Source organism: Chiloscyllium plagiosum, unplaced genomic scaffold (genome assembly GCF_037043375.1).
Source record: "Chiloscyllium plagiosum isolate Xiang-an unplaced genomic scaffold, Cpla_swu_hap1 HiC_scaffold_32, whole genome shotgun sequence".
Taxonomy (NCBI): Eukaryota; Metazoa; Chordata; class Chondrichthyes; order Orectolobiformes; family Hemiscylliidae; genus Chiloscyllium; species Chiloscyllium plagiosum.
This window is the reverse complement of record NW_028270170.1, coordinates 3,126,856-3,189,705: the sequence shown is the minus strand read 5'-3', so window position 1 is coordinate 3,189,705 and position 62,850 is coordinate 3,126,856. Positions and strand designations below refer to the sequence as shown.

The 62,850-nt window shown below is 45.5% G+C and overlaps 2 protein-coding genes and 1 long non-coding RNA gene across 4 annotated transcripts; 1 reads left to right on the top strand and 2 right to left on the bottom strand.

The window, feature by feature from the left end:
- The first annotated feature begins 5,601 nt into the window (after positions 1 to 5,601).
- On the top strand, positions 5,602 to 24,430 carry LOC122539719 (cytosolic 5'-nucleotidase 3-like). 2 transcript variants are annotated; one of them, XM_087977715.1, is made up of 9 exons: positions 5,602 to 5,710; positions 9,990 to 10,088; positions 10,717 to 10,786; positions 17,106 to 17,152; positions 18,028 to 18,113; positions 19,327 to 19,416; positions 19,939 to 20,101; positions 22,246 to 22,446; positions 23,961 to 24,430. In XM_087977715.1, exons 1-9 carry the CDS (start codon positions 5,708 to 5,710, stop codon positions 24,096 to 24,098), a joined length of 897 nt encoding a protein of 298 aa, XP_087833841.1. In that variant the 5' UTR covers positions 5,602 to 5,707; the 3' UTR covers positions 24,099 to 24,430. The 2 variants fall into 2 exon arrangements, with proteins under 2 accessions (XP_087833841.1, XP_043530672.1); XM_043674737.2 differs by lacking the exon at positions 5,602 to 5,710 and adding an exon at positions 9,852 to 9,889.
- Positions 24,431 to 24,906: 476 nt separating this feature from the next.
- LOC122539717 (peptidyl-prolyl cis-trans isomerase FKBP10-like) lies at positions 24,907 to 54,703 on the bottom strand. The gene is made up of 11 exons (XM_043674734.2): positions 54,397 to 54,703; positions 53,987 to 54,213; positions 51,009 to 51,154; positions 48,360 to 48,549; positions 44,325 to 44,470; positions 42,223 to 42,412; positions 35,552 to 35,697; positions 30,470 to 30,659; positions 29,006 to 29,148; positions 27,537 to 27,700; positions 24,907 to 26,080 (listed from the first exon to the last, which is right to left on the bottom strand). Exons 2-11 carry the CDS (start codon positions 54,175 to 54,177, stop codon positions 25,892 to 25,894), a joined length of 1,695 nt encoding a protein of 564 aa, XP_043530669.1. The 5' UTR covers positions 54,178 to 54,213; positions 54,397 to 54,703; the 3' UTR covers positions 24,907 to 25,891.
- Positions 54,704 to 55,922: 1,219 nt separating this feature from the next.
- Positions 55,923 to 60,940, bottom strand: LOC148141532 (uncharacterized). Its single transcript, XR_015752464.1, has 2 exons — positions 60,609 to 60,940; positions 55,923 to 60,467 (listed from the first exon to the last, which is right to left on the bottom strand). It is a non-coding gene; the product is annotated as an uncharacterized LOC148141532 (long non-coding RNA).
- Between the last annotated feature and the right edge of the window lie 1,910 nt (positions 60,941 to 62,850).

The following is a 62,850-nucleotide window of genomic DNA, read 5'->3' as shown; positions in this document are numbered from 1 at the left end:
CTAAGGCCATAGAATTGGCAAAAGAGATAAAGGTGGAATTTCCTGCAAAAGTTAGGAAGCAGAGATAATTAATATATTAGCATAGTATTTGCGACAGGTGGAAATACAAGAGGGATTAGGTACACAAAGTGGTGAGTCACTTGAGTAAACGAAAATTCAATTGCAGCTAAAGCAGTTTGAAATGGAAAGGGAAATGGAACTTAAAAGAATTGAACTTGAGGAAAAAAGAAAGACATGCTATACTTGGATTCCCTGAAGACCTTTAATAAGGTGGCTCATCAAAGACAAAGAAAATGAAAACTCATTGGCATAGACAGAAGATTGGTTGGCCAATAGAAAATGTGGCCATTTTCCAGTTGGCAATCGGTATTGCATTTTGGTACAACAAACAAGGGTTAGGACTTACACAGTTAATGATAAGGCCTTGAGTAATGTTATAGAACCATGGGACCTAGGGGTTCAGGTCCATAATTCTTTGAAGTTTGTGCCATACATAGACTGGGCATAAAAAAGCATTTAGCATACTTATCTTCATTGCTCAGTCCTTTGAATGTAGGAGTTGGGAAGTTATGTTGAGGTTATATAGAACATTGGTGAGGCCTCTTTTGAAATACTGTGTCCAGATCTGGTTGCCCAGTTATAGGAAGGCTATCATTAAACTGGAGAGGGTTCTGAAGAGATTTGCCAGGAGGTTGCTGGGTATGGAAGGTTTAGGTTATAATCAAAGGCTGGATAGGTTAGGACATTTTTTACCGGAGCGTAGGAGGTTGAGAGGAAACCTTATAGAAGTTTTAAAAAATAATGAGAGGTGTAGATAGGGTTAATGGTAGTTGATTGTTTTCCCCTAGGATAGGGATTTCACGACTATGGCACATTTTTAAGGTGAAAGGAGAGAGGTTTAAAAAAGACATGTGGGCCAACTTTTTAACACAGAGGGTGGTTCATATGTAGAATGAACTTCCAAAGGAAGTGGTAGTTATAAAAGACATTTAAAAGATATTTGGATAAGTACATGAATAGGAAAGGTTTGGAGAGATATAGGCCAGGAGCAGGCTGGTGGGACTAGTTTAGTTTGGGATTATGATCAGCATGGACTGGTTGGGCCAAAGGGTCTATTTCTGTGCTGGATGACTCTGTGCAAAAGAGTGGTGCCACAGGGATTAGTGCTGGGGTCTCAACCTCCTACAATGTACAAAGATGATTTGGATCCAGGAACTGAAGGTATGGTTGATAAACGTGCCGATGGCACAAAGAAAAGGAAGCAAGTAAGTTACAAAGTTGTCCATTTTGGCAGGAAGAATTAAACAAAATATAAGTAGTGAGACATTGCAGAACTCTGAGATGCAATGTGAGATCTGGTTGTCCTAGTAACCTGAATCACAAAGATTAATATGCAGTTACAGTAAGTAATTAGGAAAGCTAATAGATTGACATTGTTTATTGCAAGAGCAATTGGAAACAAAAGTTGGGAGGTTATTTCTTCAATAATACATAGCATTAGTGAGGCAACATCTGGAGTACTGTGTACAGTACTAGGCTCTTTATTTACAGAAGGATGCAAATGTGTTGGAAGTAGCTCCGAGAAGGTTTACCAGATTTATCCCTGAATGGGTTGGGTATCTTATGAAGAAATGGTAGTTAGGTAAGTCTGAAGGAGTTTAGAAGAATAAGAGGTAACTTGATTGAAACATATAAGATCCTGAAGGGTTTTCGAAGATGGATGTGAAAGCTATGATCCTTTTTGTAGGAAAACCCAGAACTCCTGACAGAGCTTGAAAATCAAGGGTCACCCATTTAAGACAGAGACGAGGAGAAATTTATTCTTACAGAAGATTATCAATTTTTAAAACTATCTTTGTCAAAATGCACTGGAAACAGTCTGTAATATTTTAAAGTCAGGGTGGAATTTTTTAATAAGAAGTGGGTGAAAGCTTATTGCGGTTAGGCATTGTTAGAGTTAATTAGGCTGTAAGGGTTAACTAGGGAAAAGTAAAGAGCAGACTTCGATTAATGAACATTATATTAGATGAACTTTATGCATCCTCAAGGCTGGTGTCAACAGTAATCTATAAACAACAACTTGTGCCTTCAAAACATTCCAGAGAGCTAGAAGAGATTGGGGGTCGACTGGGGTGGGGCTAAGTGATCCTTGGGCTGTGGTGAAGGAGAAGACATCAGTGGCATTAGTCTGTGACCTAGAACAGACATGATTCCTATGTTTTATGAAGAAAAATTGGAGTATGGATAATGTGATGTCCATGTGGCAAAAATTTGCATAAAGATACTGCCTTTTCCTGTCTATGTGAGTTATTCAGCTTAACCCTCTAATACACTATCTCTATGTATTCTACACTTAAATAAATAATCAAAACCCTGTACATGTAGCAGTTTATTAGAAGTAACCACAACATTGGGAATCTGCCAATATCAGATCAACCATGATATTATTTAATGGAGTATGAAGGGCTGAGTGACCTAGTCTTACTCCTGAATCATGTGGGGGCTGAGGAGGAAGCTGGGGATGGAGATGGGGGTTAGTAATCATACACCCAGCTGTATTGCCATGTGGTCACTGATTCAAATGGCAGCTGGTGGAAATTCAATTCTATAATCTCAGTAATATTGTGTCTGAAACCCTCATCTGGCTCACTAATGAGATCTGCTTTTCTTACCTGGTCTGGCTTATATGTGACTCCAGACTTTCAGCATTGTGGCTGACTCTAAATTTCCCTCTGAAATGCCCCAGCATGCTCCTCAGTCCAGGATTAATTGGAAATGGGCAGTAAATACTGGCCCTTGTCAGCAACAATCACAACCCATGACAAAAAAAGTATAAGAATACAAAATTCAACTTCTACTTTTTATGTAATGATATTCCTTGGGGATCTAAGAACTCCAAGAACTCCCCCACCCTCACCCTAGGGATACTGAGATATGATCATTTATGGCATTCAGACTTCCCTTTATTACTCCAAATTTGTCACAACAAAAAGGAAACACCAAACAATGATGCCTCCTGGATGTTATGAATTATCCCCATTGTACTCTACATTAAGGAGGTCTACTTGGTGTATTTCCAATTCATTCCCAGCATATAAGCATCAGTGACTGTGTGACCCTATTTACCCTCAGAAACGTGGTGTTGAGTAGTCATGAGGTTAGGTACAGCCCCGGCACTGGTAGAGAACGTTAATTACATAGGGTTGAGGTGGCTGGAGTGAAATGGGGAAGGAGTTCAGCAGAAAATATGGTTGAGGAACAGTAGCAGGCATTTTTTAAAATTCATTTTTAGGATGTGGGTATTGTTATCTGGGTCAACATTTATCACCCATCTCTAATTGCTATGGAGAAGGTGGGGCTGAGCTGCCTTCTTGACCTGCTGCAGTCTGTGCTGGTTGACTCACAATGCTGTTAGGGAGGGAGATCCAGGATTTTGACCCAATGTTGAAGAAAATAGTTTACTATTCACAGTAAAGAGATATCCCAGGAAGGAAAAAGGATTCCAGGAAAGGGATAAACCAATGAAAGAAGATAAGGACGGTATCAAATTGAAAGAAAGAACATACAATGTGGCAAAGATTAGTGATTCCTAATCCAGAGGATTGGGAAAGAGTTAAAAGCCAAATAATGCCAAAATAAAGAAGAAAATAAACTATGAAGGAGGAATATTATCTGAAACAATGGGCAAACTCTTTGCTCTTTTCTGAATCTCAATCTTCCCAGAATCTGGGAATATTTCACTTTAAGGGTAGAGGGGTTGTCTGTGGAATGTCTGTCTCTCTGTGTCTGGGTGTATGTCGCTGTGGGAGTGTCTGTCTCTCTGTGTGTCTAGGTGTATGTCTCTGTGGGGGTGTCTGTCTCTCTGTGTCTGGGTGTATGTCTTTGTGGGGGTGTCTGTCTCTCTGTGTGTCTAGGTGTATGTCTCTGTGGGGGTGTCTGTCTCTCTGTGTGTCTAGGTGTATGTCGCTGTGGGAGTGTCTGTCTCTCTGTGTCTGGGTGTATGTCTCTGTGGGGGTGTCTGTCTCTGTATCTGGGTGTATATCTCTGTGGGGGTGTCTGTCTCTCTGTGTGTCTAGGTGTATGTTTCTGTGGGGGTGTCTGTCTCTCTGTGTCTGGGTGTACGTCTCTGTGGGGGTGTCTGTCTCTGTGTTTCTGGGTGTATGTCTCTGTGGGGGTGTTTGTCTCTCTGTGTGAATAGATGTATGTCTCTGTGGGGGTGTCTGTCTCTCTGTGTCTGGGTGTATGTCTCTGTGGGGGTGTCTGTCTCTCTGTGTGTCTAGGTCTATGTCTCTGTGGGGGGTATCTGTCTCTCTGTGTCTGGGTGTATGTCTCTGTGGGGGTGTCTGTCTTGTTTCTGGGAGTATGTCTCTGTAGGGGTGTCTGTCTCTCTGTGTGTCTAGGTGTATGTCTCTGTGGGGGTGTCTGTCTCTCTGTGTCTGGGTGTATGTCTCTGTGGGGGTATCTGTCTCTCTGTGTGTCTGGGTGTATGTCTCTGTAGGGGTGTCTGTGTCTAGGCGTATGTCTCTGTGGGGGTGTCTGTCTCTCTGTGTGTCTGGGTGTATGTCTCTGTGGGGGTGTCTGTCTCTCTGTGTCTGGGTGTATGTCTCTGTGGGGGTATCTGTCTCTCTGTGTGTCTGGGTGTATGTCTCTGTAGGGGTGTCTGTGTCTAGGCGTATGTCTCTGTGGGGGTGTCTGTCTCTCTGTGTCTGGGTGTATGTCTTTGTGGGGGTGTCTGTCTCTCTGTGTGTCTAGGTGTATGTCTCTGTGGGGGTGTCTGTCTCTCTGTGTGTCTAGGTGTATGTCTCTGTAGGGGTGTCTGTGTCTAGGCGTATGTCTCTGTGGGGGTGTCTGTCTCTCTGTGTGTCTGGGTGTATGTCCTTATGGGGGTGTATGTCTCTCTGTATCTAGGTGTATGTTTCTGTGGGAGTGTCTGTCTCTCTGTGTCTGGGTGTATGTCCTTGTGGGGGTGTATGTCTCTCTGTGTCTGAGTGTCTGTCTCTCTGTATGTCTGGATATATGTTTCTGTGGGGGTGTCTGTCTCTCTGTGTGTCTGAGTGTATGTCTCTGTGGGGGTGTCTGTCTCTCTGTGTCTGGGTGTCTGTCTCTCTGTGGGAGTGTATGTCTCTCTGTGTCTGGGTGTATGTCTCTCTGTGTGAGTGTCTGTCTCTCTGTGTGTCTGGGTGTATGTCTCTGTGGGGGTGTCTGTCTCTCTGTGTCTGGGTGTCTGTCTCTCTGTGTGTCTGGGTGTATGTCTCTCTGTGTCTGGGTGTCTCTCTGTGGGGGTGTCTGTCTCTCTGTCTGGGTGTATGTCTCTGTGTCTGGGTGTCTGTCTCTATGTGTCTGGGTGTCTGTCTCTCTGTGGGGGTGTCTGTCTCTCTGTGTCTGGGTGTCTGTCTCTATGTGTCTGGGTGTCTGTCTCTCTGTGGGGGTGTCTGTCTCTCTGTGTCTGGGTGTCTGTCTCTCTGTGTGTCTGGGTGTATGTCTCTGTGTCTGTCTCTCTGTGTCTGGGTGTCTCTCTGTGGGGGTGTCTGTCTCTCTGTCTGGGTGTATGTCTCTGTGTCTGGGTGTCTGTCTCTCTGTGTGTCTGGGGGAGGGGGAGGGGGAGGGGGAGCGGCTGCTGCCGTCAGAGGCGGAGCCTGAGCCTGAGGCCCAGAGTCGGCGTTTCCAAACGACAGACCGAGGCCTGGAGTCCGGGGCCCGGCTCGACATGGTACAGACAGCGGCCCGGGGATCAGCCCGGGGATGGGGCACGGGGCCCGGGGATGGGGAACGGGGATGGGGCCCGGGGAAGGGGCCCGGGGCCGAGCCCGAGCCCGAGCCCGGGGATGGGGATGGGGCCCGGTGTGTGTCTGTGGAGGATTCCCTGAGAATGAGGGGGTTGGAGGGAGGGAGGCTCCATCCCAGTATGAATGGGCTGAATGGCCTCCTGGAGCGTGGTATTGGGTAATAATCCTGTTCCAGGGCACATGGGGAAAGCTCACTGTCACTTGTATAGAACCAGATCCAGTTCACACTGGGCTGATCCCCCGTCACCCTAATCCCCGTCACCCCGATCCCCGTCACCCCGATCCCCGTCACCCCGATCCCCATCACCCCGATCCCCGTCACCCTGATCCCCCATCACCCTGATCCCCATCACCCCGATCCCCGTCACCCTGATCCCCGTCACCCTGATCCCCGTCACCCTGATCCCCGTCACCCTGAACCCCGTCACCCTGATCCCCGTCACCCTGATCCCCGTCACCCTGATCCCCCATCACCCTGATCCCCGTCACCCCGATCCCCGTCACCCTGATCCCCGTCACCCTGATCCCCGTCACCCTGATCCCCGTCACCCTGAACCCCGTCACCCTGATCCCCGTCACCCTGATCCCCGTCACCCTGATCCCCCATCACCCTGATCCCCGTCACCCCGATCCCCGTCACCCTGAACCCCGTCACCCTGATCCCCCATCACCCTGATCCGCCAACACCCTGATCCCCCGTCACCCTGATCCCCGTCACCCTGATCCCCGTCACCCTGAACCCCGTCACCCTGATCCCCCATCACCCTGATCCGCCAACACCCTGATCCCCCGTCACCCTGATCCCCGTCACCCTGATCCCCGTCACCCTGAACCCCGTCACCCTGATCCCCCATCACCCTGATCCGCCAACACCCTGATCCCCCGTCACCCTGATCCCCGTCACCCTGATCCCCCATCACCCTGATCCCCGTCACCCTGATCCCCCATCACCCTGATCCCCCATCACCCTGATCCTCCATCACCCTGATCCCCGTCACCCTGATCCCCGACACCCTGATCCCCGACACCCTGATCCCCCATCACCCTGATCCCCGTCACCCTGATCCCCCATCACCCTGATCCGCCAACACCCTGATCCCCCATCACCCTGATCCCCGACACCCTGATCCCTGTCACCCTGATCCCCATCTCTCGGATCCCCCATCACCCTGATCCCCATCACCCTGATCCCCGTCACCCTGATCCCCGTCACCCTGATCCCCATCACCCTGATCCCCGTCACCCTGATCCCTGTCACCCTGATCCCCGTCACCCTGATCCCCGTCACCCTGATTCCCCCATCACCCTGATCCCCCGTCACCCCGTCACCCTGATCCCCGTCACCCCGTCACCCTGATCCCCGTCACCCCGTCACCCTGATCCCCGTCACCCCGTCACCCTGATCCCTGTCACCCTGATCCCCATCACCCTGATCCCCGTCACCCTGGTCCCCGTCACCCTATCACCCTGATCCCCCATCACCCTGATCCACGTCACCCTGATCACCCATCACCCTGATCCCCGACACCCTGATCCCCCATCACCCTGATCCCCGACACCCTGATCCCTGTCACCCTGATCCCCATCTCCCGGATCCCCCATCACCCTGATCCCCAATCACCCTGATCCCCCGTCACCCTGATCCCCCGTCACCCTGATCCCCGTCACCCTGATCCCCGTCACCCTGATCCCCCATCACCCTGATCCCCATCACCCTGATCCCCGTCACCCTGATCCCTGTCGCCCTGATCCCCGTCACCCTGATCCCCGTCACCATGATCCCCATCTCCCTGATCCCGATCACCCTGATCCCCATCACCCTGATCCCCGTCACCCTGATTCCCCCATCACCCTGATCCCCCGTCACCCCGTCACTCTGATCCCCGTCACCCCGTCACCCTGATCCCCGTCACCCCGTCACCCTGATCCCTGTCACCCTGACCCCCATCACCCTGATCCGCGACACCCTGATCCCCGACACCCTGATCCCCGTCACCCTGGTCCCCGTCACCCTGATCCCCGTCACCCTGATCCCCCATCACCCTGATCCCCGTTATCCTGATCCCCCGTCACCCTGATCCCCGTCACCCTGATCCCCCGTCACCCTGATCCCCCGTCAACCTGATCCCCCATCACCCTGATCCCCGTCACCCTGATCCCCATCACCCTGAACCCCATCACCCTTATCACCGTCACCCTGATCCTCCATCACCCTGATCCCCGTCACCCTCATCCCCATCACCCTGGTCCCCCAGGACCCTGATACCCCATCACCCTGATCACCCATCACCCTGATCACCCATCACCCTGATCCCCGTCACCCTCATCCCCATCACCCTGATCCCCCATCACCCTGATCCCCCATCACCCTGATCCCCCGGCACCCTGATCCCCCATCACCCTGGTCCCCGTCACCCTGATCTGCCGTCACTCTGATCCCCGTCACCCTGATCCCCCATCACCCTGATCCCCATCACCCTGATCCCTCTCACCCTGATCCCCCATCACCCTGGTCCCCATCACCCTGATCCCTCGTCACCCTGATCCCCGTCACCCTGATCCCCCATCACCCTGATCCCCCATCACCCTGATCCCCCATCACCCTGATCCCCGTCACCCTGATGCCCCATCACCCTGATCCCCGTCACCCTGATCCCCCATCACCCTGATCCCCGTCACCCTGATGCCCCATCACCCTGTTCCCCGTCACCCTGATCCCTGTCTCCCTGATCCCCCATCACCCTGATCCCCCATCACCCTGATCCCCGTCACCCTGATCCCCTGTCACCCTGATCCCCCGTCACCCTGATCCCCCATCACCCTGATCCCCATCTCCCTGATCCCCATCACCCTGATCCCCCGTCACCCTGATCCCCATCACCCTGATCCCCGTCACCCTGATCCCCCATCACCCTGATCCCCCATCACCCTGATCCCATCACCCTGATCCCCCGTCACTCTGATCCCCATCTCCCTGATCCCCATCACCCTGATCCCCCGTCACTCTGATCCCCATCTCCCTGATCCCCATCACCCTGATCCCCCATCACCCTGATCCCATCACCCTGATTCCCCCGTCACTCTGATCCCCCCGTCACTCTGATCCCCATCACCCTGATCCCCCTCACCCTGGTCCCCGTCACCATGGTCCCCATTACCATGGTCCGCATTAACCTGGTCCCCATCACCCTGGTCCCTGTCACCATGGTCCCCATCACCATGGTCCCCATCACCCTGGTCCCCAACATCACAGTCCCCATCATCATGGTCCCTGTCACTCTGGTCCCCGTCACCACGGTCCCTGTCACCACGGTCCCTGTCACCACGGTCCCTGTCACCATGATCCCTGTCACCATGATCCCCGTCACCATGATCCCCATCACCACAGTCCCTGTTACCATGGTGTCGATGTATCCTCTGTTTGGAATGGGTTTTTGAAAGAGGGAATTGGTGAGCAGTGGGTGGATTGGAATAGGGAATGGGACATGGGAAGATTATGGAAAAAGGAATTGGGGCAAAGGGAATGTTATGAAAATAGGGAATGGGGGGTAATGGGAGGCGATTGAAATAGGGAAAGAGGGGCAAGGAGACACGATTGAAGCCATGCTCATCTGTAGGAATGTTTGAGGATCAGTGACTTGTGTATCGTGGGGTTTGGTGTCATCGTGAAACTTTTCATTGTACAAGGGTGTACGGGTCAGTGATGAAGACGGGCCCAAAACTGTCTCAGCAGGAGGGTGGTGTTCTGAGCACTCAGGTCAGTGTGTAGTCTCAGACCCTACCCTGGGGGTGCGTTGAAGTTCAGTGCTGGCAGTCGGTTTGGGGGGGGGTCGGGTTCCAGGCTGTTGGTTTTAGAGTTGGGGACAGTGATATTGTGCTCTAGGTCTTTGTGTGGATCAGGGATCAGCGTTTTACCAGGGTGAGGGAAGAGTGTTTGGTGGTAGCTGGGTTTGGGGTGCTTTGTTTGATGACCATAGTCTCTGTTTGCTGGATCACAGTCTGTTTCATAAATCAGCAGTAGGCCCATTATGATCACTTGCCACCTACTTTTGACATCATCTAAAACTACTGAATACTCACTCTGTTTAAACTAATGGACAGAGGTAAACTGCAGATTTATCAAGCTCTTTAGATTTGAGGATATGCTATATCTGTCTTTATTCAGACTGTTTGACTCTGGCTAACTGATTTCATTTCCTGCAGATACCAGAATTACAAAAAAGCACTGTCCATATCCAGGAACCAGAACGTGTGGAAAGAATTATCTCCGCCCTCTGTGATGGGGGAGCCTCCAAACTTCAGGTGGGTCTGTAATGAGGCCAGATCATAGCTATCCTCAGCTGGATTTACCATGATTGAAAGCAGAAAAGGGCCTTTAAGAATGAGGCGTCTCCTGTTTATGACAGCGATTAGGAATTCGCTTTTTCTCTAAGCCTGTGGAATTCGCTTTCCCAGAGAGTGATGGAGTTGGTGTCATTAAACATTTTAAAACTGTGTTAAATTGACTACCTGTCCATCAAGAATTGAAGTGTAGGAGTGAACAGGAAAGTAGAGACAATTTTTCATTCCTCTGGGACTTTTCCAGAACTTGAGAGTTCTTAGAAGATTACTCCCAATGCATCCAAAATCTCTGCAGCTGCTTCCGTTAAATATTCTTGGATGCACCCCATCAGGTCCATGGGCCTTTAGCCTCATTATTGAACTTAAATTCTACCAGCTGCCATTTGAACACATGTCCCCATCACATTAAAGCTGGGCCTGTGGATTACTAGCCCAGTGGCAGTACCAGGACACTACCATCTCCCCTTAAGGGGCTGAAGGGTCTGTTTCATTGTGCACAGTCAACATGCTATTTTTCCGTGTTTAAGGAATGCTGGAGTTGAGCAACCATGTGGTCTACTCCATTAATGAGCTACTGTTTCTGTTCCAGGTTATTACAGATTTTGATATGACTTTAACTCGACTTGCCAAGAACAGCAAAAAAAGGATAACCTGTTACAGTAAGTATTGCCTTTTGTACTGCGGGGATCATTTAGAAAATGTCACTTTGCAACTGGATCGATGAGCTCCTAGAGTGGAGAGAATGTTTCATGGGGACAGGTAGAGGAAGCTTTACTTTCTGTTTAAATGAGCACCTATCCCTGTCCATGTTCTGGGAGTTCTTGGATGGTGACAATGTAGAGGAAGCTTCACATTTGTATGTAATCCCATGCTGCCCCTGTCCTGGGAGTATTTTGAAGGGGACAATATCAAGGGGGCTTTGAATTCAGTTTAAAATGGTACAGGAAGCTTTACTTTCAGTTTAAAAGAGAAGCGAGAACTTTACTCTCTATCTATCCTGTGTTGTACAGTACATTCAGTATGCTCAGAGCACATCAAGAGTGCGAGATAGCTCGAGTGAGTGTGTAGTATGGGGAACTTGGAGCAGCATGGTAGTTTGGTTCAGAGGGGAAGGGCCTATGCCTAAAACATCGATTCTCCTGCTCTTTGGATGCTGCCTGACTTGCTGAGTTTTTCCAGTGCCACACTTTTTGACACTAAATTAGAAAACAGACCCAAAAAGGTAATAACCCGTGATTACTACCTGAGCCATGAACTAATTGGCTCAGGGTGAACAAAGTTAAGGGGTAAACATTTGGCTCAAAGATTAGTGTGGGGAAAAATGATTCAAATTCATGGGACATTGGTCCCAGTACTGGGGAAGGAGTGAACTGATCCGATGGGGGGGGGCTCCACCTGAATGATGCTGAGACCAGAGCTCTGGCCAATCACATTACCAGGAGTGTGGATAGGGCTTTAAAGTAAACAGTGGTGGTGGTGTGGGGGGGTGGGGGGTGGGGATGGGTTCTGTTGCGTGAAATATTATGGAAAAAGTTAAAAGAGAGGAAGTGATGAAGGGCTTTTGCTCGAAATGTTGATTTTCCTGCTCCTCAGATGCTGCCTGACCTGCTGTGCTTTTCCAGCACCACTCTAACCTAGACTCTGGTTTCCAGCATCTGCAGTCCTTGTTTTTACCTAAAAGAGAGGAAGGTTCAGCAGAGCTTAAAGTTTCTGGAACAAGTGTCCAAGGACACACATAAATTAGGATAGATAAAGCCTGTAAGAAAGGCACTATTAAAGTAGTCATGAGGGACTTCAATATACAGTTGGACTTGCAACATCAGGTTGGTAGTGGATCTCAAGAAAAGGAATTTGTGGAATGTATCCAAGATGGATCCAAGATGGATTTGGTGATGCGTAATGAGAAAGTCTTGATTTAGAAGCTTTAAGTGAAGGATTCCCTCGGAGGCAGTGACCATAACGTAAGAACTAGGAGCAGGAGCAAGCCATCTGGCCCTTTGAATCTGCTGATCTTTTTGTGGCTTCAGCTCCACTTAATTCCTTTACTGTTCAAAAAGTTATCTATCTTAGCTTTAAGAACATTCAATGAGGAAGCCTCAACTATTTCACTGGTCAGGAAATTCCACAGATTCTCAACCCTCTGGGTGAAGAAGTTCCTTCTCAATTCAGTCCTAAATCTGCTCCCCCTAACTTAGAGGCTATGCCCTCTTGTCCTAGTTTCACCCGCCAGTGGAAACATCTTCATAACTTATCGATTCCCTTCATAATTTTATATGTTTCTATAAGATTCCCCTTCGTTCTGAATTCCAATGAATATAATCCCAGTCTATTCTGTTTCTTCTCATAAACTATAACTCCCTCAAGTCTAGAATCATCCTGGTGAACCTCCTCTGCACCCCTTCTCATGCCAGAACGTCCTTTTTCAAGTAAGAAGACTAAAACTACATGCAGTACTCCAGATGTAGTCTTACCAGCACCTTGTACAGCTGCAACATAACCTTCCTGCTTTTAAAGTCAATCCCTTTAGCAATGAATTACAAAATTGTATGTGCCTTCCTAATTACCTGTTATACCTGCAGACCAACCTTCAGTGATTCATGCACAAGGACACTCAAGTCCCTCTGCACAGCATATAGATGTCTTGCTACTTCTTCCTTGATAATAGATTCAAGCATTTTCAATTCACATTGCAGTTTGAGAGGGTAAAGCTGGAATCGAATGTAGCAGTATTACAATTGAGTAAAGGTAGCTGCAAAGACATGAAGGAGGAGCTGACCGGAGGCGATTGAAAGGGGAGTCTAGCAGGGAAGATTGTGGAGCAGCAATGGCAGGAGTTTCTGAGGGTAATTTGGGAGACACAGCAGAGATTCATCCCAATGAAGAAGATACGTATGAAGGGGAGGATGAAGCAACCACAGCTGACAAGGGAAATCAGGGACAGCATAAAAGAGAAAGCAAATGTGGTGAAGATTAGTGGGAAGCCAGATGAAATATGAAAGTAAGCTAGCTATTAATTGAAAAGAAAATTGCTAGAGTTTTTTTAAGTATATGAAAGGTAAGAGAGAGGCAAGAGTGGATATTGGAGCACTGGAAAATGAGGCTGGAGAAGCAGTAATAGTGAACAAAGGAATGGTGGAGGAACTGAATAGGTAATTTGCATCAATTTTCACAGTGGAAGACACTAGCAGCTTACCAGAACTTAAAGAGAGTTGGTGACAGAGGTGAATCACAGGAAACAGAGGGTAGCATGGAAGGATACTGTTTGGAATAGAAGGTTATGTTGAATGGTGTTCCATAAGGAACAGTGCTGGGACCTCTGCTGTTGATTTGGAGGAAAATGTGGCTAGTCTAATTAGTAAGTTTCCTGATGAAGGGCTTTTGCCCGAAACATCAATTTTCCTGCCCCTCGGATGCTGCCTGACCTGCTGTGCTTTTCTAGCATCACTCTGATCTCAACTCTGGTTTACAGCATCTGCAGTCCTCACTTTTTGCCTAATTAGTAAGTTTGTAGACAATAAAAAGATTGGTGGATTTGTGGATCGTGAGCAGGATTGTCAGAGGACACAGCAGGATATAGATCAGTTGGAGGCATGGGCAGATGAAGTTTAGTCCAGATAAATGTGAAGTGATACATTTTGGAAGGTCAAGTACAGGTGGAAATTGTGCAGTGAATGGCAGAACCCTTAGGAGTATTGATATGCAGAGAGATCTGGGTGTGCAGGTCCACAGATCACTGCAGCGCAGGTAGATAAGGTAGTAATAAAAATCTATGGCAAGCTTGCCTTCATTGGAAGGGACATTGACTATAAGGATAGACAGGTTATGCCGCAGCCTTACGGAAGTTCAGTTAGGCCACACTTGGAATATTGCATACAGTTCTGGTCACCACAATACCAGAAGGATGTGGATGCTTTGGAGAGGGTACAGAAAAGGTTTACCAGGATGTTGCCTGTTATGGAGAATTTTAGTAATGAAGAAAGATGGATAGACTGGGTTTGTTTTCACTGAAAAGCAGGAGGTTGAAGGGTGACCTGATAGTCATTTATAAGATTGTGAATGGCATGGATAGAGTAGAAAGTGTGAGGCTTTTTCCTAGAGTGGAGGGATCAATTACTGGGGGACACAGGTGCAGAGGGAAGGGAGAGTTTAAATGAGATGTGTGAGGCAGGTTTTTCACACAAAGGGTGGTGAGTGCCTGGAACGCGCTGCCAGAGGAGGTGGTGGAAGCAGACACAACAGCAGCATTCAAGAAGCACCTGGACAAATACAGGAATAGGAAAGGGAATGGAGGGATATGGATGCTGTAAGTGAAGACAGTTTTAATATGGAAGGGCAAAATGTTTCGGCACAGGTTTGGAGGGCTGAAGGGCCTGTTCCTATGCTGTACTGTTCTTAGTTCTTATTCTGTAAGATCTGAAGGTGGATAAATCACGTGGACTAGAGGTTCTGGAGGAGATAGCTAAGGAGATTGTAGAGGAATTGGTGGTGATCTTTCAGGAATGACTGGAGTCAGGAAACTGGCTAACGTAACACCCTGTTTAAGAAGGGCAGGAGACAGGAGACTGTAAGCCAATTAGCCTAATCTTGGTTGGCAAGATTTTAGAGTCCATGATTAAGGATGAGATTATGGAGTCCTGAGAAGCATATGGTAAAATAGAACTGAGTCAGGGGGAGAATTAGAATTCTTTGAGGAAGTAATGAATAAGTTAGACAAAAGGGAGCAAGTAGACATGATCTGTTTGGATTTCCAGAAGGCTTTGGACAAGGTACCCACAGACCAGGCTACTAAAGAACATAATAGTATTAGGGGCAAAATCCTGGCATGGATCAAGGGTTGGCTGACTGGTGGAAGGCACAGAGTGGGGATAAAGGGGTCTTTTTCAGGATTGCTGCTGGTGACGAGTGGAGTTCTTCAGGGGCTAGTGTTGGGAACCACAACTATTCACATTATACATTAACAATCAAGACGAAGGCACTGAGAGCATTGCTGCTAAGTTTTCGCCCAACAAAAAAATGAGGTACAGGTTGTGTTGAGGAAGTAGGGAGTGCAGAAAGACATGGACAGGCTAGGAGAGTGGACAAAGAAGGGGTAAATGGAAAACAAGGTGGGAAATTGTTAGATTATGCACTTTGGTAGGAAGAATAGAGGCATAGACTATTTTCTAAACTGGGAAAGCTTTTTGAAATCTGAAGCACAAAGGGACTTGGGAGTCTTAGCTCATGATACTTTTAAGGTTAACATGCAGGTTCAGTTGACAGGTAGGATGGCAAATGTAATGTTTAAATTCCTCTCAAGGGGGCTAGAATACAAGAGCAGAAATATACTGCTGAGGCTATATAAAGCTCTGGTCAGATCACATTTGGAATATTGTGGGCAGGTTTGGGCCCCGAATCTAAGGATGGATGTGCTGAAGGGGAGAGGATCCAGAGGAGGTTTACAAGAATGATTCTGGGACAAAGGGCTTTTTATATGAGGAGCGGTTAAGGACTCTGGGTCTGTACTTCGTAGAGTTTAAAGGACGAGGTGGGGTCTGTTTAAAACTTACAGAACACTGAGAGGCCATGGACAGAGTGGACATGGAGAACATGTTTCCATTAGCAGGAGAGATTAGGATCTGAAGGCACAGCCTCAGAGTGAAAGGACAATCCTTTAGCATGGAGATGAGGAGGAATGTCTTCAGCCAGAGCATAGTGAATCTGTGGAGCTCATTGTCACAAAGGTGGATGGAGACAAAATCATTAAAAGTATCTCAGACAGAGGTAGATTCTTGCTTGGTAAGGGAATCAAGGGTTACAGGGAAAAGGCTTCAGAAAGGTATCAGCCATGATTAAATGGCGGAGCAGACTCGATGGGCTGAATGGCCTAATTCTGCTTCTATATCATATCTGTATAGTACATGGCCTGAGTATGTTTGACAGGGACAGTGTAGAGGAAGCTTTAATTTCTATTTAAAAGTGTAGAGGCACTTACTCTATATCTAATCCCATGCTGTGCCTGACCTGGAAGTGTTTGATGGGTTCAATGTAGAGGAAGCTTTATTTCATATCTAACCCTGTGCTGTCCCTGTTGTGGGAATGTTTCATGGGGCTTTGCTTTCTATGTATAAGAGTAGTTACCTGTACTGTGTATCTAATCCTGTGTAAACCTTATCCTGGGAGTGTTTGATAGGACAGGGTGGAGGGAGTTTTACTTCCATTTTATGTGTGTGAACGGAGCTTTGCTTTCAGTTCAGAAGAGTAAAGGGGGCTTTACTCTAGATCTAACCTGTGCTGTTCCTGTCCAGTCAGTTTTTGATGAGGGCAGTGTAAATGCAGCTTTAATTTCCATTTAAATAATTAGAGGGAGCTTTACTCTATCTATCCCTGTACTTTCCCTGTCCTGGGAGTTTCTGATGGGACAATGTAAAGTCAGGTTTACTTTCCATTTGAAAGAATAGAGCCAGTTTAATCTGTATCTATCCCCATGCTGTCTCTGTCTTGTGATTGTTTTATGGGGACATGTAGAGAGAGCTTTAATCTGTATTAAACCTGTGCTGTCTCTGTCTTGTGAGCGTTTGATGGGGACAGTGTTGAGAGAGCTTTACTCTGAAGCCTGTGTGTCCCTGGCCTGGGTATGTTTGATGGGGACAGTGTTGAGAGAGCTTTACTTACAGTTTAAAAATGTAGAGGCACCTTTACTTTCAGTTTAAAGTACCGTTTAAAATAGTAGAGAAAGCTGCACTCTGTGTCTAACCCCATTCTGTACATGTCCTGGGATTGTTTAACAGGGACAGTGTAGAGGAAATATCTAGCACTGTGTTGTCCCTGTACTGGGAGTGTTTGATGGGGAGAATACAGTGAGAACTTTAATTTCAGTGAGCACGCAAATTTCTAGAAATTTCAGGAAATTTGCAAAAGGAAGATTATAAATGAACTGAATTTTAAATTGGAGTTTGATCTGCATTAATACTACTTATGTACTACTTTGGATTTCCACAGGTATTATTCAAGACAGCACATTAATTAGTGATGAATGCAAGATAAAGGTAATTGGTGCCTACATTTTACAGATATAAATAAGCTGTAGCTTAGTTCACATTTGTAAACATGGAGCAATGATCTGCAGAAGAAAATGGCTGGCAGTGACATGAACATGCAGAATGCATCTTTCTACATTATACATTTCCACAGTCGCAAGAGGCAGGAGTGATGGTCCATAATATGCTCCCCATTTGCTCTCACATTATTTCCCTCACTCTCCAGATCTTATTTCCCAGGTAAATATCTCTTTGACTGTTAGATATCTCTGTTTGAGAATTGGTTTAGCTCAGTTGACTGATGGTTGCTTTGTGAAGTAGTGTAATGGCAACTGTGTGGGTTCAATTCCCACATTGGCTGAGGTCAAAATGAAGGACTTTCCTTCTCAAACCTCTCCCCTTACCTGAGCTGTGGCAGTTCTCAGGTTAAATTACAACCAGTCATCTCTCACTAATGATATAGCAGCCCTATGGTCTAGTAAGACTGTGGAACTTGATGTGATCTCTGTTTATTGTGGATCAGCCTGTGTTTTGAGTCACAATGAACATAGACGTAGAACAGTACAGCACAGGAACAGACCCTTCGGCCCACCATGTCTGTGCCAATCATGATACCATTCCAAACTAATCCCTTCTGCCTGCACATGGTGTGTCCCCCTCTATTTGTTCAAATGCCTCTTAAACATTGCTTCTATCACCTCTCCAGCAGCATATTTCTGACACCTACCACCCTCTGTGTAAATAAATGCCTCACATATCTCCTTCAAACCTTGCCCCTCTCACCTTAAGCCTATGCCCCCTAGTATTTGACATTTCCTCTCTGTAAAAACGCACCAAGTATCCACCCTATCCATGCCTCTCAGAATTTTAATCTCTCGTCACAGATGAACGAACTTTTCAACTTCTACTATCCCATTGAGATTGACCACTCACGCAGCATCGAAGAGAAGTTTCCCCTGATGATCGAGTGGTGAGTCACAGTCCTTAGATTTTATTGTTGCTGTCTCCATTCCTGACATCCAGCCACACGGAGTGGGGGACCTGGAAAGATGCTGAGGTTTCACTCCTCCCTGCTTGGGGCTGGGAGGGGAGTGGATGTTGATGTGTGTCTGTGTGTCCATGAGCTCAGCTGAAACAGATGGACCACAGGTTTCTGGCCTCTTCTGGCTGTTCTTTTAGTTACTTTGAGTAATCCAGACTCAGTTGTGTCTGGACTGTCTTATTCCCCTTTTCTAGATTGGTGTGGATTTTGTACAGCTCGAATTTCATTAAACTTGCAGAACATTTGTGATGTTCTTTTTCAATCATATTGTCACAAAAATACAAACCCATGGTTCAGGGGTAGACCATTCAGCCCCTTGAGCCTACCCCACCATTCAATAAGATTATGGCTAACCTGATTGTAACCTCAAATCCACATTCCTTCCTCCCCCTGAGAACCTATCTCTCTTTGCCTTGAAAACATTTGAGGGCCTTCTAGCAATTTTTCAGAGAGTTCCAAAGACTCACAAGAGAAAAGGTTAGGTCTAATCTTGGTTTTAAACGGGTGGCCCTTAATTTTTAAACAGTGACCCCGACTTTGAGGTTCCCCCAGAACAGGAATTATCCTGGGCGCATCCATCTTTTCAAGATCTCTCAGAATTATAGGTTTCAATAAAATCACCTCTTATTCTTCGAGCCTTTAGGAATAAAAGCCTATCCTAATTTAGATAGCTTTATCTTCAAGTCAATTCTGGATATTTGAATTTGAAAGTAATGTACGCCCCCTCTAGCTGCCCTTGAGAAAGTGGGGGTGAGCTGCCTTCTTGAACCGCTGCAGTACACCCACAATGCTCTTAGGTAAGGAATACCAGGAGCTTGACCCAGTAACACTGAAGGAACAGTGATATATTTCCAAGTTAGGATGGTGAGTGGCCTGGAGAGGAGCTTGCAGGGGGTGGTGTTCCCATGTATCTGCTGCCCTTGTCCTTCTGGATGAAAGTAGTTGTGGGTTTGGAAGGTGCTGACTGAGGAGCCTTGGTGAATTTCTGCAGTGCATCTTGTAGATGGTACACACTGCTGCTACTGAGTGCCAGTGGTGAGTGCTAACCAAGTGGATAGTATCAAGCCTCAAGTCTTAATTCAGGTGTAGATTAATTGGAAGTGACTGGGCTCTGACCCTGAACTCTTTGTTCTTTCGGCAGGTGGACAAAAGTCCATGAGCTCCTTGTGGAGCAGAAGATTGAAAAGAGCAAACTGGCCAAAACTGTGAAGGAATCAGGTGCTGAGCTGAGGTAGGAGTGATCCGTTGTGTATTTTAACTCCCAGCTGGGGCTTGATGCGCAGTGCTGGTACAGTGAGTCAAACAACTGTCACTGCAGACACTTGGAACAGAGAATTTGTGTTGACAATCACAATGCAGGGCTGAGGGAAGCCCACACTTTCAGAGATACTGTACTTTGGTTAAAACAATAAATTGAGGTTGAGGCCCCATCTGCCCCGGGGGAGTGAACATAAAGATCTGCTATTCCGACTGAGTTGTGTCCCTCAACCAGTGTCACCAAATGTCAAATAATCTCGCCATTATCACATTGTTGTTTGTGGGAGCTTGCTGTGCAGAAATGCAATGTTCCCCACATTCCAACACTGACTACATTTCAAAAAGTACTTCACTGATGATGAGTAACATTCAAAAGCTGTGAAGGTGCTATATAAATACAACTTAGTCAGTTTTCTTTCAGCTATGTCATCCCAAGTGAACCCAGGTCTCTGTTCAGCAATCATTCATGCATCCGATGTGTGTTTTTCTGTCACAGGGATGGATTCAGGATTTTCTTCGGTGAACTTCACAAACACGGTGTTCCTGTCTTGATATTTTCAGCTGGTGTAGGTGATGTACTGGAGGAAATCATTCGGCAGATTGAAGTCTATCACCAAAACGTCACGGTGGTGTCAAACTTCATGGACTTTGATGAGAATGTGAGTGAGCGACTGATTAAGTATATCAGGCTAGCGACTTCTCAGGAGGGGCAGAGCTCTGGGAGGTCCAGGTTATGGGGCTGGTTTGGGGGTGGGCTGTGTTTGAGCTTTAGGACTTGCTACTGGGGAGATTCAGAATGAGCTTAATTGACAGAGTTATTGAATTCTATTAATGGCTGCAGTCAGATTAGGGAAGGGTCAGGATTAACTACCATTGTGAAAGGAGCAGAAAAATTAATGATTGCAGGAAACTACTATCAATGGAGGTGGGGACACTTTGAAGACCTGAGGGATAAAACCCATTGTAAAGCCGAATAGTGAACGTTAGACTTTAAACACCAGCGTGCTAACTGGTTATACCATTCTCCTTATAGTGCAGCTGGTTCTGTAAGTTTGGATGCCTTTATTGGTTTTGGTATTTAACCAAAAAACTTTACTCACCAGACTAGGAAACAGTCTACGTGTAAGAATGTAAAGTGCGTTAATTGGATGCATTGTGGCATATTGGCTGTTTCATTTCTCTTTCATTAGTTACTACATTCAAGAATCTTGCAAATATTGCTGTGAAACACTTCAGGACATTGGGGTTGTGAAAGGTGCTATATTATCACAAATGTTCCTCTGTTCAAGAAGGGAAATAGGGATAATCCAGAAAACTAGACCGGTGAGTCTCACATCCATGGTTGGGAAGCTGTTGGAGAGAGTTTTTGGGGATAGGATTTACACGCATTTGGAAAAGCATGGTCTAATTAGGGAGTCACGTGGCTTTGTGCAGGGGTCATGTCTTACTAAATTGATTGAATTTTTTGAGGAGGTGACAAAGGTGATCGATGAGGGTAGAGCGGTGGATGTTGTCGACATGGATTTTAATAAGGCTTTCGATAAGGTCTCTCCTGGTAGACTCATCCAGAAGATTAAGATACACGAGATCTATAGTGACTTGGCCACAGGGATTCAGAATTGACGTGCCCAAAGAAAACAGAGGGTCATGGTGGAAGGGTATTTTTCAGGCTGGAGGTCTGTGACTGGTGGTGTTCTGCAGGGATCTGTACTGGGACCTCTGCTATTTGTGATATATAGAAATGACTTGAATGAAAATGTTGATGGGTGAGTTAGTAATTTTGCAGAAGAACAGTAGAGTTGTGGATAGTGTAGAAGGTTATCAAAGGATACAGTGGGATACAGTTGTGCAGGTCAGATATGGGCAGAGAAATGGGAGTTTAATCCAGGTAAGTGTGAGGTGCTGGAGATTAAATGTTAGGAAAGGTATACAGTTAATGGCAGGATCTGGAACAGCATTGATGTACAGAGGAATCTTGGGGTTCATGTCCATGGTTTCCAGGTAGATAGGGTGGTAAAGAAGGTGAATGACATGCTTGCCTTTATTGATCAGGGAACTGAGTACAAGGAATGGGAAGTCATGTTGCAGCTTTATAAGAAGAAGGGCTTATGCCCGAAACGTCGATTCTCCTGTTCCCTGGATGCTGCCTGACCTGCTGCACTTTTCCAGCAACACATTTTCAGCTCTCATCTCCAGCATCTGCAGACCTCACTTTCTCCTGCAGCTTTATAAAACCTGGGTCAGGCCGCTCTTAGAGTATTGCATTCAATTTTGATTGCCACAGTAGAGGAGAAGGGAGAGGCTAGAAAAACTCAGGTTGCTAACTCTGGAGTGGCAGAGGCTGAGGGGAGACTTCATAGATGTCTATAAAATCATGAGATGCATAGATGGTTGATGGTCAGAATCTTTTTCCCAGAGTTGAAACGTCTAATAATAGGGGGCATACATTCAAGGTGAGAGGGGGAAGTTCAAAGGAGATGTGAGGGGCTAGTGTTTTACGCAGAGAATGGCAGGAGTTGGAACACACTGCCAGAGGTGATGGTGGAAACAGATACAATGGGGGCGTTTAAGAGACTTTTAGATAAACAAATGAATATGCAAGGAATGGAGGGATATGAACTGAGGACAGGTAGAAGGGATTAGTTGAATTTGGCATCACATTCAGCACAACATTGTGGGCCGAAGGGCCCGTTCCTGTGCTGTACTGTTCTATGTAAGTGTTAGTAACTAGAACGACTTTAGATTCAGGGTCAGTGGTGCATCATGTTAAAAGTTTGCTGTGCATGTATTTTTTTATTCTCAGGGGATTCTAAAAGGATTTAAAGGTGAAATAATCCATGTTTACAACAAGCGTGAGGGGGCCCTGCGCAACACCAAACACTTTCAGCAGCTGAGAAGCTGCAGCAACGTCATTCTCCTGGGAGATTCACTGGGGGATCTCAACATGGCAGACGGAGTCCAAAACCAGGAGAATATCCTGAAAATTGGATTCCTGAACGATAAGGTGAGGGAAGGACTGCAATAGCTCAATGCACTTCCTTGGTTTTGTCCCACGAAAGTGGTCAGTACAGGCACCAGGTTAGGAACTGGAAATGGTCATTCAATTCCTCTGTAGCATTTAATGCCATGTTAATCAAACAGTCTCATATCCCCATCAGCAAGCAGCACTCTGTCACTCTCAGGTTTTACATTATTCATTGAGCTAACACTGTTTCCTTTATGTGGCAGTGAGCTCGACACATCTCCTCTTTGCAATGTTTTCTCATTTTTCCCTTGAATAGCCTGAATGATTCACCTTATGGCTGCCTCCTTTTTAACCTTTCCAGCTAGTGGAAAAAGTTGCTAATTTTCTGTCTGAGAAACCTAAGTCAATTCAAAGTCTGTTTTTCTGAACTATTCTGAGATAGCCATGGGTGCTGAGCGTTGTCCAAGAGGCATTCCTCATGACAATGTATATTTAACTAAGGAGTACAATGCAGCTCAATGTGAGGTGATGCACTTTGGGAAGAATAACAGGAAGGCAGAGTATTGGGCCAATGGAAAGATTCTTAGTAGTGTGGATGTGCAGAGAGATCTTGGAGTCCATGTACATAGATCCCTGAAAGTTGCCACCCAGGTTGATAGTGCTGTTAAGGCATACGGTGTGTTAGGTTTTATTGGTAGAGGGATTGAGCTGCAATATCATGCTGCAACTGTACAAAACGCTAGTGCGGCCTCACTTGGAATATTGTGTACAGTTCTGGTCGCAATATTTCAGGAAGGATGTGGAAGCATTAGAAAAGGTGCAGAGGAGATTTACCAGGATGTTATACCTGGTCTGGAGGGAAGGTCTTATGAGGAAAGGCTGAGAGACTTGGGTCTGATCTCACTGGAAAGAAGAAGGCTAAGGGGGGATTTGATAGAGACATACAAGATGATCAGAGGATTAGATAGTGTAGACAGTGAAAGTCTTTTTCCAAGAATGATGACGTCAGCTTGTACAAGGGGGCGTAACTACAAATTGAGGGGTGATAGATTTAAGACAGATGGCAGAGGCAGGTTCTTTACTCAGAGAGTGGTAAGGGCATGGAATGCCCTGCCTGTTAATGTAGTTAACCCAGCCACATTAGGGAGATTTAAACAGTCCTTGGATAAGCACATGGATGATGATGGGATAATGTAGGGGGAAGAGCTGAGAATAGTTCATAGGTCAGTGCAACATTGAGGGCCGAAGGGCCTGTTCTATGAAGGCAATGACCAATCTTGTTCTCACTCAGAATGACATGCAGTCACATTTGGAACATGGGCTGATTTATCACCTGAAGCCCCATTGTCTGTACATCCAACTTAAAGGTTGCTAGTTCTGCTGTGACTTGAATCCCTCAATTCAGTTTGGAACAGAATATTTCTAATCTGCATGCCATTAGGAGCATTAGGTAGTGTGTTTATCCAGAGGAGTCAGTTTGTTGTAGATTCGATTTGAAAACTTCTCCATTCACTACAGCCTTCCGATCTCAGTACACTGTCTTTCCCCTGCAGGTTGATCAGCTCCTGAACAAATACCTGGCTTTGTACGACATTGTTCTCGTGAATGATGAAACATTGGATGTAGCGAATGGAATCTTGAAACACGTTCTCAATCCCAATCATTTGTTAAATTGCTGTCGGGACAGTTAGTCTGCAAATGTCAGAATTACCTCTATGTTTCAACACTGGGCCAGGTTTGGAAGGCTGTCAGCAAGTTTGTTTAATGAGGTTTGTGATGCACAAAAAGGGCAGGTACCGTACAACTGGACTTAATGTGTTCATAGTATGTTAAAAATGAGGTGGGGAGCCCTTTGTATCAAAATCAGCCAAAAGAGTGTTGATTTTATTTAGTATACTGTTCCTTTGTAGATAAACTGTGTTCTTAAAACATTTACTTGCATGACTGAAGAAATCTTAATTTCCCTGCCCTAGTCAAACATTTGCCACTCTGATTTTAAATAAAAATTACATTTTAAAAAGTATGTGTGGTTATTGATTGGTGAGGGGATGGTTATATTTGGTTATTGGAGAATAGGGACAGATTTGGTGAATGCTGATAATCTGTAAAGAATTATTTTGGTTTCTGCAATTTTAATCCCTTCTGAAAAACTAACCCCTAAAATAATTTATTGGGTTATGGCTGTCGGCAGATCCCAAGACCCTCACTTTTGATTATATCACACACATGCTAACCATAAGGAGGATAGGGTAGTTCCTCCATTAGTGGTCCTGACATGAGCTCATTAGTAAAGACTATCAGTATTTCTCAAGGAGAGATATGTTGCCATTTTTACCTGCTTCGTGTCTGCATGTACCTTCAGTCCCACAACAAACTGCTTGATTACTAATTGCCCTCTGAAGTTATCATATCAAAATACCTTACCTCAACATTCTCAGAATAAGTGCCAGTAACAGCCATAACCCTGAGAATATAGCACCCAAGTCAAAAATGACGACAAACGTTTAGAAGTTTTTATACAAGAAATCCATTTAGTTATCAAATGGTGTGGAAATTTTCCACTTCCTTTTACATAAAGGCTTCCATTTGAGATCAGGGACCACAGCTTCACTTGAGAGACACTTTTCATAAAATCCACTCAATGCAAAAATAAAAACATACAAAAAAAAAGATGAGAAATATCCTGAATAGGAATCCTAGAGCTTAATAAAAACTGAAGTCAAGGATGGGTATAAGTCCAGGCATAGCCTCAAGCAACTATCCCCATCCTTTAAACACAGTGGGTGGAAGCCACTGAACTCAGTCAGGACAGGATTGAGGGAACAAGAGACCTCAAGCAAGGTTGTGTGTGTCCTGGACAGAAACAGTTCTCTCAAAGCATTAAAGGCACCTCCTTATGTGGCTCATTCCCTGAATTTGAGCAGTTTTGTGTTCACTGCTGTGAAAACTTGAGAGAGTCACGATTGACCTTAGTATCTGGGGAAGGGGAGAGGGAAGGGTACTTTCCCAAAATCACTGTTTCTACACAGTACTAAGAACTCTGCTTCTACAGCAGGTTGTGGATGTTTGTTGGACCTTTCCAAATAAGAATCTGAGATTTACAGTGAGCTGCCAGGTCAGTTTTTGGCCATTTTACCTTGAACTCAATCCTGAGTACCTGACACACAAGTGCACACCCACACAACCCAGAGTTATTAATTCAGGCATTATCATTGATTAGTGTCCCCAGGCCTCATGTAGAAAGCAGGACAATCAATTCTCACACCACTAATCCTGAGCCAATTATATGGAGGGGACAACCTTACAAGAAGAAAGTCAAAATAAGCAACAGAAAAGAGAGACAAGGTAAAAAAAATTGCAAATGGGACCATGAAGCCAAATTAGTAAACAGAACAAAAAGTTGAAAACCTTTTCCAATGTTATGTTTACAGGGTGCCTGCTTTGGGATGTAATGGAAAGTTTTTTTTTTAAACATGTAAAATATTCATAGCTCATCTTTCATAATCCGTTCATTGTCCTCATCAGTCTTCAATTTGAGCTCATCTGGAGTGATCTTCCCATCTTTGTTGCGGTCCTGATTTCCAAACATGTCCTCGATTAGTTTTTCAGGATCATCGATTGGCGAGAGACGACCTGTACCTTGATCAACCTGTGCCTTGATGTAACGAGAAAACTGCAAAAAAAAGCATAAGCTTGAATTAAAACCCAAGACAAAGTCTTCTCACGTACTGAACAGAATGGCCTTCTGGGCTGTTCGCATTTGGCCCATGGTCTCTGTGCTGGCTTGCTATCAGCCAAGTGAATCTCCATGACACTCCCTCAACCAACTGCACACAGAACTCCAGGGTTTGCACCCTTTACCAGTATTAATAAAACTCAGGATGCTATGTCATAGAGCTGTACAGCATGGAAACAGAACTTTCAGTTCAACTCATCCATGCCGACCAAATATCCTGTATTAATCTATGTCCCATTTGCCAGCACTTGGCCCATATCCCCCTCAACCCTTTCTATTCATATATCCATCCAGATGCCTCTTAAATGCTGTAATTGTACCAGCCTCCACCACTTCCTCTGGCAGCTCATTCCATACACGCACCACCCTCTGCATGAAAACGTTGCCCCTTAGGTCCCTTTTAAACTTTTCCTCCCTCACCTTAAACATATGTCCTCTAGTTTTGGACTCCCCGTCCTGGGGAAAAGCCCTTGGCTATTCACCCTATCCATGTCCCTCTTGATTTTATAAACTTCTACAAGGTCATCCCTCAGCTGATTTGTTAACTGCGCTCTCATCCTGTTATAGCAATGTAATAGAATGTAATGGACCCCACTGGAGATTGGAGACTGACCTAATCTAGGCTCTTTAGAATACTGAATTGGTAAGATCAGGTAACTGTTAGCAGTCTAATCCACTAGACAATGCACGTGGAATCTGAGGATAGCTAGAGTTTTTAACATTTTCATGTGCAGCATGAGATGTGCAGCAAGTTTACAGAGCAGTCAGTTAATTGTGTTAATTAATTCAGAAAGTAGTCAGACATCACCTCTGTGCTTGCTCAGCTTCAGTGACCCCCATTCCAACAATGCATCAGTTTTAAAATTCTCATCCTGGTTTACAAGTTGACCCTCACTATCTTTGAACTCACCTGCAGTGCCGTGGCCATTTCATGAATTTCAACTCTTGTTTCTCTCCAATTTCTTTCACCCTGCAACATTGAAGAAGATCCGACTGCACTGTGCGTGGATTGGGCTGGATATGCTTAGTCGCATTCTGTATGGACAGCTTTGATGTGGCCACCTGGCAATGGTCTAGTGATATTAACAATAACAACAGGCTAGGAGTCCAGAGACCTAGGTAATGCTCTGGGGAGTTGGCTTCAAATTCCACCATGGTAGATAGTGAAGTTGGAATTTAATAAAACATCTGTAATTAAGAGTTACGAAAATCCCATCTGATTCACTCATGACATGAGTGCTGACTCCAGACCCACAGCAATGTGGTTGACTCTGAACTGCCCTCTGGACAATTAGGGATGGGCAGTAAATCCTGTCTTAGGCAGAGACACTCGCATACATGAACATATGTATAAAACAAAAGGTCCCACTGCTGGAGAGTGCGAGCACGTTACCTCTTCAAGTAGGATCTCTCCGTCCTGGTTACTATCAAGCTCCTCGTGGAGGTTAGCTGGAGGTTTATCAGTCCAGACAAACAGATAACCCTCTGGGACCCCTGGCTTCGAGTCCAGCAGTTCAACATCAAACAGCAGCACTGCACTGCCAGGCACATCTCCAGCTGGGGGTCAATATGGGGGTAGGGGTGAAGAAACACATCTTTTAAAAATCACTTTAATATCAGCACCAGGATAGACAGATATCACAAACTACAAACCCAGAGAGTGAGGGACATTGGTGTAGCATCACATATTCAATAAACCAGGACATTGGCTGGGGTGGGGGGGGTCAGGGGAGTTGAAACAGAAGGAGCTGGATCGGATAATTCTGCTGGTTAAAGCTATTATGGAATCAAGAGGAGTCAATGGAGTTAAGGTGGAGATCAGCAAGGATCTAACCACGTGGCAAAATCACCTCGACGGGTTGCTTGGCCTCTTTCTGTTCTTTACATTGAGCAGGTCGCGAGGGTGAAGGGAAGTCTTGACATGGCCAAGCATTATAACATTTGAAATCGTGTGTGACAAGGGCTCAAGGGAAAGTAGCAATTTGGAATCATCTCATTAATGCATTGACCAATGCAGCGTTGCAGAGGGAATGGCCTAGTGGTATTATTGCTGGACTGTTAATCCGGAAACCCAGGTAAAGTTCAGGGGACCCATGTTTGAATCCTGCCATGGCAGATGGTGGAATTTGAATTCAATAAAAGTCTGGAATAAATAGTCTAATGATGACTATGAAAGCATTGTCAGGGTCAAAAAAAACCCATCTGGTTCACTAATGTCCTTTAGGGAAGGAAAATGCCACCCTCACCTGGTCTGGCCTTCATGTGACTCCATACCCACAGCAATGTAGTTGACTCTCAACAGCCCTCTGGGCAATACGGGATGGGCAATAAATGCTGGGCCTAGCTAGTGATGCTCACATCCTGTGAATGAATTTTAAAAATCCCGGCAAACAGCAGGAAAAAGTAAGGGCTGGACAATTGCAACAGCAAGCAGGGGAATTACAGTGAGGAAGAATATGAAGAACAGTATTCACTCAAGACATGGATATCACGGACTCGGTTTGTATTTATTACTCATCCCTAGTTGCCCCAAACTCTGTGAGAAGCATTTGGCATAAGGTTAGATACAAACATATTGGTCATTGAAGCTTTCTAGGCTGGGATGGGCAAGGAGTCAGGTGTCAGAGCACCAAAGTTGGTTTTCTTTCGCCAAAGGATATTGGTGTTTATAATTAGTGCAACATCAACAGGTAGTGTTCAGATAGGAACATTTTATTCAAATTGAATTGGTTGGTCTAAACCCACAATGCTGCCTATATAATCTGACAGCAATGACACTTTCCTACCCCAACCAGACTGAACACAGAAACAGTTTAAGTAAGTCTCACAATAATGAAGAATACACTGTTCATCCTCCCTCACCTCCCATCTCTCCATGACCAAGATGTGGTGGTATTGTCAAAATCCGTTTCTCTCCAATACACATGTCAAACAAGCCTTGACTCAATCCTTCAATCGTTTTCGAAGAACCCAGGATAAAAGTTGGAGGAGCGTCAAACTCACGGCTAAAGGACAACAGAGCAAAACAAAACAAACAGAAAGAGGAATTGTTAGTCAGTCAAAACCCCAGCAAATCCTCATTTATAAGGAACTATCAACCCTGACCCTGCCCACCCGTTACCGTGCTGTTATGCCCTAACCCAGGGGCACTTGATCATAATATTCAAGTACAGTTTTGTCAGTTGTTTCCTTTTCTATTGTTAACCCTGATATTTGCCAAGGAAGCCAGTGTGTTTACTGGGATACTCTCCTCACCCTGTGTGTGAATGTGAGCGTAGGCAGACAGTGAGGGAGCCATAGGCAGTTTGGCCCCCCACGCTAGGTCCCATCCTCCTCCAAAATACACAATCTCCCATTTTCCTGCAGATTATATGTAACAGGTAGCTACTCATCCTGATTTGGAAATATAGTACCGTTCTTTCCCTATCACTGGTCAAAATCCGGAATTTCCTCCCTCAGAGCATTGTGGGTCTACCTACAGCACATGAACGGCAGTGGATCAAGAAGGCAACTCACCCCCACCTTCTCAAGGGCAGCTAGGGATGGGCAATAAATGCTTGGCCCAGTCAGTGTTGCTCACATCCCACAAGTGAATAAAAAAAAATGGATGAGTGCCCTGTCCAATTCTTATCATTCTAAACTCAGTGAATGTGTCGCCTACAATCTGGCTTCTGGCTCTGTTCGAGTACAGAGGGATCATTCCAGAGCCAATGCATCAGGATTTGCATTTGTTAATTTGGAAGGTCGTCAGATATTTTTCCTTTCAGTTGGGAAGAGGCAAGAAACATTTATATTTATATGTTTATATAGCACTTTCAAACCTTTGCAAGGCACTTGACAATAAATGAAATTATTTTTAGGTGTAGAAATAAAGATGGCAAATAACTCACACACAACAAGATCCAATAAGCTGGCCGTTTTGATGATACTGAAGGGATAGTTGCTGACTAGACTCTTCCAAATAGTCTCTGTGCTCTCTCAAATGTGAGATTATCATTATGTGGGACAAATGAGGCATCAGTATAACCTCCTATCCAAAAGACAACACCTCTGACAGTGTAACACTTCTTACTGCATTCAGGTGGCAACCTATATTCGGTGCCTGGGGTGTTGAATCCAGCACCTCTGGCTCAGCCCTCCCACTGTGGTCAAATACTCACGTGAGGATCTGATTTCCACAGACTGCGGCAAGAATATGCATCCTCTGTACTCTTTAGGGTTCTACCTTAGATTAGCACAAGTGGCCCCTGGATTGGAATGTTCATCTCTATCTCAATAACACGAGGGACAGTGAGACCTAGTTTGATAAAAAGCTGAATAACGTACGAGGTGTAGAGTTGGGTACCGTCCACGAGGGAAGCATTGTAGTGATAAGTCACGTAGTCATTGATCTGTGATGTCCTGTTACAGGCATCTGGCTTGAAGTAAGGTTGGATTTGCACTCTGTCCTTTGGATTGTGAAAATCGATGATGTGAACATCGAAGACCAGCACAGCGGAAGGCGGAATCTTATTGGCTGCAGATAAAAATCCAGTCAAGCCATGTTGGCTCAAGAGCATTGTACATACAGGAGCAACAATTGTATCCAGATATAGCACTGAGACAGGAAGGATTTGAGGAAGGAAGGTGCTGGGGAGGGGTGTGAGGTGGAGCTGGGAGATATTCCAAAGCACTTTGCAGTCAGACAAGTCCTTTCTACAAGTGTAGTCGCTGTTGTAATGCAAGAAAGCAGCAGCCAATTTGTACACAGCAAGCTTCCACAGATAACAATAAGATAAATAGAAACATAGCTAATGAGGTAGGCCATTCAGCCCATCAAGCCTGCCTTGCCATTCAATATGATCATGGTTTTTTCATCCAACTCAAAACTCTGTTCTCACTTTCTCCCCATACTCTTTGATCTCTTCAGCCCCAAGAACTGTATCTAACTCCTTCTTGAGAACAAACCACATTTTGGCCTCAACTGCTTTCTGTAGCAGAGAATTCCACAGGCTCCTCACTCCCTGGATGAAGACATTTTTTTCTTTATCTCAGTCCTAAACGGCCTACCCCATACTCTCAGTCTGTGGCCCCCTGGTTCAGGACTCCGTAGTCATCAGGAACAGCCTTCCTGCATTTACCCTGTCGATGCCTGTTAGACATTGATAGGTTTCTGTAAGATTCCCTTCCAAACCCATACCCTCCCACATTAATATTGTTCTAAACTCCACTGAATATGGTCCAAACTGATCCAGTCTCTCTGCATGCATCAGTCCTGCTATGCCAGGAATCAGTCTGGTGATTCGATGATCTACTATAGTGATCTTGAGATAACTATTGCCAGGATGATCTCTTCCTCCCTTTGAAATACCACTGTGTAACTCTTCCATCACCAAAGATATACAACAACTCCTGGGATGCCTATTGAGGGGAGCACCACTCACTGAGCTGCATGAACCAAATATTGTTGGGATTGAGCTCAGAGTTAACATTGGGAGTCACTCTTCCTGTGAAAGTCAGTTGGCTTCTCAATTTTTGGAACTAAACATGCAAATGAGATTTATGGTCAGTCCTTCAAGCATCTACCCCAGGGTGAGGCCAAGGGAGCTCTCTTTTTCAACTACTTGCTCAACACACCTAGCAGAAACTAAGATGGAAATGGACACCTTTCCATTATATTTGGCTCAGTAACTCACATTGTCAGTAGACTCAGTCACTGAGATTTTGTCAGCCCCTTTACTCAACAATCTTCTATCAGATAGGACTACATTATGGGGAACAAGTATATAAACTAGGTATATCCTTACTGGAAGAGGGGTTCAGAGGTGATTTGAATGCTGTTTTAGGCTTCAAAAAGGGACTAGATAACGTAGAGTGACAAATGATTTGATGTTGCCTAGAACAGTAAAGCTAGGGAATCCATTTGTAAGATCTATATCTACAAGATGCACTGCAACAACTCACTGAGATTCCTTCAACAGCACCTTCTCTCGGACTGATGGCACATCATCCCCTGCAAGTTCCCCTCCAAACCATTTACCATCCTGACTTGGAAATATATCACCGTTCCTTCAGTGTTGCTAGATCAGAACCCTGGAATTCCCTCCCTAAGGGCATTGAGAGTGCATCTCCACCAAGGAGACTGCAGAAATTCAAAAAGCCACCACCTTCTCAATGACAGCAAAGGATGAGCCCAGCCAGCAGAACCTACATCCCATGAGTGAATTTGTAAAAAAAGGAAAAAGTTAGATGTTAACCTTGATGAAAAAAAAATTCAGATTGGATATATTCAAGTTATGAAGGACAGTCACTTGGGAAACAGTTGAAGGAGATAATATTTTATTCCCTGTACAGCAAATTTTGATGTAAGTGTCACTGTTTAGGATGAATTATCGGAGTCTGACAAGATTCCACCTGGGAGCCTGTCAGTAAGGTTAGATCACATGGGATCTGAGGGAGCGAGCCAATTGGATACAGAATTGGCCTGAAGGTAGGAGACACAAGGCGATGGTAGAGTGTTGTTTTTCTGAATTGGAGGCCTGTGTGTGACTGAAGTATTGGAGCTGAATTCACAGCCTTTTCTCATTTATATGAATTATTTGGATGTGATTACAGGAAGTCTGGTTAGTAAGTTGCAGATGACACTAAAATTGGTGATGTAGTGGACAGCAAAGATGCTTATCTCAGAGGGACCTTGATCAGATGGGACAACGGACTGAGAAGCAGTAGGTGGAGTTTAATTTAGGTACGTGTGAGGTGTTGCATTTTGGTAAGGCAAATCAGGGCAAGACTTGTACAGTAAATGATAGGGCTTATTGCTGAACAAAGAGACCTTGAGGTGCAGGTTCATAGTTCCTTGAAAGTAGAGTTGCAGGTAGACAGGATAGTAAAGGAGGCATTTGGGATGCTTTCCTTCATAGGTCAAAACATTTGATCATGGAGCTGCATGTCATATTGTGGCACCTGAGGCCACCTTTGGAATATTGCATACCATTCTAGATGCCCTTCTATCGGAAGGATGTTGTAAAACTTGAGGGTGTGCAGAAAAGATTTACAAGCATGTTGCCAGCACTGGAGGATTTGGATTATAGGGAGAGGCTGAATAGGCTGAAGTATTTTCCCGGAGCATTGCAGGTTGAGGGGTGATCTTATAAAGGTTTATAAAGGTCATAGGGGCATGGATAGGGTGAATAGCCAAGGTGTTTTAAGATGAAAGGGGAAAGATTTAAAAAGGACCCGAGGGATAACTTTTTCATCCAGAGGGTGGTGTGTGTATGGAATGAGCTGCCAGAGGAAGTGGTGGAGGCTGGTACAATAATGGCATTTAAAAGGCATTTGGATGGGTATCTGAATAGGAAGGGGTTAAAGAGAGATAGGCCAAATACTGGCAAATGGGACTTATCAGATTGGGATATCTGATTGGCGTGGACAAGTTAGACTGAATTATCTGTTTCTGTGCTGTATGACTCTATGACTGTACAGGATATGACATACAGTGAGGGGATTGTGCTCAGCTGGAACGGATAGTGGCGAGTGGAGCAGGGGATGTGGGAGGGGGTGGTCTCCCATTCTCAGATCACTCCATCACTAGGACTTTCCTCCTCTTCTGCCCTGGGTCTGCTGGAGATTCTCTGTTACAGATTGAACTTTGTGATTTGTCCACACTCCATTATCACTGGATCACAGTTGGAGGTGACTTCTTTATCTTTATTGTCCAGAATTTGCTGATCATCTGTGATACTGTTCCTGGATATCTGAGGTTTAATTCCAACATTCAGCTGTTAGCTCTTGCCCTGTCCTTTCCACACAATGTGCTGGCATCTGCACATACCCAATTACACCAGCCACAGCACACAGCTAGTTTTTACCCTGTGAGCTTTCAGCTGAGAAGCTGCTATAAGTACAAAGTTAATAGTAAATGATTTGAGTCTTAAAGTTCTACTTGATCCCACATTATGGGATCCCACAACATGTCAAAAAGCAAATGTTTCAAAGAGTATGCACCACCCCTAGAGGTCTCAAATTTTCATCAGTTTCATCACAGTGAGAAAGGAGGAAACTCTCTCCCATAGTCATAGAGTCCCACAGCACTGAAACAGCCAGAAATACTGATGAGACTCGGCACGGTGGCACAGTGGTTAGCACTGCTGCCTCGCAGCGCCAGAGACCCGGGTTCAATTCCCGACTCAGGCGACTGACTGTGTGGAGTTTGCATGTTCTCCCCGTGTCTGCGTGGGTTTCCTCCGGGTGCTCCGGTTTCCTCCCACAGTCCAAAGATGTGCAGGTTAGGTGAATTGGCCATGCTAAATTGCCCGTAGTGTTAGGTAAGGGGTAAATGTAGGGGTATGGGTGGGTTTCGCTTCGGCGGGTCGGTGTGGACTTGTTGGGCCAAAGGGCCTGTTTCCACACTGTAATCTAATCTAATCTAATCTAATCAATAGGAAAATTAAATGTGTTGCCTCTACATCAACAACAAAAACCTTCCAGATGACTTTAACACAAGAAATATCCAAAAGGGAAGTCTTAGATGCAGAATCAAAAATCAATGAACATCAAACCAAGAGGGGAGCTATTTCACATGTGCACATGATTCATTTCATATGATAATACCATTGGCCACAAGCACCACAGTCCCTTTAAGAGAAGGTGGGGGTGGAGAGAACATGCTAAATTTGTCACAGCTACTTACAAGTGCAAGTTCCTCTGAATCAACAGCTCCCCTCAAAAGGCAACATATTGGCTTGAGAATCAGATGAAACAGTAACAAGTTAGAGAGCCATTCAACATGGGAACAGACCCTCCGGTCCAACCAGTCCATATAGACCATAACCCAAAAGCTAAACTAGTCCTACCTGCCTGTGCTTGGCCCATATCCCTCCAAACATTTCTTATTCATGAACTGATCCAAATGTCTTTTAAACATTAACTGTACCCATATTTGCACTCTTTTTCTGGAGTTTTGTTCAGTTGTAGATTTTGTACAACAGTAACTTATACCTAGATATTACCATTAGTGATGATTCACCAACACAGACCCACACAAGGAGATATGAGGACAGATACCACAAGAAGAATCATAGATTTGAGTAAACATTTTTTTGAAAAGGGAGAAGTCAAGAGATGAAGAGGGTTAGGGATGGAATACCAGAGCCCAAGAGTCAGGGAGCTGAAGGTACGGCAGCCAATGGGGAGGTGAAGGAAGGTGGAGTTAGAGGGTGTTGGGAATGGACAGGAGATCAATGTTGGATGAACACCGATGGTATCATAGAGGCCTGGAGGGGTAAAGGAAATTACAAGAAGGGGAAAGAGCCCATGAAGGATTTGCCATTGTTTTCAATACCAGTTGTCAATGGATTGAATAAGTCAAAATAGTTTAGCTTTCATTGCTTGTAATCTCAAACATGAATGGATACATAATAAATTTCTTACCAACACCATCCTGTCCATAAGCCAGGTGTGGGGGGATAACAACTCGACGTATCTCTCCCATACACGCTCCCAGTAAACCTTGGTCTATCCCAGAAATGACATAACCCATTCCAATATAGGTGTCGTATGTATGATTCCGTGAGTAACTAGGTTCAAAACATAATTTAGAAACATATTGAACATTTCATAAAATACAATGAAACTGTAAAAGCCTCCAATGATGGGCACCAGATGATGAAGATGCATCAGTTTCTGCTACACTTAGAGGTTACGCTGTAAACAAAGCTAACGCTGGGAAGAGCAGACCGAGAGCTACATAGTGACCTCAAACGAAATCTACAGCAGCTCCCCCATGGTGAAACACTTGATGCCCACTCTGCTACGACCAGGGAGGTTATAGTTTGATCACTACACTATACAGGGTGTTCATCTCAACCAGCACAATGATAGAGACACAAAGGTGGGAAAAAAATATATGGTGACCTTCACTCCTGAGAGAAATGGAAACAACGGGACTTCAGGCTAGGCCAGATTCAGACTGAGAGTCTTACATCCAATAAACAGCCACAGTGTCCCAGTATTTCACATGGAGAGGGGTCCCTACAGACAGACCTATATCCCAGCAAGGGCTGATACCAGGGAACTGGATTGCAAAACTCCTGGCCAAGTGACTGCTGTTGACTGAACCCTTCAGGGTGCCATCGAACTGTGCTGCCTCTTTGCTGAGAAGGCCTTGAGAGCTTGTTACTGCCCAACCAATTATCCCCTGGCCACAGGCCATGCCCTGTTTTAGAAGGTTCATACTGACACACATACACCCCCACACCCACACACACCCGCACACAAAATAAGAATCTCTTCGCTGCCCTCCCCCTCTGGTCCAGTTGTAATAAACAAACTCAAACCCAAACCACACTACCTGCTCCCAGGGGGCGTTACAGGCCAAGCGGGAGGTTTCCAGCTCACTGCCTCGGAGGCCCGTGAACTCACCATTCAGTGACAGACTGCACATAAGCTCCTGGGAATGCAAAGGTGAAAGGTCAATGTTCCATCAGGGCCGGAATCTTGCAGAGACCTGCGTGAACGGAAGTTTTACCCTTTAAGCCTGTGTGTGAACATACTCACACACCAGACATAGCAATGCCATTATTAGCTCAAACTGGATCTTGATGGTGAATTAGTGTGTAAATTTCATTCCTCAAATTCTAAACATTAAAAATTCCAGCAAGATTTTCTCTTTTGTAGGAAATATTTGGAACGGGTCACTCAAAGGATTAAAATGTTCATTTTAAGAAAGATCATGGCTGAGTTCCTCAGGCCACTGGGCCTGTTCCTATAAGAAGCATATCCAATATTAAGAGGGTGAAAACCTTCAGTACTCTATTTGAATCCTGTTCAATCACTAACTAATGGCTAAGGAAGCAGAATCAGTCTACATTCTGCTCTGATTGATCAGAATGCAGTAACATCATTGCCAGGCAGAGTCAGACTGTGTTTGTCACTTAAATAAAGCAAAATACTGCAGATGTTGGAAATCTAAAACAACAGAAATTACTGTAGAAGCTCAGCAGGTCTGGCAGCATCTGTGGAGACAGAACCAGGGAATCTCTCTCGCTCTCTCACTCTATCTATCTATCTCTCTCTCTCTCTCTCTCTATTTCAAGAAGAGTCACATGAAGCATTGACTCTGCTTTCTCCCACAGATGCTGCCAGACCTGCTGAGTTTCTCCAGCAATTTGTTATGTTTGTCTCTTCCTCCAGGATAAGACAGGATCAAGACTAGCGCTGACCAGGAACTCCTTCCCCAGGTAGAGTAGAACCAGTAACTGGTTGCGAGGTACAGATACATGTGTGCATGGGTTCTCTCTACTTCAAAGTGATTGAGTATTGAATTGAGAGAACAGCAATGTCTTTATGTCATCTCTGACCCACTAGAACAGTAATTACTGTGATCCAAATACTCACAAGTCTGCAATGTTTGCTTTCCTTCAGACCCGCCTGGGCAGTGCTGAAATCAGCCAAATTCTGACCAGGTAACCAATCATGGCTCAGTGGGTAGCATACCTATCTCCACATCAGACCACTGAGGGTCAGACACCTGAGCACATGGTCCATTCGGTGTCAGTATTGAGTGAGAGTGACACTGTCACTGTCAGGGGTGCTATCCTTTGGTAGGGATAAAACAGAGCCCAGACTACCCTTCTCTGGTCACATGTAAAAGGTCCTGTGGTGATATCTGAAGAGCGAGGGAGTCCTGCACAAATATTCATCCCGCATCATCATGAAAACGAATGATTTAACCACTTGTTGTGGGATCTTGCTGTGCACAAAATGGCCCCTGCATTTTCTACATTATGGCAGTGACTACATATCACAGAAAATGATTGGTTGTTAAATCACTTTGTGACCTAATGCTTTAATTTTTAATTCTCATCCTGTAAATCTCTTCAGTCCTGTCCTGAGATCTCAGCAATCTCCCAATCCCTTCTTCTTGTGTATCCCATTTTAATTCTTCTGCCCTTGGTGCTGATGCCTTCAGCTGCCTGGGCCCCCAGTTCTCAAATTCCCTTGATAAACTTTTCCATCTCTCTGTTCTTGTTCAACATACATCTTGGAAAAAAGCTCTTTAACTGGCTCATGTCAGATGTCCATTGGACTATGCTCCTAAGAAGCGTTTATTTTTACACAGGTTTAACTCTATTAAAAGATGCTACAGAAATCTAAGTTGTTATTGCTGGAAAGTTACCTTCAGAGGAGCAGCACAGTATTTAGAGAAATCATTCAGGCAATTTCATCCCTTAACAAAACATCGCTATGTGGTCAATTCTATTGGACACGCGGTCTCTGCAAATGCAAGTTCATTGAGGAGTAACACCTGTAAGGTGTGCTGTAAATTTTGAAGTGGAGATGTCAGCACAGGCCTGCTCTTTGGAGAGAATAAACAGCAAGTCCCATCAAGCAATTTTCTTTGTTCATGGTGTTAGTCATTGGCAAAAAATGCAGAGGATGACTGATTGGGGAGAGGTCATGATGGAATTTGAGAGATTAGTTCATTTCACAGCTACAGTATTTATTCCAGGTGCAAACCTTCTAGAAAAGCACTGCTAAAACAAAGAATACAGATTTGTTAAATATATTTCTTATGAATAAAGCATTGCTGGTTGGGTCAGCATTTATTGCCCATCCCTAGTTACCCCCTTGAGAAGGTGGGGGTGAGCTAGCTTCTTGAACTGCTGCAGTCCATGTGCTGTAGGTAGACCCATAATGCCCTTAGGGAGGGAATTCCAGGATTTTGTCTCAGTGACAGTGAAGGAACGGTGATATATTTCCAACTCAGGATGATGAGTGGCTCGGAGGGGAACTTACAGAGGGTGGTGTTCCCATGTATCTTCAGCCCTTGTCCTTCTAGATGGAAGTGGCTGTGGGTTAGGAAAGTGCAGTCTGAGGAACCTTGGAGAATTTCTGCAGAGCATCTTATAGATGGTGGATATTGGTGAAGGGAGTAGATTAAGAGTTTTGAGAAGATTTGTAGCTCAGTTTGAAGCTTTGGATGTAGGTTTGCTCGCTGAGTTGGAAGGTTCATTTCCAGACGTTTCGTTACCCTACTAGGTAACATCTTCAGGTGAAGCAATGCTGACAATTCCTGCTTTCTATTTATATATTTGGGTAAAGAAACCCAAACATATAAATAGAAAGCAGGAATTTTCAGTATTGCTTCACCTGAAGATGTTACCTAGTAGGATAACGAAACGTCTGGAAAGAACCTTCCAGCTCAGCGAGCAAACCTACAGCCAGAAGGGAGTAGACATTTGTGGATGTGGTGCTGATCAAACATCTACCTTATCCCAAATAGTGTTGCATTTCTTGAGTGTTGTTGGAGCTGCCCCCGTCCAGGCAAGTGGGGAGTATTCCATCACACTCTTGACTTGTGCGAGATGGTGAAGAGGGTTTTTTGGTTACTCTGGTGTAAAGCACTAAGCTCCCAATATTGACATCTTCCTCTTCAGTGAAAACTGAATTATTTTAAACTCCTCTTGGAGTTAGATTCTTTCTACAACATCCTGTCAGAGTGACTTTCAGAGAGAAATGAGGGGATAGCTGATCACACACTGAATAGCTTCTTTAGCAATGCGGGTCCCAGAGGTATGTCACTAGACTATTAATCCAGAAACTCAGCTAATGTTTTCAGGACCCAGATTTAAAATCCCCACAGCAGACGGTGGAATTTGAATTCAGTGAAAAATATCTGGAATTAAGAATCTATTGATGACCACAAAACCATTGTCGATAGTCAGAAAAACCCACCTGGTTCAATAATATCCTTTAGGGATGATATTGAAACAGTGTGTCCAAATGCAACACGTTCTGGACAATATCCAGGCTTGGGCTGACAAGTGGCAAGTTAACATTTGCACCACACAGATACCAGCCTCTGACCATCACCAACAAGAGATAATCTAACCACCGCCCCTTGACATTCAATGGGGTTACAATCACTGAATCCCCCACTATCAACGTCCTGGGAGTTATCAGGGTTACCATTGACCAGAAACTCAACTGGACTTACCATGTCAACACAGTGGCTACAAAAGCAGGTCAGAAGTTAGGAATACTATGACAAGTGACTCAACTCCTGACTCCCCATAGCAAAACCACCATCTACAAGGCACAAATCAGGAGTGTGATAGAATCCTCCCCACTTGCCTGGATGGGTGCAGCTCCAACAACACTCAAGAAGCTTGACACCATCCAGGACAAAGTAGAACAAACCATCACACCACAAGCATCCACTCCCTCCACCCCTGATGTTCAGTAGCAGCAGTGTGCACTATCTACAAGATGAACTGCAGGAATTCACCAAAGATCCTCAGACAGCACCTTCCAAACCTATGACCATTTCCATCTAGAAGGACATGGCAGGATATACATGGGAACATCACCCCCTGCAAGTTGCCCTTCCAGCCACTCCCCATCCTGATTTGGAAATATATCCCCGTTCCTTCACTGTCGCTGGGTCAGGATCCTGGATTTCCCTCCCTAAGGGCATTGTGGGTCAACCTACAGCACATGGACTGCAGCGGTTCAAGGTGGCAGCTCATCCCCACCTTCTCAAAGGCAACCTGGGAGGGCACTAAATGCTGACCCAGCCAGCAATACCCACATCCCAAGAATAAATTTAAAAATAAGAAAGCACTCCACAGTCTAACAAACGTTTTCTTGATGAAATGTCCTCTTACACCTCAGGGGAAGCAAATAAAATGCAAACATTGGTTATTCAGAGTACAAAAGCCCCTTTAGAGGCATTGACCCCAACTGTGACTTTCCCATGCTTTAAGGTCAGGATGAAGGATGACTGTCCCATCTTGCTACTGCCCAATGCAGGTGACCACTGTATTATCATTTATAACAAAGTTCATGATGAGGATTAAACCCCGAGTGCATCACTGTTTAGTTCTTGGGGCTAAGGGATTCAGGCATCATTGACCCACAGCAGAACATAAAAGAAAGACTTCCATTTCTACACGATTTTCATGAGCTGAGGCCATCTACAAAAGTCCTTTCCAACACATGAAGCACTTTTAGAAATCAAGTACTGCTCAGATGAAGAGACTGTGCAATCAGTCACATGCAGCAAGATCCCACACACACAAATACAATAAAGATGGGAGTTAAAGTGATGTTGGTTGAGGGATGAATATTGGGCAGGACATCATGGAGAGCTCCTGCTCTTCTTCAAAGCAATTCATGGAATCTCAAACATCTACCCAAGGAGGAAAACATTGCCTGGTTTTAAATTTCATTGAAACAGTGAAGCCTCTAAGATTGGAGTGCCTTGGGAATACAGGAATGGGAGTTGGCCATTCAGCCCCTCAAGCCAGCACCGCCATTCTAGATCATGGCCAATCAACCACCTCCACACCATATTCCCATGCTATCGCCTAGCATCAATGCCATCATTATTTACAAATCTAGCAACCTCTGTCTTGAACTTAATCAATGACCGAGGTTCTACAGCCTCTGGGGTAGAGAATTTCAAAGATTCATCCCCTTCTGAGTTCCTCACCTCAGTCATAAACAGCTGAGACTATGCCCCACAACCCCCCAGTTCTGGATCCACCTCCCCAGCCCAGGGGATCCACCTCCCCAGCCCAGGGGATCCACCTCCCCAGCCCAGGGGATCCACCTCCCCAGCCCAGGGGAAACACCTCCCCACCCCAGGGGAAACACCCTTTCCATATCGAGCCTGCCCAGCCCTTTACAGATTTTGTAGATTTTCTAAGTGATTGCTCTCATTCTTCTACACTACAGACTGGGTCTCCTCAACCTGTTCTCACAGAACCATCCCACTGCCCCAGGAACCAGGCTGATGCACTCCGTTGCACTCCTTCTGCAGTGAGAGGGGGAAGAGTGTGCAACCCGATGAATCTTAATGGAAATTCCTTGTCATAGCCACCCAGACATAGCTGGGTCAGTATTTGGACATGATTGTCTCTTGTCCTTGGCTTTAAGTGGTCTAGTAGTTACTACATGGAATAGTCAGTTCTTGAAGATTTGGTTAGGGAGGGGAGTTGGTGCATTGGGAAAATCTGCTTGCCTGCATGATTACCAGTTCTAATGTACAACAAAAAATGGTCATCATTCAAATGTCAGTGTGACGTTTGAGAGCCTACCTAGAGTCAAAGAAGGTTCCATCCAACAGGCTGCCGTTGTAGTGATAGCGGATGAAGTCTCCAGTCTCGATTTGGCGAGTGCAGGGATCTGGGCTGACCAGCTTCTCTACGGAGACAGTGTCATTCGGGTTGTGCAGATCCAGCAGCAGTGTATCAAATACCAGACTGGCCTGTGGGGGAATGTCACTGCCTACTGAGAGAGCAGCAAGAACCAGGCAGAGTTAAACCACAGGGTGACATATATTCTGGTGATAAATATTCAGACTCTGTGCCAAATATCATTACGAACAATGTGTACACACTGTAGGCGTCTCCCTCACAGTCCGGAAGCAGATGGGAAGCTCATTATCACTCTTCGATTTCAGAAAGTGGAATTAAAACAATTCCCCAAACCCCGGAAAGCTCAGGCCCAACTGGGGCTAGAGGACAGCTTAGGCAAACAAAACATTGTTTTTAATTCAATCCTGTTATCAAAATCTTGTTCATCAAGATCCTTTGTCCCCAAACACACAGCTCTCCCACATGGTCATGATAAAAACAAAAACTGTTCTGTTATTCCTTACACCAAATCAGCTTTTCCCTGGATTTCAAACCTTTCATAGTCAAAGCTTGATGTTAAGTGACCACCGTTTCCCAGGTTACCTTCACCTTCCTTACCACAGGGACCTCTAGGGGCCCTGCACTGCGACCCTGAACCTCAGCACTGTGACCCTCGACCTCAGCACTGTGACCCTCGACCTCAGCACTCGGCCTACACGGAGAGGCTTGCTTCTTTCAGTTCTTATCAATTTAAAAACGATTTTGTTCTCCCTAGAATCATTATTTTTGTGGGCTGGGGGGAGGCTGTGATTGTCATCTTCAATCACAAGTTTATTGACATCCCCTGGTGGTCAAATGGCACCTTGGTAAATAAATAAAGAAATTGCCAAACAAATGTTAACTCCTGGGGTATGAAATGTGACTGGGTCCTGGCTAACTGCATCTGTATGTGTATCAGACTGTTAGGAACCAGTCCAGACCCGTCCCTCTGAGCTGTCTCCTGCAATCATTATCATTCCAGATTGCAAAGACATATTGCCTCAGGAGCAGGAGCTGTTTTTACAGGAGATGGAGACAGATGGCAGAAACAGCATGTACATGGGTTTGTGTTTGTCAGGGAGTGGCAGAGAAACACACAAGACATGGATATACAGGGAGCGAGAGAGTAAAGCTGCCTGCAGCCTCTCCTACATCCTGTAACATTGATGAGCTGATGACCGATGTCCAGGAGAAGCATCACAAACACAAACTTCCTTCCCATTCAGTACCACCACAGATCTGGAGGATGGGCAGAGTGAAACCCTGGCTGTGGGTCCATCTATTCTGTCACCAGCCAGAATGAACAATTAGGTTCAAGAATTTCATTGGGTTAAAGCGTTAAGGATAATAGAGCCAAGGTAGACAGATGGAGCTAAGATACAGTGTAGCCTTGATCAAAGTGCATAGGGAGATGATTCCAATGGTCTCAACTGCTCCAATGCCCCCACCCCCAAGCCTCCCATTCTTAACAGTCAGATCCTTTGATGTGATGCCATCCCCAACGTGACCACCCATCACTGTCAGGCTGGAGGTCAGCAGCACATTACCCTCCTGGTCTAGAGGCACAGGCTCGTGCCAGGCCTTTCTCAGCTCCGTCACGTCAACCGTCGACAACGAAAGACCATCACAGGCTATTTCACAGAAAGTCATGTCTGCATCACAGTTGAGCACAACTTTGTCCCAATTCAATGTACTGACTGTCCAACAGGGATCAGTGAGCAGGGATATGGAGTGAGGGGCACTTTGTGATCCCTGTTCAGGTACCCAGTCAGGACAATGTTAATGCCCTGGCTAAGCAGGTTTAAAGCTCAGGTACTTTCTGGTCGTGGGTCAGTAAATCAGCCCACTGGGCCTTGGAGATCACAGACTGGGCTGGGAATGTTCTGCTTCTACAGTTTGTGGTGTTGCTGGTTGGGGGGGGGGGGGGGGGGGGGGGGGGGGGTGCTGGAGGTGCAAAGAGGCTTCAGAGTTGATGTAACTCCCAGTGCCGCGGAGGTCGTTGGTCTTCCAGGGCTATCACTTACCGTACCCAGTTTCTCCATAGGCCAGGAATGGAGGGATGCTGATGATTCGCCTCTCTCCTACACACATCCCCAGGAGCCCTTCATCCATCCCCTTGATCAACCAGCCAATACCCACATACGTGTCATACGTCTTCATCCGATTGTGGCTGTGGGAGGGGGCAGAAGGACCAAAGAATGAAAAATACACAAAGCAGAGGAACCATTTTCACACAACACACATTGCTCCACCTTCACCCCCCATCTACCCCCGCCACCCAGCCACTGCTGGGGAGAGTTCTGGGCTGTGTATGGATTGAAGATGTGAGTAAAACATTTGGACACCAACACTACGCTCTGATTCAACCATGACAACATATTTACAGCACAGAAAGAGGCCATTTGGCTCAACTGCACCATACTAGTAACTGTTCTTCATCCCACCCCACCAACATCACCGCCTATCCATTTCTCCTTCATGTGTTTATATAGATGTGTTTACACCATTCACCTCAGTCACTCCTTGGGATTCTAAGCTCCACATTCTCACCAAAGAGTACAAAAACGCATCTCCCGAATTTTAGATTCAGTGAAAGTTTTAAATGTTGATTTTTTAGCTGTTGTCAGATGCAGCCTAAGCTGCTGAGGATTTCCGGCATTTCCAGATTCAGTTGGGAGTCTTTAAATCAGCCAGACATTAATAAACATGACATCCAGCCTCGACGAGAATGAAAACAATCTGCCTGTTGCAGTGGGATTGACCTTCCTGACAAACCCTATTACAGGTAAAAATGTGGGACAAAACAAGATTGTTCTTTCAAAGAGCCAGGACAGAACAATGGGCAGAAATGCCTCTGTGCTGTAAGGTCCGACAATAGGATCAAACTCAAGCCCATGCCTTGGGTTCGTTTACTGTAAGCTATACAGCTCTGCTATTGTGAGCTATTGCTGAGGGAAGGCTCGGGGATATGAACACAGGAAAAGGCTGAAAAACACAGAATGAATGGACAGTGAGTCCATTAAATACTTCCATTTAATGGCCTCTCTCATTTTGCACACAGAAGCTTGAATAACAACTCTGCCACTTGCCAGCAATAAGGTCAGCTCTGAACTGAACACTGCTGTCGGAATCCTTGCAGATCAAGAGATCCTGGGAGAAAAATAAATACTGTGGCTACTGGAAATTGGAATCAAAAACAGAAAGTGTTGGAGAAACTCAGCAGGTCTGGCAATGTCTGTGAAGAGAAGAACAGAGTTAATGTTGAGTCTGGTATGACTTCTTCAGAGCTGAAGAGAGGTGAAAGAGATAAAGAGAAATCCTGGAGAGAAGACAGAACTTCTTTAAGGTAAATATTCCTCGTGAGAGAGAATGTCAGAGGAGAAAGCGATTTGGAACCCTTCCCCTCAGCACGTTATAATCCAAAAGGAGTTTTCATCACTGTGGACGGGACTGGGGAATAGCAGCAATCACACACTAAAATCTGAAATTATTTTTAAAAAAACCATACTGAGGATTTGACAATCAGGACAAGCTGGGAGAGTGTGTGATATATAAGGAGCTAGTTTTGTGTTTTGAGGTTGTGTCTGTTTGGAGAGATGGGACTTTTGGGAGAAAAGTGAGGACTGCAGATGCTGGAGATCAGAGTCGACTGTGTGGTGCTGGAAAAGCACAGCAGGTCAGACAGCATCCGAGGAGCAGGAGAGTCGACGTTTCGGGCATAAGCCCCTCATCAGGAATGAGACTTGTGGGCTGGGGGTGCTGAGAGATAAATGGGTGGGGGGGGGGGTTAAGGCTGGGGGCAAGATAGCTGAGAATGCGATAAGCAGATAAAAGTGGGGGAGAAGGTGATAAGTCGGAGGGGGGGGGGAGTGGTGGGAAAGATGATGGACAGGTCAGGTGGGCGGTGCCAATTTTGAGGCCTGGGACTGGTATAATGTGGAGGGAGGGGAACTGAGGAAACTGGTGAAATCCACATTGATCCCGTGTGGTTGCAGGGTCCCAAGGCAGAAGATGAGGCGTTCTTCCTCCAGGTGTCAAGTGGTTAGGGTATGGTGATGGAGGAGGCCCAGGACCTGCATGCCCTTGTGAAGTGGGAGGGGGAGTTGAAGTGTTCAGCCACAGGTCAGTGGGGCTGGTTAGTGCGGGTGTCTCAGAGATGTTCTCTGAAGCGATCCACAAGTTGGCATCCTGTCTCCCCAGTACAGAGGAGATCACATCGGGTGCAACGGATACAGTAGATGATATTAGTGGAAGTGGTAAGTTTCTGTCGGATGTGGAAGGATCCTTTGGGGCCTTGGATAGAGGTGACGTGGGAGGTCTGGGCACAGGTTTTACACTTCCTGCAGTGGCTGGGGAAGGTGCTGGCAATGGGGTGTGGGCTGGTGGGGGAGGCGTGCATCTGACAAGGGAATCATGGAGGGAATGGTCTCTCCGGAATGCTTGCACTTCCTGCAATGGTAGGGGATTTCACCAGTTTCCTCATTTCCTCACCCTCACATTATCCCAATCCCAAGTCTCCAACTCGGCACCACCCTCTTGACCTGTCCATTAGATTTCCCATCTATTCGCTCCACCCTCCACTCTGACTAGTCACCATCACCCCCCCACCTCCACCTACCTATCTCATTCCCAGCTACCTTCGCCCCCAACCCCACCCCCCTCCCATTTATCCCACAGCCCCCAGGCCCACAAACCTCATTCCTGATGAAGGGCTTATGCCCAAAATGTTGATTCTCCTGCTCCTCCGATACTACCTGGCTGGCTGTGCTTTTCCAGCACCACAATCTCAACTCCACAATCTCCAGCATCTGCAGTACTCACCTTTTCTCCTCCCTGATACATTTCTAAGTCAGGATGGTGATTGATGCAGAAGGAACTTTAAGGGGCTGATGTTCCCATGTACCTGCTGCCCTTACCCTTCTAGATGGAAACGATTGTGGGTATGGAAGATGCTTTCAAAGAAGCCTTGGTGAATTTCTGCAGTGCACCTTGTAGATAGTACACACTGCTGCTAGTGAGCATGTGTGGTGGGAGAATGAATGTTGATGATAGTGGATGTGGTGCTAATCAAATGGGCTGCTTTTTTTGGATAGTGTCAAACTCTGAGTGTTGTTGGAGCTGCACTCATCCAGGTAAATGGGGAGTACTCCATCACACTCCTGACTTGTGGCTTGTCGATGGTGGGCATATGTGGGGAGTTAGGAGATGAGTTACTTACTGAAGGATTCCCAGTCTCTGACCTGCTCTTGTAGTCACTGTATTAATATGGTGAGTTCAGTTGTTTCTGGTCAACGGTAACCCCCAGGATGTTGATAGTGGGGGATTCAGTCTTGTTAACACTATTGAATGTCAAAGGGTGGTGGCTAGATTGTACCTTATTGGAGATGATCATTGCCTGACTGGTCAGCATGATGGTCCTCTGGGATGTAAGCCAAAGCCAAGTCCATGACCCAACATGGACTTGGGGGCTGCACGGTGGCTCACTGGTTAGCACTACTGCCTCTCAGTGCCAGGGACCCGGGTTCAATTCCACCCTCGGTGACAATCTGTGTGGAGTTTTCACATTCTCCCTGTATCAGTGTGAGTTTCCTCCAGGTGCTCCAGTTTCCTCCCACAGTCCAAAGATGTGAGGGCTAGGTGGATTGGCCATGGTAAATTGCCCATAGTGCAAGCTATGTGGATTAGCCATGGGAAATACATTGGTAGAGGGATAGGGTAGGGTGGTTGGTCTGGGTGGGATGCTCTTCAGAGTCAGTGTAAACTCGATGGGCTGAATGGCCTGCTTCTACACTGTAGGGATTCTATGATTCATATGACTCAGTGGATGGCAGAGGGAGGTGCAAGTCTGGAAGAACCTGAATGATTGGTGATTGAGTGGTTTGGGGAATAGATAGATGTTGCTACAGCAACAGCCCTAAATCCAGGAGGCTAGCGCGCAGATCAAGGATGTCACCAAGCAGTTCTAGAGCAATCTGAGGTTACCACTACCTTAGACCAACTACCTTTCTGATTGTAATTCCCAGGGAAGATTGTAACAGACAATAACACTGGTCCTTCACCTTGAATCAAAGAGTGTCCCATTGAGCAGCGTGCCATTGTAATGATATCGGACATAGTCGGAGCTCTGTACCGTGCGGTTGCAAACCGTGGGTTTGTACAAAGTCTTTATCTGCACCTTGTCATTATGGTTCCAGATATCATGGAGAATGACGTCAAAGTAGAGAGTGGTGTCAGGAGGGATGACATTATCTGTGAAACAAAGAAGAATGAAAATCTTTGGAAAAGGCATGTAGAATATTGTTCAATTCTTCTCAATATCTCCCATCCTCTCCCAAGTTAGATTAAGGTTTTACGTCACTGTTGCCTCTGGTACCTTTTCTGATGAAATCCAAGATGGCAGGTTATGGAAACCATTCAATTACAATGACACCTGACTTCCTGCTCTAAACTCTCAGATAGTGAACCCAAGGCAGCCAGAATTTGAGCTGATAGTTCATCTCCTCATCCAAGGCAGAGCTAAGGCCAATCCCTTCTCCCAACCGCCTAGGAAAAACAAAATGAGCACAAAAAACTGACAACTGATACCTAGCTCAGTATGATCAAGATAAAGAAGATGATGTATGCTTCTGACAGGTGTCAAGTGGATAACACAGGGTGAGTATTGAAGGTTCAGAAGGGAATTGAGAAAGCAAATAAGAGAAACAACGAGAGTCTATGAGAAGAAACTGGCAACTAATGTAAATGGGGATTGGAAGGTCTTCTACAGGCTTATACTGACTGAAACAGCTGGTAAAAGATTGTGTGCCAGTTAGGGACAAACATCGGATATACATGTGGGTGTAGGGAGTATAGCTTCAGTATTACATCAATACTTTGCATCTGTTTTTACAAAGGAACTGGTCACAATGAAAGACAATTTCAAATGCTGTAATTCAGATACTTGAAGAGTTTAAAGTTGATAATGGGGCAGATTGGATAAAGGTGGCTGTACTTAAAGTGGACAAGACTTCAAAATCATTCTAGAATACTGAGAGAGTGAGAATGCAAGTTGGAGGGCATTGGCTGTACTTTTCTGGTCTTTAGATTTGGGTGATGACAGAGGACTCTAGAACTGCAAATGTACACCCTTGTTCAAAAGAATGAATAAAGCTGAGCTCAACAACTTCAGACCAGTCAGTTTAACCCTTGGTGATATCAATAACTCAAGACAAAATTAATGGTCACAGAAGCAAATATGGGTTAATTAGCAAAAGCCAACTTGGATTTGTTAAGTGTAAGTCATGTTTAATGAATTTCTGTTTCTTTTGCTGACTTTACAGTAAGGGTTGCTGAGGATAATGCCGGTGATGTATATACATGAACAAGTTTGCACAATAGCGAGTGAAGATTGGCTGCACAGAATAAAAGGGATAATAGCAACATTGATAAAATATTGACCAAATTATAGGAACACAATATTAATTAATGGTAGTTTCTCGAACTGAAGGAAAGTTGATAATGGAATTCCCCAGCAGGTGGTAGATTCCTGCTCTTCCTGATATTTTAATTGAGCAAACCTTGGTGCCGAGTTTGATCATTTATGGATGTAAATATAAAAAGTTTTCTGAACTGTGAGGAAGGTAGTGAGATTCAAATGGACATAGACAGATAAGTGGAGTGGGCTGACAATTAGCAATTGAAATTTAATGCTGAACAATATGGAGTGATTCATTTTAGTAGCAAGAACATAGCCATTTGGCCCATTAAACTAGCTCTACATTCAACTAACTTAATAGCTGATATTCCATCTTGGATATTCATTTTCCCACACAATGCGCATATCCCTTGTTGTGGTTAATACCTATACATACTCATTGACAGAGCCCTCTGGCTTTTAGAATTCAAGGATTCACCAATCTTAGAGTGAAACTGCTTCCTCAGCTCAGTACTAAGTGACTAACCTTTTATTCTGAGACCACAGAAAGACAAAACAAAACAAAACAAACGGTACAATTCTGAAAGGGATTCTGGTGCAGAGAGGTTTGGTTTATATGTACACAAATCATTAAATGCTAGCTTGGCAGGCTGAGAGCTCTTTTAATAAAGTATACAGTACCCCGAGTGATATTAATAGGAGCTGAGAGTCCAAGATGGGGAGGCTATGTTAAACTTGTACGGAATACTAGCTCAGCCTCAAATGCAGAATTATGTCCAGTTCTGAAAAAGATGTGAATGAACTTCAGTTTTGTGGATAGATTTCTGAAATTGGGCCTGCTTTCTTTGGAAAAGAGAAAGTGAAGAGGAAATTTGATAGCAGTGTTCAACATCTAGTCAGCAAACCCAGACAGAGAGAAACTGCTCCTGTTGGAGGAAGGTTCAGGAACCAATGAACACAGATTTAAGGTCATTGGCAAAAGAAACATGACGATAAACTTGCTCCCACTGCCAAGAATCAGAGTCTGGAAGGCACTGCCTGAGGCTGTGGTGGAGCCAAGTTCAACTGAAGCATTAGGGACAGAATAAGATAATTATCTGAAAAGAATAAGGCGCAGTGCCATAGGGAGGCGCTGAGGGAGTAACTCAAACTGCATTGCTCCATTGGAGAGCCAGCAGAGGCAAGGGGAATGAATGGTCTCCTCAATGCTGGAGCCACTTTGTGACTGGGTCATTGAGCAGCGTACCAGGTGACCCATCAACCACTCAGCGTCACGGGGAAAGCAGGCCCTTACCGACTCCTTGGCTACCATATCCGAGGTGGGGAGGAATGACAATACGTCGCCTCTCATTGACACACATTCCAAGGACGGCTTTATCCATTCCTGGGATAAGGCGACCCTTTCCCACTTCGACATTGAAGGTGCTGCTGTGGTCATAACTGAGAGAGTGCAATAGGAGAAAGAAAATGTCAGAATCAAAGCTCAAATTAGACAGGCCAGGCCAATTACACAATAAGAGCCCACAGCCATAACCCAGCATTCATAAACAAGGAATAGTTATGGGTCAGATCATCTATGTTCAGAATGCACAATATCGATCATTGAGAAATGGACAAGACTGCCCCTCTTCCCCCTCACTCACCTGTCCTCTCCCTCTCTCCCTCTCACCTGTCCCCTCCCTCCCTCTCACTCATTCACCTGTCCCATCCCCTCCCTCTCACTCACTCACCTGTCCTCTCCCTCCCTCTCACTCACTCACCTGTCCTCTCCCTCCCTCTCACTCACTCAGCTGTCCTCTCCCTCCCTCTCACTCAACTCTCCCCTCCCTCCCTCACTCACTCACCTGTCCCCTCCCTCTCACTCAGTTCTCCCTTCCCTCCCTCTCTCTCCGCTCCCTCCCTCTCACTCAGCTCTCCCCTCCCTCTCACTCACCTGTCCCTTCCCTCCCTCTCTCTCCGCTCCCTCCCTCTCACTCAGCTCTCCCCTCCCTCTCACTCACCTGTCCCTTCTCTCCCTCTCTCTCCGCTCCCTCCCTCTCACTCAGCTCTCCCCTCCCTCTCACTCACCTGTCCCTTCCCTCCCTCTCTCTCCGCTCCCTCCCTCTCACTCACCTGTCCCTTCTCTCCCTCTATCTCCGCTCCCTTCCTCTCACTCAGCTCTCCCCTCCCTCTCACTCACCTGTCCCTTCCCTCCCTCTCTCTCCGCTCCCTCCCTCTCACTCACCTGTCCCTTCTCTCCCTCTCTCTCCGCTCCCTCCCTCTCACTCAGCTCTCCCCTCCCTCTCACTCACCTGTCCCTTCCCTCCCTCTCTCTCCGCTCCCTCCCTCTCACTCACCTGTCCCTTCCCTCCCTCTCTCTCCGCTCCCTCCCTCTCACTCACCTGTCCCTTCCCTCCCTCTCTCTCCGCTCCCTCCCTCTCACTCACCTGTCCCTTCCCTCCCTCTCTCTCCGCTCCCTCCCTCTTACTCACCTGTCCCTTCCCTCCCTCTCCGCTCCCTCCCTCTCACTCACCTGTCCCTTCCCTCCCTCTCTCTCCGCTCCCTCCCTCTCACTCAGCTCTCCCCTCCCTCTCACTCAGCTCTCCCTTCCCTCCCTCTCTCTCCGCTCCCTCCCTCTCACTCAGCTGTAGTTATCTGGCTTCACTCTGTGCCTGCTCCTGCGGAAATGTGAATGACCCTGGATTGGTGAGTTTATATATAGCTCCTCACTGGATGTTTTGTTGTATTCAGATGGCAGGCACTGCGTGGGGAGTTCCTGTGCTGCTATACGTAGAAGCAGACTGAAACAGTGGCCATTGGATTGAATTTGCAATCGTGTGTTACTGACTGTAAAATGCTGTTTGGAGCTGAAGCTACCAGCTATTGTCATGATAACAGAGGTAGAGCGGGGCAGGGGGGTCACTTAGGTCTATAAAACAGAGGGGAGGGATTAGAGGGAAAAGAAAATGCAAACACAATCAATAGGATGCAGGACTCATGCTGGTCACAACAATATCAGCCTCTTTCCCCAAGCTGCAAAAGTCCAGTTCTCTCGGTTAATTATACGCTAACTAAAGGGTAGCCCAGATCAATCCACAAGACTTAGATACACAGCTCCACACCCAGCTTGATTATAGATGTTGAAATAACTCCAGGAAGGTCAGTATCTGTCACCAAGTAACCCTTTATTTCCCTCGATATAGTACATGACACTGATCTAGCTCCCTCAGAGTCAGTTCTGAGAGTGAACGGGATGTTTGCCACTCCTGTTCTTATCTGTCAGCCAGGGCTCCTAGACTGGACCAGATTAACAGCCCCAATCAGGGAACTCAGATTCTATAAGGTCACTTTACTGCCCTTGTTCCAATCATTATAGATGTGTCAGACAGAGCAATGATGGTACAGTCAGTGACATTGCCCATTTGAAGAGCTGGTGCAGACACAATGGGCTGAATGGCCTTATGTGTCAATCCTGGAACACACTCCCAGAGGTGGTGGTGGTGGTGAAAGCAGACACAATAGCAGCATCTAGGAAGTACCTGGACAATGCAGGAATAGGAAGGGAATAGAGGGATACAGATCCTGTAAGTGAAGATAGTTTTAACATGGAAGAGCAAAATGTGTCAGTGCAGGCTTGGAGGGCCGAAGGGCCTGTTCCTGTGCTGTAATGTTCTTTGAGCGCTGTCCTGTCGGATCCCACAGCACCGTGTCCAGAAAGAGCAAAGGGATGTGCTCTCTGGAGTCAGTATTTACCGCTCAAAGGTGCTGTTTCAAACAGAACAGATGATCTGATCAATGTCACACTGTGTTTGTGGGAGCTTGCTGTGCATCGTTTTCCGAGATCCCACCAGCGACAAGAGACTGCTCGAAAGTAAAGCGTGGACCATGAACAGCCTCTGACGGCGCGAATGGTCAGGGTTTGGGAAGTAGATGATGTGGCAGTGGAACGGGAAGCTCTGGTTAGCGTTTCCTCTCCGGGGGGGGGGGGGTGGATGTGATGGTGCAGTTTTTACACAGCCCTAGCCCCAGGGGGAGAGGAAGATTCCCCAATCCGCCAGGACTCTCCAGCCACTGACAAAGTCACTCCCCACTTCACTCTACTCACGCGAACCGAGGATGGCGCTTTCTCTCCTAAAATAAACAAACAAAAAACAAGGGAGGTTTTTTTTTGAGGTGGAGAGGCCGGTTCATTAAATGGGGAGGGAGCATTGATCCTGTACAATCCGTTCAGGGAAAACCCGCATCATTTACTGGAGTTTTTTTTAAAAACAAAGTTCTCATTGTAGCTTTTACCTGGAATCGAACTTGCGGCCGTCCGCGAAGGTGCCGTTGTAGTGGTAACGGATAAAATCCCCGCTTTGAACCTCCCGGGGGCACACGGCCGGGATGAAGTATCTGTTAACCAGAACATCAGAGAGAGGGCCGGGTTCACAGAGAACCAGGGAGAACAGGAGACACAGGCCGGGGAGCAGAGGGGTGCTCATCGTCAGAGCAGGAGGGAGCGAGAGCAGGAAACTGACCTGGAAGAGGGGAGAGAGAGAGAGAGAGACGGAGTGTGAAACTGACCTGGGAGAGGGGAGAGAGAGAGAGAGACGGAGTGTGAAACAGACCTGGAGGAGGAGGGGAGAGAGAGAGAGACGGAGTGTGAAACTGATCTGGAAGAGGGGACAGAGAGGGAGAGAGAGACGGAGTGTGAAACTGACCTGGAGGAAAAAAAGTGTGAAACGGGACCTGGAGCAAGTTGGTCGGAGGCTGGAATTCCTGTCTCTGGCGAACAGAGTTCTGTCTCACTCGCCTCACACACACCCCCCTCCCGTCGCTGGGATTTTTTTCTCTCTCTCTGGAATGTTGTAAACGTGTGCGGCTGTCTTCCCGGGAAATAGCTGTCCAGGATGTAGCAGCTCCGCCTGTCTCTGGCTGGAGTTTCTCCAGTTAATCCGGAGCGGCTCCGGGATTAACTCTCAGTTTGAAGTCGGGAGCTCTGGGAATTGTTTGATTGGAATCCGGGAGAACAGCTTCACTCAGTGAAGTCAGGACCTCTACTGGGGGGGCTCCTACGGGTCCTATGGGTCCTAGAGACCATTTGCAGTTTCTCATTGTCTGGATGCAGCCTGGGTTTCTGGCCGCCCCCAGCCTCCTTCTGGGTTTGGGGAAACCTGACACCGTCAAAATGTTTCTGTAGTAAAGTCTCTCCGAAGCTGGAGCCAAGGGCAGCATCCCATCCCCTCAGAGGACATGTCTGATCGGGGGGGGGGGGGGGCCTCACAGACTCCCCCAGAACACAGTAAACAGCAGAAACTAACTAATTCCAGATGAGGAAGAATTTTAAAACATTAAATCTTTGACCTCTCTTTTTTTCAGCTTTTAACTAAACATTTGAATTCCTTTGTAAACGTCACTAGTCTGTACAATGGTTATATTCCCGTGTTTTATTAAAAAATCGTTGTAATTTATTTTTCTGTTTGATGTTTATTTATAGAGTCAATCCGATTCTTTTCAATAAAATGCTGCAATTTTTTTCTGGGTTAATTATCGTCTCTCTCTTTCTTTATTTACTGTGTTAATCTTTTCAGGGGCACAGTTTTTTAACTGAGGAGATTCTAATCTCCTGTTTTTTTTTAATTAAACCCCCACACTTCCGCCAAACGGTGGAAGTTCTTACTGAATCCCCAGTACCCATGTTGTGTGTGTGCAGGTGGGGGACACAGTGAAGAACAAGTGCAGAAATCTTTGCAACACCAGAGTGACCAGTGACAAGCAGTGCCCTTCTCATCACAGAGCTGTGCCCAGTGAACGGAAGGGGAGGACAGGGATTAAATCAAAATAGAATCGAAGGGGGAAATAATACACTCCACTCCCTGCAGTGCCCACCTCTCTCTGAAAACCTCAAGGGTGTTGATGGACACCGCGTGCTCCTTCTCCAGAGACACCCGGGCTCTGACGTAACCGCGGAAGAGGGGCAGGCAGTCGGCCCTAACGACCCCCTCCACGGTCCGCTGCCTGGACCTATTGATGGCCAGTTGGCCAGGCCCAGGAGCAGACCCATGAGGATGTCCTCAGAACTGCCCTCCCTCCTCCGTACCGGGTGCCCGAAGATCAGGAGTGTAGGGCTGATGTGCAGCTAAAGCATAAAAGAAGGTCTTTAAGGAACCAAAAAGGGAGTGCAAATGCCCACACCTGTGAGAAACAAAAGCTCACTCACTTTAATAATTTCAGTCCGAGACAAATATCTGAATAACAGCTTCTTTTTTATTTATACACCTATAGGTGGATGCCTTGTCTAATCACCAGGTATGGTAATTACAGAATGCACACTATATCCAACAAACTCTCGAAATTTATACAGTTTGAATCCCCATATTTTTCCTTATTCCATTGTTTGTTCCCTGCTTCGCTTACGTCACTCATTTCCTTAAGACTGATCCCACAACTTCTGTTTATCCTGTTTTGTCCGTGACAAACTCTTATCTCTGACTCCCATAAGGGTGTTTGACGTCAGTCTATTATAGATTATTGATTAGGCATATCTTTTCTTCTATCAGCATCTATTTCCATCCAGAGGCCACTTTGACCTCTTTAATTAGGGTTTGTTCCTGTGTCTCTGTACAAGCGAGGAGAACAGATGTTTTCCTGTTTGCCCATATATCCACCATTGTTCTGTATTCATGTCTCATGCTCACATATCCTTTCTTTTTGCTGAATATGTATTTTCTCATTCCTATTCTGTATCAGAATTTATACTTGCAGAAATAACATTAATTCATTTATATCCCACAATTTCCCCTTTTTCTTTTCATTACTATCTGTTATCTTCTGCATTTTTGTCTCTTTTTTTTTTAAACATTGTTCCCAAAATTCGCAAGCATCATTTCAGAGATTTCATCCATCTTAGTCTCACTCATTTCCTTATTATTTAGTTGATAAAGTTCCTCTGTCTGATTCCCCTCAGGGGCATTCGTTTCATCAAGGCTGTTTCAATCAGCCTCTGGGTGAGCCCTCGTATACAGGGTACGATACAACAGCCAATGGCCACCAATACCCCGACTACTACTATCAGGGAAGTAAGGATAGAAACCACCACCCCCTTCCATTTTCCAAACCAGGATTCAAGCCACCCTGTGAGAGATGTGTCTACTCCTGAATTCTCAGCCAGTTCCTCTGCTAAGGTAGTCAATCCCCGTAAGGCCCGAGTAATTGAACCATCAGGCGCAGTGTTATTAGGAATAAAGGTACAACAGCTTCCTCCTAACATCACACATACACCCCCTTTCTCTGCTAAAATCATATCAAGGGCTATTCTATTTTCCCATGCCATCCTACTCGTCGCATCAAGCTGTTCTGATATTCCTTTAACCGCCTCTCTTGTATAATTTATAAATCGCTGTTGATTATAGAAAATGTAATTTATCCAATCTACATTTTTATTAATTGTTACCCACCAAAAGAGAGCTGACTCAAAGCCTGCTGCAATCTCGTTACGAGCCTTGAATTCAGGTACTCCCCTAGGGACTCCTACCGAATCAAGATAAATCCTGTCATCAAAAGAATTATCTAACAGTAATCTCTTACCCCTTCCCTTTTTCCCTACTATCTTTTCCTTCTCAAATGCCAGGGTAAATGGAATTGCCAATTGTACAATTGCGCATATCCCTTTCCAATCCGGAGGTAGTGTGGGTCTCAATATTTTTCCTCCACAGTACCACCACAGATCCGCTCGGGGAACCTTTAATGCCGAGTAGTTTCCTCCCTTCTCCGTTTCGGTAACATTCTTAATCTCTGTACACAATTTCAGCTCCCCCAAATCTCTCGACCGGCTTGTACCTCGCCTGTGCACACATGACGTGTGATTTCCAACTGCGGCGGAAAATGTGGGGGGAACTTTTGCATCTTTCTCCTCCAAGGGAGGGAACATCAGAGATAGGGAGGTACAATTCCTATCATTCCATGCAGTCTCATCCTGATACAGGGCTATCATACATTTCATGCCCTTCCTGTCTCGCTTCCACCCGAGCGGAAAGGGAACCACCTGGGCCACTGACCTACCGGAGGCACATGCATAGCAATTGCTTTTGTTCAGACTTTTTACAGTATACTTTACCCATTCAACCCAGGCATTTGCATCCCCGTACCCAGTCTCTATCTCGATGGTCTGTTTCAAATCCTTTACCTCTATAATTTTTACTACTGTAGGATCATTGGGAGGGGTGAAAGGTTGTATCTCATTACCCAGTAATTCTACCCATTTTTCCCTGTCCTATGCTAATTCGAAAACAACAGCCCACAAACTCCTTCCTATTTGCTTTCATTTCAATCCCAAATGTTTCATTTAATTGTACCTCATAAGTGCCACCTCCCAAAACCGCTCCGTGCCATGTGGTTTTTCTTATCGTTAAATATATGGGGTTACACTTTTTATCGGGACAATCGGTGCTGGTCGAAAGGGGGCCCGGTGTATTGTGACAAGACCATTATACCAGGTACCATCCCCAAGGCCATCCCCATAGGACTTAAGATGTATCTCTGAGTTGCGGTATTGTCTCTGATTAGCTACATTCCCACAATTTACTAAGCTACATATATCAGTGTCTATTACTTGTGGATTATCAGACTCAGGAACCATTAATAATACATATTAAAAGGATATGTGACAAAATCCTAATACCAAGAGGGCTAGCATCATAACTCTAAGCATTCCCAGTATTCTGATCATTATGCTAGAACACAAAAAGGCTTAATATACAATCTTACAGAAATAATCCCGCGCTCGCGTCGCCACTGTATAGTCAATTACTCAAAGTCTCTTTAGTCTGAGTTTCAGCGGGTCTTGCGTTGATTCGGCTGTCCAGACTTCTTCCTCAACTGGAGGGTCCACTGGCCCTTTGATCCGAGTATAATGAGTCCAGCCTTTTTCCGCCGTCCTTATTGCCGTTTCGGTAGTCAAAAGACCCTGGTACGGCCCTTCCCAGTCTGGCTGCAGCTTAGTCTCTGTCCATGATTTTATTAAGACCCAATCTCCTGGCCGGATGGGATGAACAGCAAATTCAAGGGGCGGAGTCTGTGCCAATAGACCCTGTTTTCTGAGGAAAGATAAAGAGGAGGACAAGCCCAGTATATACTTCTTTAAAAACAAATCTTTAGTTTCGGGAATTGGCAATTCTCCCTGTGTTCCCAGATAAGGTAATTCAAATAAGATTTCATAGGGGGATAGTCCCAAATCTTTCCTCCGCCAAGGGACAAGCCCAAAAGGCATCCTTTAAATCTATCACACTAAACCATTTGTGATCATGAGGGATCTTACTTAATAACATATAGGGGTTTGGCACTACTGGGTGCCTGACCTGCACTATCCGATTTAATGTTCTCAAATCTTGCACCAATCGATAAGTTCCATCAGATTTCCGTACTGGTAGAATTGGGGTATTATAAGGAGACATACATGGTTCCAACAGTCCATCTCTAATCAGTCCCTCAATTACTGGCTGCAGTCCCCGTTTACCTTCTATGGAAATAGGATATTGTCGTTCACAGACAACGTCCCCTTTCCGTTTTAAATTTATTAAAAGGGGAGGGATCTGTAGTTTTCCACGATTCCCTACTCTAGCCCATACTATAGGGTCTATCTCTCTCTCTGCATCCTCTGTCAATATTGCCAGTTGTACAACTAATTCTTTTTCCTGAATTCCAATCTCCAGTCCTAAAAGGATAATTAGGTCTCTCCCCAGTAAGTTACTTCCTATATCAGGGATATACAGCAGTTCCCCTGTGATCCTATCCTTAGAACCTTCTATCATCATAGGTTCAAATACTGGAACAGTAAATCCTTCCCCTTTCACCCCCGAAACAATAATTGACCGTGTAAACATTTCTACTTTCTTTGGTTTAAAATTCAACGATGACCGTGCTGCCCCGTATCTACTAGGGAGATTACCTCCTCCCTACACGGTCCCACCTTCAAGTTTATCAAGGGTTCCTGGTGGGCCCCCGAGGGCAGGAACCCCTGACACCCCTATTCTTCATCATAATTCATAAGCGGAATTGCCTTTTCTTCCCTTTGTAGATCAGGACACTCCCGCTTAAAATGCCCTATCTTTCCACAATAATAGCATCCTGCCTGTAGCGACTTCCATCTCTGCCCCTGTCGCTCAAACCCTCTATCAAATGTTCCCCCTTGTCCTCTCCCTCTCCCTCTCCCTCTCTGTCCTACATGCTGCCTCCTGCCACTCCGGTTGCTCACTATTGGTTCCATTCTCCTCTTAATTACCTCATCAACCGTAGCTACCATCATTTTCGCCTTCTGTTTTTGTCTCTCATCCTCCCTCTTTACAAACACTTTCTGTGCCTCTCTCAACAATTCATCTAATGATTTTTCGCTCCATCCTTCTATCTTCTGTATCTTTCTCTGTATGTCTGGCCATGCTTTTGTCACAAAATGTACTTTCAAAAGACCCTGTGCCACTGGGTCCTCAGGGTTCATTCCAGAGTATTTCCGCATTGAGTCCCTTAATCTTTGCAAGAAAGCTGAGGGAGTCTCATCTTTCTCCTGTCTAATTTCAAAGGCTTTAATCAAATTCTGTGACTTCGGAACTGCCTCCCTTATTCCTTTTAGAATCAGGTCTTTCAATTCCCTCATTTCTTCTCTATGCTCTGGGTTTTGGTTTTCCCACTGGGGGTTTCTGAGGGGAAACTTCATCTCTCCCTGTCCAGCATCCCCATCTCCAATCGGGTGTTCCCTGTCCCATATTTTAATGGCAGTTCCTCGTACAAGTCCCCTTTCCTCCCCAGTAAATAATATATTCAAAATAGACATTAATTCAGCCCATGTATACAGACTGGGCCCCAAAAATTGAACAATTTGTTCAGACAACCCCACCGGATCCTCAACCAGGACCTCCATTTCCTTTTTAAATGTTCTGACCTCCCCACTGGTGAGGGGGGCACTTACAAACCCAATCTCTTTGTCCCCTATGGGCACCTCCCAAAGGGGATAAGTCGTTACGTTTTTCCCCTTTTTCTTTTTTTTAAAGAAATATTGCAATATTTCTAGCTCCCCATAACTTCAAACACCAATTCATCAATTACTGCTTGACTAACCTTCAAAGCCTGTTCCTAACTTATAAATATATTTATATATATTTACGTTCATTTCTTCAGTATTTAATAGTTAAAATGCAAAATGCATACAGTTCCCAATTTTGCAATTCACTGTAATTACCCAGTTTTAGTCCTTTAATTTAGATCCAGAATTAGTTTTCTAAAATAGTCCTGACCAATCATTGCTCAATTACAATACTATAGGTCGTAAAATAATCAGAACTTGCCTTAAAAGAATTTGTCTACTCAAGTTTTTTTTTAAAAAAAAAACTTCTAATGCATGAACAATGGCTGAATCCAAGGTCACAGATATTAACCATAGAATTTTGCTTTTACTACAATCTAATGTTGAACTGAAACTTCAACTGTCCTCCATAAATCGCTTTTATGTAAAGATAAGAGATTAGTTAGAAACTGATAGTAAGGCAGTCATGATCTGTAAAAAGAACAGGAGTTATCATTCCTTTTTTTTTTCATAATCACAATAGAATCCTTAACCTTAAAAGAAATCATGTTAAGTTTCCATAACAAAATCAGATTCAAAACAGTCCTGGAACTCAAGCTCCAGGGAATAAAACACAAACATTCAATCACCAACAAACAAATGTTCACTCAAACCAAATCACAAAGGGTTAAACTTCCTACCAGCTGTACAGCTCTTTACATTCTCTCTCTCTCTTTCGCACATTGACATATAAACTCAGATATTCACAAACCCAGTCTTCGTCCGATCTGTACTTTGGCCAGAAGACAGCGGGACGAAGAATGGAGTCCTTAGTCCATACAAAGCAACAATATTTAATCATCTTTCTCCCTTGCACAAGTATTATTTTGCCAATTTCCACAACATCCTGCCCAAAGGACTTTCCGGAGGAATGTTGTAAGGGACCCCGCCTCCATTTCCATTGCCTTTTCCTTACTTTGTTTCCCCGGAGGCTTTTTCCTAACCCAAAGCGCAAGCCATATTGAGTTCCTTCGTTAGTCCCTTATTAACTACTAAAACTCAATCCCGGCCACCAAGGCAATACTTAAAAGTCAATTTTCTTACCTTGGTCTGTGCACAGAGTTGCCTGGCCCCTTTTGTCACCGTATTTTCTATCGAGCTCCTATCACTGTCTGATTCAGATGTCTCTCTTATAGGATTCACATCAGTCACCCAAGGGAGCAGACCAAACCGGGACACGGGACCGCTCCTCAATGGGGAACGGGACGCGTCTTCCCAGTGTCCAAGGCCAGCCACTCCCCCCGGTGATGGAAGAAAATCCCGGACGAGCCCCCAATTGTGAGAAACAAAAGCTCACTCACTTTAATAATTTCAGTCCGAGACAAATATCTGAATAACAGCTTCTTTTTTATTTATACACCTATAGGTGGATGCCTTGTCTAATCACCAGGTATGGTAATTACAGAATGCACACTATATCCAACAAACTCTCGAAATTTATACAGTTTGAATCCCCATATTTTTCCTTATTCCATTGTTTGTTCCCTGCTTCGCTTACGTCACTCATTTCCTTAAGACTGATCCCACAACTTCTGTTTATCCTGTTTTGTCCGTGACAAACTCTTATCTCTGACTCCCATAAGGGTGTTTGACGTCAGTCTATTATAGATTATTGATTAGGCATATCTTTTCTTCTATCAGCATCTATTTCCATCCAGAGGCCACTTTGACCTCTTTAATTAGGGTTTGTTCCTGTGTCTCTGTACAAGCGAGGAGAACAGATGTTTTCCTGTTTGCCCATATATCCACCATTGTTCTGTATTCATGTCTCATGCTCACATATCCTTTCTTTTTGCTGAATATGTATTTTCTCATTCCTATTCTGTATCAGAATTTATACTTGCAGAAATAACATTAATTCATTTATATCCCACACACCCAATATACATGTGGTCCACTGGACTCCACAGCACCACAGAACAAGCAGTTGGGCTGGGAGTCCGTGAACCACTGCAATCTGCGGTTGCAGGGGACCGCTGTGTGCAACACACTCCAGCCCAGATCCCCAAGAGAGAGGGGGAGGAGTCCTGCGTAAAGACCCTTCCACTGGGTATCCCTACTG

Excerpts from the sequence above, each read along its gene's own strand:
- LOC122539719 (XM_087977715.1), top strand. Across the intron at positions 19,417-19,938 it reads GAATCAGGTGCTGAGCTGAG|GGATGGATTCAGGATTTTCT; the intron begins GTAGGAGTGATC and ends TTTCTGTCACAG. Across the intron at positions 22,447-23,960 it reads TTGGATTCCTGAACGATAAG|GTTGATCAGCTCCTGAACAA; the intron begins GTGAGGGAAGGA and ends TTTCCCCTGCAG.
- LOC122539717 (XM_043674734.2), bottom strand. The coding sequence starts at position 54,177 with ATGAGCACCCCTCTGCTCCCCGGCCTGTGTCTCCTGTTCTCCCTGGTT. Across the intron at positions 42,413-44,324 it reads CTATGGAGAAACTGGGTACG|GCAGTGACATTCCCCCACAG; the intron begins GTAAGTGATAGC and ends CTCTCTCAGTAG. Across the intron at positions 26,081-27,536 it reads GAGAGATCCTACTTGAAGAG|TTTTCTCGTTACATCAAGGC; the intron begins GTAACGTGCTCG and ends TTTTTTTTGCAG.